Raw genomic sequence first — 72,089 nt, forward strand, 5'->3', positions numbered from 1 at the left:
TTTCCTTGAAATAGATCTTTTCAGGCCAAATGATGTTTTTGAAGATGAGAGAGTTGATAATGATAAACTATGATTTTGTAAACATACAAATATTCTCACATTCTATAATTTGATGGTAATGTATTTATTGGTTTCATTTACTTTTACAAGTATTTATATATACCAAAAGTGAAAAAAACATATATATTGGTTAGGATATAATTAAAAAATTAAAATATTTTTCGACTTCTTTTTCCACATCATTTTTGACGCTAATACCGACATTTTAGCGACACTAATATCGACAATATTTAGACGTTACTTTGGACGCCGAAACAATCATCGCCAAAACATTGTAAGCATCGTGTAGCCCCTCAAAAATTAAATACGAGAATACCTCATCAAATGGAAATTCTTCCTGGCAAAAGATGCAACGTGGAAAAAAGAAGAAGAGATGCTTCAAGAATTATCTACCTTCCAAGATGAAGGCATCTTGAATCTTAAGTGGGGGAGAACGTAAAATCCCTCCCAAGGTAACCCTAGACTTTGAAAAATTATAAACTATTTCTAGAAAGAATTCAAATGTTATAGTTGGTAAATTTCAAAAAATGGGTAATGCTACTTACTTGATAGTTCAAGGCTTACGAATTTGAAATGTGAGGTTGGTTAGGAAGTAAACCTTTGCCCCAAGGGCTCTCAAAGTTCCACAAATGTTTCTTGCTTATAGTTGAAGCCAAAAAGGTACAATAAATGTAGTACAATGTGCAATAGAGACTAGTCCAACTAGTACCTAGGTGGTGTAAGAATCCAAGTACTATTGTAAGAGGAGTAAATGTATGCAAAGTGATAGCATTAACCCCTAGAAGGGATGCATGGGAAAAATCATGGAGGAAGCCCCCGTTTTATATCCAACTAGGCCCTCAACCATGGATCGTAAACTGCTAAGTGTAGGGTTAAGCCTCCATGCAACTCAACTAAAAAGTGGCTCAACTAGTTAAATGGTGGGCTTGAAGGTACGATTGAGATCTCTTCCAGTTAATTGTGGGGGCTACACTAGATTTTTGGTGGCTAGACTAAGGATATTTTCATTTATACCAATTTTAAACTAATAGAAGAGGGTGCATGACAATGGTTTACACAAAACCATTTCCACTTTCCAAAGCCATGGGAGGTTACCACTTTGGCATAAACCATTCATTTTTCAACCTTAGCCCAAAAACCATTTAATTTAAATGTGCAAACGAAAGTCTTAGGCCTTATTAAAATTTATTTTACCATAATACGATCCCTAACGAATTTGTTCGTAATATTTTGTAAGGGTGAACTCACTTCAAATTAAATCTTTTTCCTCTCCAAAATTACTATTCTTTCGTGTTTTTGGGCCCTTAAGGTTTTTACCCTTTACCTTCTAGTAAGTGAGGTGTATGTGCACACATGTAATTTTAACCCACAACTATAGTTTTTATATTCTGGCTAAGATATAAGGAGAAATTGTGCACATAGTTTGTATTAAGCTTTTGTTTTTCTTTATGGAAACATTTAATGTAGTCTTATGCAGCATGAGATTGGAGTCACTCTTTTTCCCTTATCTTAGGAGTAAGGATTTATCATAATTTTTATTTCCTCTAGGTTAATGCTTCTAGTCTAGTCACTCTTTTGCCCTTTATCTTAGGAGCAAGGATTTATCATAATTTTTATTTCCTCTAGGTTAATGCTTCTAGTCTAGAAAGTTTATATCTAAATTTAACCTATGTTTTTAACTTTAATTATTCAGCTAGACCTTGTACACACATATTTTAGATACACACACATAAGGGAATTGAGTCATGTAACTCAAATCTAGGGTTAGATTACCCTAAAACTAAGTTGATGTCTTCTTAAATACTTGTTAAATTATAGGTTAGATCTTGTCAATATATAGTAAAATTGTTGATAACAAGGAGTTAATATTGTAAAGAATATTAGGGTTTATTAATAAATATAAGCATATTTTAAAGAATACCAATAATCAGATTATAATTATATTCTAAAGAATACTAATAATCATAGTGATTCAAGTGCATCAAGTGCATGGAGGGTGAAGAGAGAGATAGGATCCTCCTGATTTAGATAAACCTTAATTTTAGAGAGTCCTATGATTGACCTCGACTCGTGAAAAGGAATTGATTTTAATAATTCCCCTAAGTTAATGAAGAGACTTAGATGAAGACCCGTGAAGTGTCATGGATCAATACTTTTAGAAGAATTATCTCTAGGATTTAGTTGTCCCCAACTCAAAGGAGAAACCCTCTTATCTCAAAATGAGAATAAGTGACTCTCCTCCAAAGAGAGAGAAGAAAGAAGATCTCAAGAAGATCAAGTAAGACCCTATTTTTCTTAGAAAGTGTTAAAATTCAAAGCCGAGTAGTACTGCACTTAAAAATTACCTACTACACTTAAGCATTAAAAGGGTTGGAATAGGGATATGGGAAACAAGATATCGAAATATCAAAAAATGGGTTTTGGTAAGAACCCAAAAAGTCCGTTTATACCTCACCAAGGCTAAGACTAGTTTGGGACATGCAAGAAATTCTCAAAAAGATAGGTATCTTGTCCAACATAATTAGTATACCAACCATGAACTCTAGAATGAGTGAAGAAATGGTTAGAATCATGTTTGAAGAATTGTATGTTGACTGGAATCGTATTTTGATTGGTACCATGTGGTACAGTATGTGAAGGTACATCACAGGCCAGGCCGATGCCATGTGAATCTCGCCTATCGGGTGGCTTACACAAAGATCCTCTAGGCCCTTACCTAGTTCAGATGGGTGGGGGTCCATCCTACTGCAGTTATATTGTTGCCAAGAAGGTGGTCGAAAGACCCTGGATGTTCTTGAGACAAAGAGAGGGTTCATTAAATCCCAAGCATTGCCTGTGCAGAGATCCTTCAGGACTCTGGGTGGGCCCCTCTTCGCCTCTCATTTCTGATTTTTCTTTCTTTTTTTCCTTCCGCCCGTGTGAATGCCTCTTAATAGCCATAAGTTGATTAAAAATTAATCATAATTAAATTTAAATTATGATTATGGTTTTTTATTAAATGTTAATCCACCTCTCTCTGTTTAACAGAGAAGGAGAGGGTTGAGAGAGAGAAGGTTTGATTGAAAGACAAAGGTGAGAGGAGACTAGGGAGAGGAGAGATCTCTCTCTCTCTCATTTTTTGGCGCACGAGGGGGGGGGGGGCGATCGCTGTAGGCGGTCGACGAAAAAATGCCACTCCCCAAAAAAATCATTTTTAAAGGTTTTTAAAAAAAACCTTGGTTATAAAAGGCTTTTTAAAAAAAAGCTTATACAAAGCCTTTTTTTAAAGCTTTAACATATATTATAAAGAGTTTTTTATTTCAAAAAAGCTTGAAAAAGGGATAAGAGATTTGGGAAAATTTTACTTCTCTTAGAAATTTTATTTTCCCTCTCAAATTTTTTTTTCTGGAGTCTCTTGGCTTTCTGCATTCCCGAAAAACCTTTGGCTTTCCGCTTTCCCGAAACCTTTTGGCTTTCCGAATTCCGGAAAATCTTTTGACCTTTCGGATTTCGGAAACTTTTGACCTTTCACATTTCGATTTTTTTTTGGTCTTTTCATTTTCCTGAAATTGTTGGCTTTCCGTATTCCGAGAAGACCGTCGAGAAGACCGTTGGGATTCCGAAATTTTTTGACCGTTCATATTCTAAATGTGTTCAGGGTAAATTAAAAATTTCAAAAAATTCTTAAAAATTAGTAAAAAATTAGACAAAGGTTATTTTAAATTTCTAAAAAATGTGGGGTTGGTGATTGGCATGTGGTGTGTCCATTCAAGCATCCGCGACCATTCAAACTCCTTTAAAAATATATATTTTTAACCCAAAAATTTAAAAATTCCATTAAAATTGTAAATTTTCATTGGATTTGAGAATTATCGGGCGAAATTGAAAATTTCTTGAACGATGGGATTCTCAGGAGAAATTAGGAATATTCTAGAAAATATTTTTAGAAATCTTAGAAATTGGTATTTTTAAAATATCAATGGTATTTTGGCAAATCTAATTGAATTTAAATTATGATTAAGGTTTTTAATTAAATGTTAATCCACCTCTCTCTATTAACAGAGAAGGAGAGGGTTGAGAGAGAGAAGGTTTGATTGAAAGACAAAGGTGAGAGGAGAGAGGGGAGAGGAGAGATCTCTCTCTCTCATTTTTTGGCGCACGAGGGGGGGGGGCGATCGCTGCAGGCGGTCGACGAAAAAACGCCGCCTCCCCCCCAAAAAAAATAATTTTTAAAGGTTTTTTTTAAAAAAACCTTGGTTATAAAAGGCTTTTAAAAAAAAACTTATACAAAGCCTTTTTTTTTAAAGCTTTAACATATATTACAAAGAGTTTTTTATTTCAAAAGAGCTTGAAAAAGGGATAAGAGATTTGGAAAAATTTTACTTCTCTCAGAAATTTTATTTTCCCTCTCGAATTTTTTTTTCTAGAGTCTCTTGGCTTTTTGCATTCCCGGAAAACCTTTGGCCTTCCGCTTTCCCGAAACCTTTTGGCTTTCCGATTTCTGGAAAATCTTTTGACCTTTCGGATTTCGAAAAACTTTTGACCTTTCACATTTCGAATTTTTTTTTGGTCTTTTCATTTTCCTGAAATTGTTGACTTTCCGTATTCCGGGAAGACCGTTGGGATTCCGAAATTTTTTGATCGTTCATATTCTAAATGTGTTCGGGGTAAATTAAAAATTTCAAAAAATTCTTGAAAATTAGTGAAAAATTAAACAAAGGTTATTTTAAATTTCTAGAAAATGTGGGGTTGGTGATTGGCATGTGTGTGGTGTGTCCATTCGGGCACCCGTGACCATTCAAATTCCTTTAAAAATATATATTTTTGACCTAAAAATTTAAAAAATCCATTAAAATTATAAATTTTCTTTGGATTTGGGCGAAATTGGAAATTTCCTGAACGATGGGATTCTCAGGAGAAATTAGGAATATTCTAGAAATTATTTTTAGAAATCTTAAAAATTGGTATTTTTAAAATATCAATGGTATTTTGACAAATCTAATTGCCAAAAATATCAATGGTATTTTTGGCAAATCTAATCTATTTAAAATATCAATGGTATTTTGGCAAATCTAATTGCTAAAAAGTTTCTGGAAAAATATAGGTTTGGAATGCCATAAGATAGGTTGGTGGAATTCAAAATTATCGTATTTTGAGGCCCTATTAAATTAGAAAAAACTAGAAAAAAATCGTGATAATTCTTTTTCTCGAGAATTTAATATTTTTGAGGGTTATTTAATGTTGAAGTACGTTTTCTCGTGTGCTGACATTAGATAGATGCGGGTTATTTGCATATTATTAATACGATTATACCTCGTATTAATAGTTATTTCTGTTTGGATTAATTCTAAACGATGTTTTCATGATTTTTTACCATTGTTTAGCCATTCTTTTTGGACATGTTCCATACTTTCTTCAATGATGGCTATAATTTGCGTTCAAAGTGTGTTTCACCTTTGACACTTTTCCATGATAATTTATTTTGCACTTGTTTAAGTGTGGTTTATGCTTAATTTCTTAAGCCTAAGACAAATTCTTTCATGGGTTAGTTGATCTGTTTGTTTTGGTGGATTTTATTGAATGTTTTCCAAGTTTTATATGGACTCATAAGGTTTTGCCTAGATCACTTGTGTCTAGGGGTTTTTTATTGAGTGCTACACACATGTGTTTTACTTGCTTACTTTGGAGTTTTGTTTGAATGACACTGTGTTCATATACTTCGGATTGATGAGTTGGCCACCAATTTTAATGCTCTTTTGGCATGATTAATGTCCACTAGATGGTATGCATTGATTTTTATGATCAAGTATGATTTTCATGGATTTGAGGAGCTTCTATGCTTTTATCCATGGTTTTATAAGGATCTTTTTTGATCCTTTGGATAATTTCATGTGCTTTGAAGGTAGCATTTGCCTTCGTTTTTTGCATGTAATTTTGGACTATGTTCCTTGTACTTTTGTACATATTCCAACTTGGATACCTAGGTGAGTTATTTTTCTACCCTAACCTTATTGTGTTTTGTGTAGTTATCATTATAAAGGCGCCAATAATTCAATTTCTTTTCTAATGATGTACTCAGAAAGAGTTATTCCTTGATGTGGTCTCATGTATATAGAGACAGGTTTTAGTATGTGAAAGTCTGGGATAAGGCCATCTTATTCCTTGATGTGGTCTCATGTATATAGAGACAGGTTTTAGTATGTGAAAGTCTGGGATAAGGCCATCTTATTCCTTTTATACAGGATTTAATTCATATTTCCTAGACGGCATACTAGGTAGTTTCAAATTGGTAAGGTATGTATGGGTGGTATCATGGTGGTATGGGACGCTAGTGATCCCTTGGAGTCTCTTGGCTTTCCGCATTCCCGGAAAACCTTTGGCTTTTCACTTTCTCGAAACCTTTTGGCTTTCCAAATTCCGGAAAATCTTTTGACCTTTCGGATTCCGGAAACTTTGGACCTTTCACATTTCGATTTTTTTTTGTCTTTTCATTTTCCCGAAATTGTTGGCTTTCCGTATTCCGGGAAGACCACTGGGATTCCGAAATTTTTTGACCGTTCGTATTCTAAATGTGTTCGGGGTAAATTAAAAATTTCAAAAAATTCTTGAAAATTAGTGGAAAATTAGACAAAAGTTATTTTAAATTTTTGGAAAATGTGGGGTTGGTGATTGGCATGTGGTTTGTTCATTCAGGCGCCCGTGATCATTCGAATTCTTTTAAAAATATATTTTTTGACCCAAAAATTTAAAAAATCCATTAAAATTGTAAATCTTCATTTGATTTGAGAATTTTTGGGCGGAATTGGAAATTTCCTGAACGATGGAATTCTTAGGAGAAATTAAGAATATTCTAGAAATTATTTTTAGAAATCCTAGAAATTGGTATTTTTAAAATATCAATGGTATTTTGGCAAATCTCTCGTGCTGACATTAGATAGATGCGGGTTATTCTCATATTATTAATACGATTATACCTCATATTAATAGTTTATTTCTGTTTGGATTAATTCTAAACGATGTTTTCATGATTTTTTACCATTGTTTAGCCATTCTTTTTGGACATGTTCCATACTTTCTTCAATGATGGCTATAATTTACATTCAAAGTGTGTTTCACTGGAAACACCAACATGAGCATAGCTCTACTCGACACACATGAGCCAATAAAACTTGTTACATCCAATGGTTGGAGGAGGAGATGCACAATTCAAGGAGGGGAGTGTGGGGGAAAATGCTCAAATAAGACCATTCACACATCCCTGAAAGTATTCCTCAACTTTTCATCACAAATCCTCGATGTGAATATTTTTGAATATTCATTGGTTTTTCATGTCAACTGAACCCTTCAAGAATCTATCAAAAAAGCCACTTTTCATCTCTACTTACACTAACAACTCTCTCTAACTTTATCTTACACCATATAGCTAACTTTATTTGCCGTGAAAAACCACAATGGTTTTTCACACTAGCTCAACCTCCTCGTATGAAAGGGAAAATGCTTGAGTAAGACCATTAACATACCCTTGAAAGTATTCCTCAACTTTTCATCACAAATCTTTGGTGTGAATATCTTTACATATTCACACCCGTGAAAACCCCTAACTAGTTTTTCACATATGCTGAACCCATCACTTTTCATCTCTACTTGCACTAGCAACTCTCTCTAACTTCGTCTTGCACCACATAACTAACTATTATTTGTCGTGACTTTCTCCAACAAAATCACTGGGTGAAAACCCACCCTAGTTTTTCATGCCTAAAAATTTTCTAACATCTCATCTCTTCTTAACTTCATTCCTTTAAAATTATCACCAGTATAACTAACATGCATCAAATTTGTTAAATAGGAACCATTTTTCTGGTGTGAATATCTCCTCATATTCATGGCCATGAAAAACTAGTCAAGCTTTTCATGGCCATGAAAAGCTAGTCAAGCTTTTCATGTCAGAAAAATTGTTTAGAACATGTTCTCAAAAGCTAACTAAATCATACTAACAAGTTCTCAATGTCAATCACTAATCATATGTTCTCAAAGGCAAGTGAACCATACTAATAATTCTCAATGTCACAATCACTAACATTTTTTAGGTGTGAATATCTTAGATATTCACGACCATGAAAAACCAAGTTCTCAAAGGCAAGTGAACCATACTAATAATTCTCAATGTCACAATCACTAACATTTTTTAGGTGTGAATATCTTAGATATTCACGACCATGAAAAACCAAACTAGTTTTTCACATCACTAAAAGTTCTTACAAAAGGTTCCCAAGCACTTAATCCATACTCCACATGCATCTCTAAACTATTCTAACTTTATTTTAATAACAATTGCTAACCTTTTTTTGTGTGAATACCTCCAGGTATTCACGTTCATGCATGCTTGCCAAAAACCAATCCATAGTAGCTTAGTGTATCCAGAGAGCAGCACTAACTTCTGCATATCACATTAACATAGTAACCAAAAAAAGGGGACATGGCATACGAGGCAACGAGGAGTTCCCTATAAGTGATTTCTAATGTTACAAGATGGCTCCTCCCATGAAGGAGTACAAGGATTCAAATTATGCATCCTCGGAACCCAAAGCTTCTATAAAAACCAACACTATCCCAACAAAGAAGAAGGCTAAGAAGAAAGTCTCTCGAGCTTAGAAGCTCACCCACCTTTGCCCTTACTGGAGGAATGTAGCAGGCACAATTATCAATAGGGAAATGCTGACACCTAAGGGAAAATTCTCCTTCTAGTACCACTCCTTTTTGGAATGCCTACTATTTTTAGAAACCCTAGAAGAGAAGGCAAAGTTACAAGCCATTGGGTTGGATTAATATGCAAAGCAATTGCCTAAGATAATCAATGCCTACTATTTTTAGAAACCCTAGAAGAGAAGGCAAAGTTACAAGCCATTGGGTTGGATTAATATGCAAAGCAATTGCCTAAGATAATCAATGCCTCATGCTATGCTAGAATTTATAAAGGCCCATGACAAGAGAACCAAGACTGGGAAGCCACTATGCTAGACGGTAGCACAAGGAGAGTAATGATTTAGGAAAGATGATATCTGATAGGCAATGCAATTGCCCCCGACCACACTCGCACCCACTGTGTGGAAAAGGACTTGCATTTTGACACTATGCTCAAGGAGAGAGAGTGTTCAACAACAATGAGATAGAGTATGCTAAAAGTAGATGAATTGAGTGGAAGAGCAGTGCCAAATGATTATAAGGATTAAACCAGTAACATGATTGATCTCCATAAATTGCACAGTATGAACTTGAAGAATGACTGGGCATAGTACCTATGCAAGGAGCTCTACACCTATCTACCACAACATTAGAACAAAGTAGTCAACTTGTACCTCCTCACACCAAGGCGCTCAGCCACATTACATGTACACCGATCCCCACGTAAGAAGAAGTCCTTTATAGAGCCAACAAAAGTAACCCAGGAGGATGTCTTGGGGGATTTGGAGGAAGCGGATGTGCTGATTGCCACTACAAAGAAAATCTTGGCGAGCATGGAGCAAGAGAAGAAGATGAGGTAGGTTAAATCGAAGACCCACCAATGGTGCGAGATGGGGTGCAGGTGGAGTGGAGGCAGGGATATGCAATCAAGAATTGCTTCTTCAGTTTCACTAAAGTGTGAGGTCTTGATAAATGTGAATATGGGGTTGGAAAGAGAACATGTGAAGTTTTTGGTGTCCACTAAGGAGAGGAGTGAATTATAAGGTTACCTTGTCGGTGTTTCTATCTTAAACTTGTGAAGACTTTATAGGTAGGACTTGTTGTAGTGATAGATTCATTCTTTCTGTAAGCACCTCTACTACCTAAATCTTCGACATTCGGGGTTAGATTTGGAGAGGCACATGTTCCTTCTTTAGTAAGCATGAGATTTTCCACCCTCTATATGCACTACGTTGTAGGGTCAAAACGTAATGGTTTTCTTTTGTGGTTTTTTTTTTAAATTTTGGATATGTGGAATTTTTGCTTATTTGCGGGCAAATGTTGGATGTGGTAGGTAAATTGACTTACACTCCAATGGTCATGCCCAAGGTGTGTGTCTAATTTTGGGGCTTTTAAGAAGACACTATTGATATTATGAATCTTATTTTGTTTACACATATGGATTATAAACATTTCTCTAAGAATTTGTGTTGTTAAGATGAGTTGTTGCGTTGCTTGGAGGTTTTTGCTCGTAAAATGCTCGTGCCTCCCAATTGAAGTGTAGTAGCCATGAGAGAGAGAGAGAGAGAGTGTTTGAGGATAAGTCGTAAAAGAAGACCATTTGCTATAGCACAAAGTAGCAAGAAGACCATTTTCTCTGGCACATAACATGATTTTTGTTGTTTATAACCTAGGTGCCACAATAAAGTTGCGTTGCTCGGCAACTTGTCAAGTGCAACACACCTAATGCCACATATACAAACTTTGGGCTTTATAAATGTTTTGCTTGGGAGTGACACCACAATCCATTATGTTGTAATGTGTGATAACGTGACAAGGTGCCACAACATTGATGATGAGCCTAGGCTATCACAAACTTTGTGATGATGTGGCAAGGTGCCATGAGCCTTTATTGATGATGTGGCATCTTATCAAAACATCACAACGTGTAGTTGCTTTTGTTAAAAGTATTTTGTTTCTTAGCTTCCAGACTTGAGCTACACTGGGCCCCCTCAAACATTCTTTGAAGAGGTATGGGCTAGGGTTTGGGAAAAGATAGGTTTGTTTTAACATGGAGTTGATTCAAATGTTTAAAACTCCTATTTTTTGGGAACATAGAATAAGTATATAAAGATCTTAACAGAAGTTATATACAAGAACCGACCGTACCACTTTCTTCACTATTCAACAAACTGCATAGTAAGTCCCATCTCTCAGCTTCCCAAACAAAGAAAGATTGCTCCAAAGGTCAATTTCTATGTGAAGTGATTGGAAGGGTATACTACAATTTTCACAAATGATTTTTTATAGACTCAGTGGTACAACCTTTTGGAGTTTGTTCCTCCATACACTGCCCTTTTGTCCAAACCTTCACCACTGGTCTCCTGCCCATGGGGTTCTCGATGAAGGCTACAAAGGTGTATATCGGTTGCTTCTCCTTCAAATACCATCTATTGGTCTTTGGCCCAAACTTGGGAGGTCTTGCCCTTTTTAAAACTCCTCCTTAAAATGATAGGAGAAGGAAAAAATAACCTCAAAGTTATCAAGTTAGTGAAAGTATGACAAAATATGATTTATAAAATTATGATCTCCTTTTTAGAATGACAAAATATTTTCATAATCTCCTTTTTAAAATGACAAAATATTTTTATAAAATTATGAAAACCATGGATTCAAGTGTGGTTTAAAAGGGTTGCCGGAACGCCACTCGTATTGTGAGCATTCCTCGCCTGTTGTAGCTCATTCTGAAAACTCAAAAGAATTGGAGATCACGCATTTCTGGACAGAACCGCCATCGGCGTCATGTTATCACAAGGTCACACACAGCGAACGACTCCTTGCATTAGGGTTAGGGTTTCTCAATCTGAGATTTCTCAGCAACACAGCACGTTTCCACAATTGAGTGTTTTGCAGCCTAGGATTTTACAGAAGCAGAGCACGCCTCTGCAGTTTAGGAATCGGATTTCGCAGGAACAGTGCAGGTTTCTTCAGTTTAGGGTCAGAATACCGCAAACTAGGCTTTCTCAGGTCGGCAGCTGGAGATCCAGGTATGATCCGACTTTCCCAGTTGTAAGATTGGGATTGGAAGGGTCGCCCATGCCTGATGCTGCACACAAGCAGCTCCATGGCCGGATCAACAACAGGCCTCTTCAGTTTAGGGTTAGAGCACGGCAAACTAGGGTTTCTCATGTCGGCTGCTTGAGATCCAGGCGTGATCTGGCTTTCCCAGTTGTAAGATTGGGCTTGGAAGGATTTCCCTTGTTTGATGCTGCACACAAGCAACTGCATGGCGATCTCATCAGTTCTTCCGCAACAAACTTTGTGCAGAATGTAGCTGCAGGAAAAAATGGAGCTATGGAGACCAGCCTTGCAGAGGCCACGGATCATCAGAATCTTCTAGGCAAGGATGCATCCATAGAAACATCAATTCCTGGTGGGTATCCGATCAGCGTTCACAGAAAATTCTCTCATTTAAACTTGTTTGGTTTTCAAGAAATGATGAATTCATAGCCAGAATGTATGAACTTCGGATAGAGATTTGAGTTTCTTCAAGAAATGACGAATTCCCTAATGACATTCCATGTATCATGCATCATTTTATGAGTTTCATCTAGGAGGATTTCCTTCGAGTTGGGTCTGTATGTATGTACAAGTTAAAAGAGAGTGTATTTAATCCCAAATATCCTTATTAGTTTTGCATGTGATAAACAAATGATGAATGGTTTCACTTCTCTGTTGCATCTTTTGCATTTCCTAGCCCCCCCCCCCCCCCCCCCTCTTCTAATGATGGCCTGCATATCAACCTTAACACCAGATGGAAACAAATGCTGGATCCCAAACTGTGGGTTGCCACATTCTCTCATCTGGTCAGAGAGTATCCTTGAAAAGAAGAGTTGTCTTATGTGATTGATTATGCATCATGCTGTCAAAGACCACTGGGGGACTGGAACGGGCAGGAGTTTTCTTTTGCTTTACCCATCTGAAATCTCCCAGGAAAAAAGGGATCTTTCTTAATAAGGAAAGGACAGTAATCTTTCCCTCTTCAATGATATCTATCTTTGTCAAACATACTGAAGCCATACATCTCCTACAATTCTTGGCTGAGTCTACCCTGCATCTTCAGAGGTTTGACAGAAACTTAGTACGAAGGCCTTTGTGTGAATATATGCTCTTATGTATGTGTGTGTGTGGAGTGCGTGTGTGAGAGCATATCTTGATATAGAGTTAACACCCACTATTGGGCACACGGAGGTAGCTGCAGCGTAGTGTAACGCACAACAGTAAGAAAACACAGGCTGCAGCAGCATCAAAACACAGCTGTCAGCCATGATGATGCTGTTTAGAAAACGTAGGTTGGTCAATCAACACACAGATGATACACAGATGGCTAGAAGATGGTCAATCAACAGCAAACCCTAAAACGCAGATAGAAACACGAAAGTGCAGAAATTGGGAAAATAGCATGAACCATATGAATGGGTTCTGAAACCACCATGTTGGTATTCACAAGATCTGGAGCTCAAGCTATGGACTATGGAAGATTGCCCATGATGTGGGTGTTAGGAGAGATGAGGGTTCAAGGAGAGAGAGGAAGCTCAATCTTTGACAACGGTAAAGAGAGAGAGAGAGAGAGATGTTGCACAACTCAAATGAAATTCTTATTGTCATAAGAACTTCCCAAGTACATGCTTTTATAGGCATTAAGCCTCATCTTTTGACCTACGCCTTAATCAGGGCTGTTCACACTTCTAGAGGGTGTTCACACCAAAATCCCAATTGTTCAACAATGGGAGAAACTTCTGACCAAATCCCTTCAAATTCAACCCAGGCATAGGCTTTTTTGTGTGTGCACACACCCCCCACACATGCTCGCATGTACGCGCACATGCACGCATGTGCACATTGTTCACCCTGTGCCAAGTGCCCAGCCTTATATCCCATCTTATGGATTACCCTCGCCAGGTCCTACACCTGTTGCGGGTATTAGTGGTTGTGACATGCGGAAGCTTGAAGATAGAATTATAATTTGATAAGGAATATTAGCACCTTGGTTCTTGACGATTGCACAATGTAGTAGAGATAAGAGTGCGCGAGAAAGAAGAAAGAAAGAAAGCTGTATTAACGTCTACTAGAGGCCGAACTCGACCTATGAGACAAATCAATGTACAACTGTCAATGTCTTCTGGATGTCTAGAAAAAAAAGGGACAAAAGAGAGAAAGAAAGAAAGATATATTAATGTCTGCGAAAGGCCAAAGTGGCATATGAGACCAAAACATAGTACACTGCTGATGGTGTCTCATCAAAAGTAAGACAAAAAGGACTAAAAAGTCCTAAAACAGTCCTAAACAGCTATGAAAGGAAAAAACTCCTACTGAGGTACAACAAAAGTGTATAATATCGACAACTAGCATAAGACTAGTGTAATCTGCTCATCTCAGTATCTCTCTCATGGGGTGTTGTAAGATAGAGAAACCGAAGTGGCAGGGCAGCTGTCTCTTGTGGCGGGTGATAATGGCTCTAATCCACCAGTGCTGAAGCGTCCGTGGACGAGGTCCTGGTAAGCATGGGCGTCTCGGTCGACAAAGTGCTATGGCTCTGTCAAGGGTGACTCCTCCTGAAGGACGTCTATGGGACGTCTGGCTTGCCGATCCTCTCGATGGTGTCTGAGCTCCAATAAGAAAAGCCCCAAACACCTCTAATCCTCAAACTCCATCACATGTCATAATGGTCCAAAACCCTCTCGGAAGAGACACTAGTATCTCCCTCGTATCTCATAGTACATAGTATATCGGCATATGTAGTGCTCCTCTGACTCCACTTCCTGGTGACATAGCTGACAAATGCGGTCTTCTAGCTTCATCCCCTCGTATCTGCCAGTCTCTATCCTCAGTTGAAGTGATGAAGTGCGGATCTGTCCAATGGCACTGCGAATGCCATGTGAGAGATGGGTGTCCATGTATGTAGACCGTGTCACAAAGCCATATGGGGAGAGATGTAGAAAATGGTCCCGATAGTGGGCCATCTTCGTGCCTAGTGGTAGGGGGGGGGGCTGGACCATGTCCTTTCTACATCTAGCCTCACGATGTCCATCCTGATCACCCTATTCTGCTAAGAGCGACTAAGGTCCAAGAAGGGGCAGTCCAGGCTGTAATCATATGGAGGGAGTGCATCAATCGTCATGCCATGTAATCTCAGCCAGGTACACATCTGGGTGTACCAACATCGTGTATCGCCGTCTGTTGCTAACTGCCTGGAAGAGATAAGTGCTAGGTGTGGGTATCTCTGTCTGGGGAGCTCCCATATCCTCTGCAAAAATGTCACTGATTGGAACAAGGCTTCGGTAACCATTGGTGCGGCTCCTATCTTTGCTCTGACAATCTCATGAGGTACCGATGGTTTGCTCCGAATCATGCGTGCGATCATAGTCACCAGTGGTTTCTCTAGTACTTGCCATCCATCATAGAAATCTCTCTCTCGTCCGACCTGGATGACAAGCGGCTCCCTCCTCGTGTGGTAGAGGTTGGGTCCCCATATGGGTGAGCCATATAAGAGTGTAGGTGTGACTAATGTGTCAAACAACCAGAGTTTGGTGCACGGCTCCTGAAACTGAATGTAGGCACATTGTCTCTCTAGTGCCCCTAGGGCTGCATATCCACGTGCCGATCTAGCCTCTGCTGCCTACCTCATAGAGAACTACATAGAGAACTGTGGTCCACTGAATGTGACTCCCAGGTACACATGATCTGGTGTACTCCACCGATTCACCTCTAAAAGTGAACTGATGGTCGGATCTAGTCACCCAGGCCTGTGCGGTATTGAAGACCATAATCTTAGTCTTCCCAAGGTTCACTTCTGTGAGGTCCTTATTTGCACAAAACGATTGCAAAGCATCCAAATGTTGTTGCAAACCCTCAAGGGAGTCTGTAATAAGTACAATGTCATCGGCATATAGTAGTATGGGTAACCAAACCCCTGCCAGATTGGCCCCCTGCCCCCCCATCTTGTCAATGTAGTCAGATATCTCATCAATGTAAAGTCCAAAAAGGGTGGGTGACAGTGGGCATGGTGTTTAGGGCTGAAAGAAGATTCTCAGAGCTTCCGCATGTAACAAAGAAGGCATGGGGACAAGGAAGCAAAGAGAAAAAGGCAAAAGAAAAAGCTTGATTAGCTTTTCGCTAAAAGCAGGGCCTCCTCAAGTATAAAAGAAGCTTGAACCCCTCTCTTGAAACATCATGGATCATCAAGATCATTGAAGGAGCTTGGAGTCATTGAAGGAGTTTTGAGGATCATCTACTTTATCTTCATCATTAAGATTGTGGAGGTGTGTGAGAAGATTATCTTCATCATCAACATTGTTGCTTGTACTTTGAAGTTTGTATACCTGTGCCACCAACCACCGCCGTGTGCCGCTGGTTCCGCCGCCACCGCTCAGCTTGGCCACCACTGTCTCCGCCTGGTTTCTCTGCCGTCGTCGCCTTTGTCTGCCACTTGCTCCGCCCAAAAGCCGCCTCGTAGTGCCTACTCCGCTTTGTGCCACCTGTGAGCGCTGCCCTACCCAGTAGCCGCCACCGCTGGTGTTAGCACCGTTGTCGCCTGTTCTTTAGTCGCCACCGCTACCGCCTGTTCTTTAGTCGCCACCGCGACCGCCTTGAGCAGCTCAGCTAGCCTCTTCCTCCGAAATCCCCAGATGGAGGGGATTACCAGTCAAGTGCCACATATATCCGATGCTTCGGTGATCGCTTTATCGAGATTCTTTTCCAGATTGGGTATTGAGGTTCCCTTGGATATCTGTGAGACTTGGACATTGGATTTGAACTTGGACATTGATTTGGACTTGGATTTGGATTTGGATTCATTGGACTTGGAATCATTGGATTTGGATATTGGATGTGGTACTAGCCTAGTGAGAGATACTTGTGGGTCATCCCCGTGGTGTGCTCGGCATCAGAGATCTTGTGCCTCGACATCGACGACAACTTGGATATCCTACATCAACATATCTGTTTGTTTTGTATTCATTGATTGTATTGATCTTGGCCAGTGTGCCCGTGGATTGTTCCTGAATAAATTCCTGAAAGGGGGCGGTGCTTGTTCCCCACTCAGTGTGGTGTACTAAGCAAGATCCCTATTGCCTTCTCTCTCTCTCCCCTCTCTCTATATCTTTATCTCTTGGACACGTGGTGGAGTCTGTCACTGCACGTCCCGTTGGGCTTACATGATCCAAAGTACAGAATGACGTGCCGAAGCCTGCCTGCCTTGATGCTCTGTGCCCATGTCTTTTTGCTAGTGTGTTGAGCTCAATCTCAAGTACTGACCCATAAAGTTGTTAGCAGTCATCTCCTGTTTGTATATTTACGCCAAGGCCTCTGTTGTGGCCGTGCCCGCCCAATTTAGGTGTTTTCTCATTTTTCCCCACTCTCCATATTTTTTCCCTATTTTTTCTGGTGTGGGAGGCCGTCCTGTGCCTGTCGGCTGCTCCTGATGATGGCCGACTGGACTTTGCTGCTCCCGACTTTCCTCTGCTGTTGGCCAACTGAGAGTTGCTGGTCGACTGGAGGAGGGAGCAGGTCGTGGGCCTTTGCTGGCTGTCTGTATGCTGGCTGACCAGCAGCATGGGGCCATATATAATGGCCCCTTGCCCCCCACACATCTCAATCTTGTATCTGGGATTTTCTTGTGTATATAGCAGAGTTATACGCTTCTCTCTCTCTCTCTCTCTCTCTCTCTCTCTCTCTCTCTCTCTCTGCGTTTTTGGTCTCATAGGTCATTATGGCCTTTTGAAGACGTTAATATAACATTTCATTTCATTTCATTTCTCTCTCTTCTCTGCGTTTTTTCTGCTGTGCACTTGCTCTAGTGTTTTCAGATCTTGTCTTCATCTCCGCTGCATATTCTGACATGGTATTAGAGCTCTAGGCTCTTGGAAGATCTTGGGAACTGTGTGAGCAAGAGGGGGGCTGTTTGTGTTGCTGATTGGAGGACTGTTTCGAGCCGTACGGGAAGAGGAGAAGCAAGCGAAAGGCGGGCTGATTTGCTGGATATGTTAGAAGTCATCTCCTATCTATTTTTATACACCAGGGCCTTTGTTGTGGGTGTGCCCGCCCTTATGAGGTGTTTTCTCATTTTTCCCCACTCTCCGTATTTTTCCCCTATTTTTTCCCATTTTTTCTGTGGCTTGGGAGGTAGCCCTGAGTTGGCAGGAGGATCCAGTTGCTGGCCGACTACATCAGCATGTGTGTGTTCCCATTCTGGAGCTGGCCGACTGAACTGGACAGGTCGTGGACCCTCAGTGCTGGCTGACTGCTATTGCAGGTCGTGGATGTCCAGTCGGCTGCCTCACAACTGGCCGACTGGCTGCATATGCTGGTCCTGGAGATTCATGACCAGTCGGCTGCCTGTAGCACAGGCCGACTGGTATATGGGGCCATATAAATAGGCCCCCAGTCCCCCATTCCATTTTGTACTATTTCCGGGATCTTCTTGTGTATATAGAGTAGAGTTACACGCCTCTATCTCTCACACTCTTGTGCTGTGATTTTCTGCACTGCGTTTTGCTCGTGTTCCCAGATCTGGTCATCATCTCCGCTGCGTATTCTGACATGGTATCAGAGCCCTAGGCTCGTGATAAATCTTGGGAGTTTTTCTGAGCAAAGAGGGGGAGCGTTAGGTTGTTGATTGGTGGACTGTTTTGGACTGTTCGGGAAGAGAAGTTGCAAGAGGAAGGCGGGCTAAGGTGCTGGACAGCCACTTGCAGGTTTTACAGATTTTTTTTCCCACCCACCCACCCTTTCAGTTTACTCCCCACGATGGCAGATTTACTAGAGATGGCTGAGAAGCATGTGAGGATCCCGACACTCCCCACGTTCCCGGTGGACCGTCAGTTGGACGGAAGCAACTACGGCATATGGAAGGTTATGATGGAATCTGTCCTGGAGTCTTACGACCTCGTAGATTTCGTCGTTGTTGGGGTTCCACGGCCGGAAGTAGAGGAAGGGGAGTTACTATCGATCCGAAAGGACCGGGAGGCTCAAACAGAGATGTGGGATCGTGTCAACGCCAGGATCCGTTCGTTTATCTTTCTCAACTGCACACCGCAGGTAATCAATCATGTAAAGCATATGACGCTGGCTAGAGGTATATGGCAGCATTTGGCCTCTCTTTACAACAGGGTATCGCCCATGAAGAGGATTTCCTTGGAAGTACAGATGTGGGTTATGAACCCTGCAAAGTTGTCGACGATGCAGGAGCATATTAACAAGCTGCAGGCTCTTCAGCAGGAAGTTCTTCAGGCTGGGAAGGAGATATCGTCAGAGGACATGGCCATAACGTTGCTGTCACACTTGCCCTCTCAATACTGAGCATTTTACTCGTCTTTGATTATCAGTGGCAGGCTCAGCACCATCACGTGGGAGGAGCTTGTGTCCATGGTCTTGGACCAGGAGGAACGATTCACGAACCCTCCTCAGGGTGGAGGTTCGGAGGCCTTAACTGGCCAACAGTCAAAAGGCCGTAACATGGGCAAAGGGAAGGCTTCGGAGAAGTCTTCTGAGAAGAAGTCCGTTACTGACTGCGAGAAACTAAAGGCAGAGAGGACCTGTAATGATTGTGGCGAGAAAGGCCACTATTGGAGGCAGTGTCCCAAGCGAAAGACCGAGAAGGGTGAAGATTCCTCAACAGCAATCATGAAGACTCCGGCTTTTGTGCACCTGGAGGTGGTGGACACCGTTGTTTCCTTTTCTTCAGGTAGGGAGGAGATTGGAGGACTCTGTGCAACGGATACTCGGGAGTGGATTCTAGACAGTGGTGCTTCCAGGCACATGACTCCTTCCCGCTCTGGTTTCCAGGATCTCTGTAAGTATTCTGGTCACATTCTTACTGGGGATACATCCACTATCCCAGTTCACAGTGAGGGAAGGATGGAGATAGTTCCTGATGGCAGAGGGGGGAAGCACTCCTCCGAGGTGTTGTATGTTCCGTCACTTGGTTTTCATCTGTTGTCAGTGCATCAGGTTTGCAAGACTGGCGTACGGGTGGAGTTTGATGAGCATTTTGTTGCTCTCCGGGACAAAGCAACAGGCCAGGTGGTTTGGAAAGGCGGAGTGGAGAATGGAGTTTACAAGCTTTCAGCACTCTCTCTCCCAGGTCCTCAGATTTGTGTTGTGGCAGTCTGGTAATGGCCACTTAAGTGTGGATACGTTGCAGGCGCAGGCTTTCCGAGACCAGATGCTGGATAGCTTGCCAGTAGATGGCTGCAGTTGGCAGGAACTCTCCAGTACTGATGTTGGTAGTTCTTGTGTTCGTCAGTCAGAGGAAACTGAACAAGTAACTTATGCTCTGATGTCTCGTAGTATTCGGGACAAAGAACCTGCAGTAGATGAGGATGTTCTTTCCACGGGGACCTTTCGGAAAGCCAGGCAGGTGGTAGTTGATTACGTGCAGAAGGAGGTGCATACTCTAGGCTTTGTGGTTCCGGATTTAGAGGGGGTGGTTGACAGGTTTCAAAAGGCCTTGCGTGGTCTTGATCAGGTTTACAAGACTTGTTTTTGCACCGTAACAGGTGTTGATCCTTGTGAGCAGTGTGATGCCTCTTTGACTCAGAAGCAGAATGGTTCATTGATCTGGTTGATGGACACCAAATTGGAAGGGAGCTTCCTGATGAGGCAGTTGAGCTCATGGTTGCGGATGACTCTTTGGGAGGCAGGATTGCATTTCCTGTGGTTTCTGCGACATGCGAAGGATCATGGACTCTTGTACACAGGAGGGGGATTGTTGGATGGATTCCATAAAAGAAACTCGATATGGAGCACGAGTAGGTGGAGCACTGCCAGGAAGGATATCAATAGCATGGTCGACTGGTCGCCGAGGTGGGAGAACCGTAGGAAGCTCCTGAGGAAAAAGATCCAAGTATGGAGCAAAGAAAGGTTGCCTGAGGTACATCACCTTTGTATCTATGTCCTCGGGAGGATCGTTGGCTGAATAGACCATTAAAAGTATTGAGGAACAACCACTCTTGCGGACCCACCGTTTCACTTGAAGAGCTGAAAGGGTTGGTGTAAAAGGTTGGTCTCAGATTCCTTGGAGTGTCACAAGCATATCATTTTGAGCAAATTGTATGGAATGGTTCCGGAAACTGATTAGGGGATCATATTGATACAACCATTCTTGACCAAGGATCGTATCATAATGTGCCAAATTCATGACTTGGAAATCCAATTTGTCACGATAGTGCTGAATTCGAAAGGAGAGGTGTTTGGCAACGGTGTTACACAAGGATGTGAAACCATCGGCAAGCTCTACTTCATAAACAACAGCGCTTGGAGAAGTCCGAATCTTCAATCTGTGAGTCAAGGTGGTTCCCACAAAGTTATGAGAACACCCACTGTCAATGAGCACCTGAATAGGGTGACTGGAGATAGAGCCTTGAAGAACCAAAACCTGAGTAGACCGCTGGGACAATGGTGAAGAGGCAGCTTGTGCTGTGGCAGTAGCGGTAATCACTGAAGCATGTGCAATAATAGCATGGTGATTAACTGCACGTTTTTCTTTTTCAGCAACTAGGGGTTTCTTCTCGGAAGTGGAGGGTTCAACATTAGAATTCTGTCGATGGGTTGGGGCACTCAAGCCAACGATGAGGTCCATTACAAATTGTGCACAATCCTGTCTTTTGTTGATCCCGTCCAGAAGGAACAGTGGAAGGACGAGGATTGCGAGATTGGTCACGTCCTTGGTTCCGTCCACGATCTGAACTACGTGGTTGGAAGGATTGAGAACGTCGGAACCGAAAAGAGGACGATCCTTCTGATCGGCGAGGGTGTTGAGAATTATTCCATTGGGGATTAGGCCGGGAGGTAGAAGTACCAGAAGATTCTCTGCGACTATCTCGGTTCATACGAGATCCATTCGCTTTTTGAAAGTCATTAGCTCGACTGGAAGAGGCCGAATTTCGAGAATTAATGTTTGCAACGCACTCGGCGTATCGTATGGCATCGACAAGATCGACAGGGTTATATTTCTGAACATCGGCACATAGTGTGGGGTTAAGACCTTCAACGAAGGCATGAAGTTCATCTGCTAGGGACAGAGTCAATCTCCAGTATCAAGTTGGTGAACTGGGAGATATAAGAGGCCAAGGAACCAGTTTGGTCCAAATGGCATAAGCGAGTACGGGCTTGGAAATCCGCATTGGCAGGTATGAACTGCTTACGGAGGACTCGCTCGAATTTTTCCCACGTTGTAACTAATTTTTCGGTGTGCTGTCGTCGTTGCCACCTCAATAAAGCAATGTCTTTGAGGAGGGATACCGCAAAAATCACCTTTTTGGAATCAGAAAGGGTCATGGTTTCAAAGTATAATTGCAGTTTGTAGAGCCATTGGTCTAAGATGCACTTATTGCGTTGACCACCATAAGAGTCAGGGGGTTTAATTTCCAATTTCTTTGTTTTACTGGCTTGTAAAAGACAGAGTTTTAAGGTCGTCGCCTTCTACCTCGGAAGGAATGACGTCTGCGACTGCTGGTACTGTTGTTGCTGAAACATCTGCTCTGCTGGTACGGAACTCGTGTAGGAGTGGCGATCCGTGTGGAGCTGCTGGATCTGCGAAGCCAAGGATGCCATAGATTCGTGGAGTTGCTGTTGGAACTGCTGTTGAAGTTGCTGCAAAGCTGGCTGGCATTCCGGAGGGGCTAGTATGTCAACAGGTTCTGCCATGAGAGAAGATGTTGATGTAGAGGCTTCAGGGTGATGAGGCTCTGGGGGGTTTTGCTGTTGGTGACGCCGCTGGGCTCTAGTAAGAACCATTGGGTGTAGGGTGCGGCATATGGAAATCCCGAGGAGAGGCTACGTACTGGTGAAGCGGCTATAGACCATCCAGTATAGTAAGGGTGATCCTCTAGGACTGGGCTTGCACGAGAGTCTGCTCTACTGGAGAAGAAGGTACAGGGGTAGGGGCAGCTACTGGTGTCAAGGGTGTATATTCTGGTGTAGAGGGGCGCACCGTGAATGAAGATGGAGAAACGTCCTCAGAATAGGTACAATATTCATGAAAAATGATGCTACACTCGGAGAGGATAGCGCCTAGATAAGGATGACGCCTGAGTATAAAACAGTAATGATCCAGATCTTGTGCAGAAGTACGAACACGGGTCACCCACACGTCGAATTCTCGGAGGTGAGAAGTCGGTGTGGCTATCTGAATACGGTAATGAGTGGGCTGGAAAAAAGGGGGCACACTTACTGGAACAGGGGTTGAGACCGGTGGAGAAACACGAGTAAGAGAGGGCACTATGGACTGAGGGTGTATCCTGTAAATAACTGAAATCATAGGTGTCCTCTGCCATAAGCCGTCGGAGAAGAGGGTAATGTGTGTCCACGTGATCTGAGAGGTGCCCTTGAACCCGTAAAAAGTGATATTGGCCCCGGAGGAGTGGAGAGCCCGCAAAAGAATGAAATGGCGGGTTTCTGATATGTTAAAACTCCACATTATGTGAGATGTTTATGCCCAAGAAAATGGAAAAATCACACCTGAAGGAGATTGCCATAATGAATGTTGTTGCTGTAGAAGAAGCACCAAGGAGATGGTGACCGGCAATCCAACAGAAATCAGCAAGCGGTTGGTCCAAACAACGAGAGGAGACAGCAAGCAGCAAACGATGAAGAGGGCTGAGGAGTATTGAATCCGTGGAAAGAGAGGTGGCTGCAGACTGGTGCACTGAAGGCGTGTGCACCCTAGGGTGGCGGCGGGTGCAGGCTGAAAACGGCCCGAACAACTGGCGCCGATTTGAAGGAGCCCGTAAGTTGTTTTTTTTTTGAGTTTTGTTTGTATACGTGGCAATTAAAGCCTTAGAGGCATAACCTTTGGGTGAGGTTATGGTGTGGGTTTGCCTTGTTTTTTTAATTAAAAAAATCAGCAAAGCAATCGTGCGCTTCTCAATGGCCGGCAGTCGACTAGAGGAATTTCCACGAAGGGGTGCGACTACTCATGGGAGGGGTGCCTGTTCATGAAAGGGTGCTGGCTGAAGAGCTAAGCCTCCTGGATTGAAGGGTTGCTTCTTGTCTTGCCTTTATTCAAGAGTTTCCTGCATATGGCTGGCCCAAAATTAATCAGCAAAAATTGGGAGTTTGGGGCTGAATTTGATGGGACATTCTCTCCTGCTCTTCCATTCAACACTGGCTACACCCAATTTTAGGGTTTGGGCGGACTGATTTTAGTGTTAGGGTTCCAACCCAAAGCCAAACCTTCACTCTTTTCCTTATGATGAAACTATTCTTGTGCATTTCACCATTGAATATGATGCGTAATTGGCAACGTTGGATATGATAATTCAAAGGTATAGGGTGAAGGCCGAGAAAATTGAACAACAGTTACCTTACCGTGCTCTCTCTGTGCTTTATGAGTCAGGAATGGAGCTTTACAATATGAACTCATCCTTTAGGATGCAAAAATATGCTGTTATCTGAGGGCAGCAGAGGTCTTATGTGGATTGTTGAACTCTTATGTTTTGCCATTAGTGCAAGCACCACTGAACTTCTTGAAGTTTTGGGTTTTACATTTTAGTGTGGCCTGAAAATTATTTCCCCAATGATGACTTGCACAATTTTTTTTCGTCTGGTTTTTGTCGTAAACTTTGATTACTATAAAAGTGTGACGTTTTTTATGAGTTAGGGATATGCCGAAAACTTGCTTTGATAGAGTATGTCTTTTTTTAAAGGTATAATATGCCCTCCGGTGACAACTGTTGGGAAGTCGACAAACATAGTGTGGCAAGAGTGCATGGTCAAAAAGGAAGAAAGGCAGAAACTTATTGGACAGAAGGGCTGTGTGATCTGGATCACGGGACTGAGTGGATCAGGTAAGCCACCTTTTTTTGACCTGCACTCACAGTTTTGGCATAAAAAATGTGTTTAGTTCTAACTGAAGTTTCTCTAAAAATACACCGTTGGTCATGTTATTTTATATATTTATCTATTTCTAGTGTCCATATTACATGCATATCTTAAGGATGGTCTGCTGACTTTTGACTTGCATTATGTTTTACTTGGCATTTTTAGTTGGTTGAGTTTTGTGCATAGTTATGGAAAACGTCCGTAGTGCGGGGTCTCCAGGCAGAAATTTCCGTTTTGGGGGGGCTTTGGACCTGAAATGCATTGCAGTGTTTCAGCTGATCCTCATATCCCCTATGCTTTTTTGGCCGTGTTTCAGCCGTTTCCCGTTTGCCAATTCGGGCGGTTCCCTGACAACAACTGGCGTGTCCCCTTTGCATCCCCAATTCAGGTCCTTAGGTCAAACGACTTATGGTAGCTGCTCTTGAAATCAATTCGGCTAAAGCAAGCTGCACCTTCCAGCTTGTCAAGAACGTCATCGATGCGTGGAATAGGAAATCTGTTCTTTATGAAACCGGCCCCTGGTAGAAACCAAAGTGTGGTAGACTAGCAGTCACCCAAACACAGTTGTAATCCAATAAATAAGACAAATAAAAGGGAGCTAGAGTGCTCCTACCCAAAAAGAACAGCGACACCTGTTGGCCTCAAAGCTTGGCACCCCTTTCGGTATTTCTTTATTCAATTCAATAGAAGAGTTTAACTGAATACATCATGGCCATTATGGCTTATACATACGCATGTCCAAAATACCAGTCCTCTGGTTCTCTCGGCATAGAGGTTTCACACAGCCCTATGCTCAAAACATCACATTGTTCTGTACCTCTAATCTGCCAAGAAAGTACATCCACGAGGCCCTGAATATGCAGCCAATTGGTCCATGCACATAGCCAAAAACACAGCCATATCTCAGCCCGTAGACACTTTCAAATCAGTCCAAAAAACTTGCCATGTTTCCACCCTCAGAACTGTCAAGACTCAAACCCTTCCTCTCACAAAGGGCCAGAGGAACACCTCCGTGACAGTCTCGAGCCAGCGAAAAGAGAGACTCGGTTATGCACTTCTTGCAGTCCCACCTGCTCGCAAAGAGAGAGAGAAACTTACAGTCCTTGTGTTACTTTCCCCTAGAGAAAGAAAGAGAGAGAAACCTATCAGTTGTGCACTTCTGTGGCCACCAGCAAACTGCCCGCTTGCATGCATTCAATAGAAAATGAAATGAAATGAAATGTTATATTAACGTCTTCAAAAGGCCATAATGACCTATGAGACCAAAAAGTTACATCATGGTGGATCTAATACAATGTCTGGATTAAAAACCAGAAAATGGAAAAGAAAAATAAAGATGATACTACTGGCACCTAGAAAATGAATCTGGAATTGGAAGGTAAACAAAAACCCTTATAGGGTGTGAATATAGTGAGGGGGGGCTACGCTATGGAGGTGAGTGGAGTATAGTGAGGGGATACAATATCATGTGGGACGGGGGGGTACACTATGGAGGTGCCTCCATCTCATAATATGTGCCGCATCAGACGCTGGCGGATCTCCTCAATATCCTCTGTGGTCAGCACCCTGACTGGGTGTCCCGCATGTCTCGCAAGAATAATCCGAATCCGCTGCTGCAACCTCCGTCTATGCTGGGATGCCCTCCTCCGTAGTCGTGGGCGTCTGGACCACCCAAGCTCAATCGCACGATCAATCAGTGTACCGCTGGTGTGGGCGGTATCCATGTCCTGCTGCTGCTGCTGTGGTCCATCTTCACTCATTTGGACAGCCAAGAGAGCATTTATTGCTACTGTACCTGTTGGTACAGATTTGGTACAACTTTGTACAAGTTTTGGCATGGCTGCACATTGATTTGAGTGAGGAAAAGGCTCAATTTCAGCTGTTGTACTTGCCGGTACAGATTTAATATATCATTGGTGAGCACTTAGTACTGTTGTGTGCAGTACTTTGGAAGGGGAACAGAGCACATCTAAGGTGCTGTCCTAAATCTGCAGCAACCAGATTTTGGTGATTTTATCACAGTGGGAGTAGAGTTGCATTTGTGCTTCCACAGTGGGAGATAAACTTTGGGAGAACAACTATGAGCACTTTGTGTGCTTTGGTGCAGTGTTTGCACATCTTGCAGGGAGTCAGGCATTGACGAAGGTTGCATATTGCTATGGCAACCACAGGTGAGAGCTCTTCATTGCTTCACATCAAGAAGCTTGAAGGCTCACATAATTATGACATTTGGCAAACCCAGTGCTATTATGTGTTGCTCCAGAAGAAGCAGCACAAGCCCATCAAAGAAAGGGGTGTAATGCCCGCTTCTCTTGCTGCTGAAGAATGGGAAGATATGGATGAGCTAGCAAGATCCACTATCATGTTGTCTGTGTCAGACACTTTACTTTTCAGCATACGTGAAGAGAAGACAGCTTGGGGAATGTGGCAAAGATTGCAGGACTTGTATGCCCAGCAAAGTGCCTTAAGCAAAGTGTATTGGTTGAAGAAACTCATAGGTCTTCAAATGAAGGAAGGGGCGTCTATGACAGCCCATCTAAATGAGTTTAATGGTGTTGTCAGCCAGGTCATCAATCAAAAGTTGGCAATGGACGATGAGTTCAAAGCCACCTTTCTCTTATGCACTTTGCCAGAGAGTTGGGACACATTCAGGACAGCCACTAGCAATTCAAATGCTATGCTGTCATATGCAGATGTGGAGGGTGCTCTTCTTCAAGAGGAGATGAACAGGAAGAACAACTCTGTTGGAAAGTCCAATGCAATGAATGCACATGGGAGATCCCAGCAAAGGGGTAAAAGCCAAGAACGGGGAAGGAGCAAGTCCCGCTCCAAAAAGGATTTGGAATGCCATTATTGTGGCAAGAAGGGACATATCAAAAAGCAATGCTATAAATGGAAGAATGATCAAAAGGAAAAGGGCAAAGGAAAAGACAAAGACAAAGATGAAGCCAAAGATGCAAAGCCAAAGAGCAAAAGTGGAGTCAAGGTTGAAGAAGTCAATGTGTCACATGCAGGTGACAGTGAGGATGAAGTCCTATTCACGTCTTCACTTGATGCCCATTCACTCCTTGCAGGAGATGGTCATGGTATGCACTCATGGATCATTGATTCAGGTGCCTCCTTTCATGTCACAGGTTGCAGAGACTTGTTTGTCAGGTATACTGCTGGCAATGAAGGAGTAGTTTATTTGGGTGACAACCATGCATGCAAGATTCTTGGCAGAGGTGATGTGAGGCTTGTGTTTTCAGATGGCTCATAGCTTATGCTCCATGATGTCAGGCATGTGCCTGAGATCAAGAAGAACCTGCTTTCTACTGGACAGCTTGATGATGCTGATTATGTTACCACATTTGGTCGTGGAAAGTGGAAGATTAGTAAGGGCTCACTGGTTGTTGCCAGAGGCTCTAAGGTGGACACTCTTTACTTCATGCATGCTGGTGTTTGTCACCATGCTAATGTAAATGCAACCGAGCTGCCGGAAATCTCTATGTGGCATAGCCGGTTGGGACACATGAGTGTCAAAGGAATGGAGCAATTGTCTCGTTTTGGTTACTTGCCTTCTCTAAAGTTCTCAAGTTTTCAGTTTTGTGAGCATTGTATATATGGCAGGCAACTCCAGTGCCCCCACAAGAAAGCTCTTGGACAGAAAGATGCTCAGTTAGAGCTTGTGCATACAGATGTATGTGAGATGCCTCAGCTTTCTTTGGGAGGGGCAAAATATTTTGTGTCCTTTATTGATGATGCCACACGCAAGGTGTGGGTTTATCCTCTTCGTTTGAAGAGTGATACATTCTCAGTGTTTGAGAAGTTTGTTGCTCATGTTGAGAATCAAACTGGCAACACATTGAAGGCTTTGCGTTCCGACAATGGTGGAGAGTATACGTCTAAACAGTTTCAGGACTTTTGTGATGCTAAAGGCATCAAGAGGGAGCTCTCTTCTCCTTATGATCCTCCACAAAACGGGACAGCAGAGAGGATGAACAGGATCATTCAGGAGAAGGTCCGTTCTATGTTGTCACATGCTGCGTTACCTCATGGTTTTTGGGCTGAAGCTGTTATGACAGCCGTTCATCTTATAAACAGGTCACCTAACACGAGGCTTAGTGGGAAAGTGCTAGAGGAAGTATGGACAGGGAAGCCTCCGTCATACAAGCACTTGAGAGTGTTTGGTTGTGTTGCGTACGTGCACATACGCAGGGAAATACGCACCAAACTTGATCCTAAGTCTCACAAATGCATATTCCTAGGATATGGTGACAGAGATGAAATGGGGTATAGACTTTGGGATCCAGTGAATAGAAAGATTATACGCAGCAATGATGTCATTTTTGATGAAACATGCATGTATAAGGAGCCTGCAAGGCAACAGGAGCCTGGCAGAGTCATCTTTGATGATGATGGACATCATGGACAACAACCAAGGGCTGTAAAGCAGCCATTACAACAACAAAACCAGCCCTTAAATGGTGCTGAAAATGGTCCAAATGGACAGCCAGAGATGGCAGAAGATATCCTTATGGATATCCCACAGTTAGAGGAGATACCGGGCATGATCTTTCAACCTTATGGCATGGAACAGGAGCCACCAATAGGTGATATGCAGGCTGGACAGCAACCTGCAAATGATGGTCATTGGGTACGGAGGTCCACAAGACCCTCCAGACCCCTTGACAGGTTTGTTCCAGGGGTTGACTACTTGATGCTCACTGATTGTGGGGAGTCCTCATGTTATAAGGAGGCTTTACAGAGGGCAGACAAGGCTCTTTGGGAGCGTGCTATGAAGTCAGAGATGGATTCTCTGCACAAAAATGGAACATGGAAGTTGGTGCATTTGCCTACAGGCAAGAAGGTTTTGCCATGCAAGTGGGTTTACAGGCTCAAAGTTGCACCTGATGCAAAGCCAAGATACAAAGCCAGGTTAGTGGCTAGGGGCTTCAAGGAGGAATATGGTGTGGACTTTGATGAGATCTTCTCTCCAGTGGTCAAAATGACCACACTTAGAGCTGTATTAGCTTTGGTTGCTCATGATGATCTGGATTTGATTCAGATGGATGTGAAGACTGCTTTTCTTCACGGTGATCTCCATGAGGAGATATATATGCAACAGCCAGAGGGTTATGCAGTGAATGGAAAGGAGAAGCTTGTATGCAAGCTGAAAAAGAGTCTTTATGGGCTCAAACAGGCACCAACGGAATGGTATCATAAATTTGATACATTCATGAAATCCCAAGATTTCAGGAGAAGTGACATAGATCACTGCTTATACACCAAGAAAGCTTTGGATGGCAGTCTATTGATCCTCATCTTGTATGTTGATGATATGTTGATTGTCGGGAAATCTCGTAAGGAGATGGATGCCTTGAAGAAGAGGCTGCATCAGACCTTCGATATGAAGGATTTGGGTGATGCAAATCACATTTTGGGTATGCGAATACTTCGGGACAAAAATCAGCATGTGTTGTATTTGTCTCAGAAGGAATACATTGGCAAAGTTTTGCAGAGGTTCAATATGGATGGGGGGAAGAAGACTAGTACTCCTTTGCCTCCATATGTGAAACTCAGTGCTATGGACAGCCCACAGTCGGATAGTGATAGGGCTGTTATGGCCAAGATTCCGTATGCTTCAGCTTGTGGTAGTCTCATGTATGCCATGGTTGCTACTACCAGGCCGGACATTGCATTTGCAGTGGGAGTGGTTTCTAGATACATGACCAAATCTGGCAAGAAGCATTGGGAAGCAGTGAAAGGTGTCATGAGATACCTGAAGGGCACACAGGATATGTGCATCTGCTTTGGCAAACAGGATGCATTAGTGCATGGTTACACGGATTCGGATTATGCCGGTCATCCAGATAACCGGAAGTCTACTACCGGTTATGTGTTTACATTCACAGGAGGTGCTGTGTCATGGATATCCAGGATGCAGAAGTGCACTGCCTTATCTACTACAGAGGCCGAGTATATTGCAGCCACAGAGGCTTGCAAGGAGGCATTATGGCTGTCTCGGTTAGTGGTTGATTTGGGTTATACAGGGGATATTCCATTGTTGCATTGTGACAGTCAGAGTGCCATCCAGTTGGCAAAGAACCCTGTCTTTCATGCAAAGACGAAGCATGTGGATGTGAAGTATCACTTCATCAGAGAGGTGATAGAGAACAAGCAGATTCAGCTTGTTAAGATTCATACGGATGACAACCCGGCTGATTTGTTGACAAAGAGTTTGCCTCCAGAGGGGTTTGCTCATTGCAGACACTTGATGGGCATTGGATGAGGCCAATTTCAGCCTTGATATGGCCTTGTATATTATCATGTACATGCTGATTTTTTCTTTTCCTTTACTTAAGGGCACTTTGCCTTTAAGTGGGAGGTTGTTGGGGTAAAGGCATTATGCCCACCCTTGTAGTGTGTACAAGCCCATAAGTTTATAGTACATAGTACACTTAGTACTTTTAATGTACTAAGTGCACTATGTGTACTAGAGCAAATATACATGTGTGATAGGGGAGTCACACACTCATACATTGAGTTGACTTATCCCCACATCTCTCTCTCTCTCTCTCTCTCTCTCTCTCTCTCTCTCTTCTCTGTGTATGTCTCCCACATGAAACCCTAACTCTCTCCCTTCATCCAATGTGACTAGTACACATATATCATAGAAGTCCCATAAGCAGATGTACTGTCAGCTGTCAGTACCTTTGGGTGAGACAAAAGCTGCACCAAGCGACCTCTAGATGACATTTGAGCCTGTCTGTATGAAGGGAGCGGAGGTGCTACCCCCCTCTTGAGCATCAGGCAATGCTCCAGACCTATGCTCTGCTGAACCTGAATGAGCCGTAGCAAGACTCGGCTCCAACTCAAAGGCATCAAGATAAAGCTGCAATACTTGAGGTGAATTTGCCAAGTCACCCTCCTCCATCCACTTCGCATCCATCGGTGAATAGTTCTTGAACTTCACAAGATAGCGATGGGAAACTTTACCTCGTACCTTTCTTTCCTTATGTGCCAATATCTGCTCGGGAATAAGAACCTCATCAAGTTCGTCCACTTCCGGCGGCTGAGCCTCATCTAATACATCCTCAGGCACATCCCCTCGGAAAGGTCTAAGTAGACTCACATGAAATGCATTGTGAATCCTCCAGTGATCTAGTAGCTTCAAACGATAGGCCACCTCACTGATCTTTTCCAATACCTGAAAAGGTCCATAGTAGCCCATGCTCAACTTAGGGAATAAGCGTTCTTTACCCTTCATCTTCTTGAGCCTAGCTTTCTCACATCGCAAAAGAACCCAGTCACCCAATGCAAACTCTAATGCACGCCTGTGACGGTTTGTTGCCTTCTTTTGCTTTTGTTGAGTTCTTTGGAGTGCCAACTTAACTCTCCTATAAGCTTCATCCATATTCTCCACATACTGGTCAGCCTAAAAGATCTTATCTTTTGTGTGCAAAATGGGTGATACCTTCTTCCCTCCTTCCACAATCTCAAAAGGCGCCTTGCCCGTCGAGGTATGGATGGTGTTGTTATAAGCGAACTCCACCAAAGGTAGATACTTTTTCCATTGTTGCTTGTGCTCTGACACATAGCACTTGAGAAGATCTAACACTGTGGAATTAGCCTCTTTCGACTGCCCATCTGTCTGTGGATGAAACGATGATGAAAACTTGAGAGTTGTACCCATCATGTCAAACAACCCTCTCCAAAATAAACTCGTCATCCGTGGATCACGGTCACTAATGATAAGACAAAGGCATGCCATGATACTTGAAGATGTTCGCCATGAACAACTTTACCATGTGATCAACTTTGATCTTCTTATGCACAAGAATGAAATGAGCCTGCTTATTGAATCTGCATATGATAGTCCAAATGCCATCATTCCCCGTTTGTGTCCTCGGAAGATCAAATATAAAATCCATGGCAATGCTCTCCCATGGTCTATCTCGAACAGGTAAAGGTTGAAGTAACCCTGGTGTCTTTTTGACGGTCAAACTTCACCTTCTGACATACGATGCATTGCCTAACAAAAGTAGCAACATCTCTTCTCAAGGTTGGCCAATAAAAGAAAGCCTTAACTGCTTTTACCGTGGTCTCAATGTCCCTATGACTTGCATACAGTGGAGCACGACTTTCAATCATAACCTTGAGTCGTAACTGCCTGGTAACACAGTCTACCATGCATCAATAAGAAGCCATCCTTGAGAGTATAATGATCATGCCACTGACCCTTAGACATCTGATCATATATCCTGCCAAAATCCTCATCCTGCACATATTGCTCTTTCATCTCATCAAGCTCATGATGGTAAGCAAGTGAAACTGCTGAGACCTGTGGCTTGCATGACAAAGCATCTGCCACAACATTCTTTTTGCCTTCCACATGTACAATCTGAAAGAACATAGACAAAAAAGTTGGCCCATCTCATATGCTTCTTAGAAAGTTTAGTTTGCATGAGGAAATAACGCAAGGTCTGATGATCTGTCTGCACAGTGAAATTAGCCCCAAGAAAATCGTATTTCCATGTAGAAAGAGCATGAATTACAGCCAACATCTCTTTCTCATAGACCTGTAAATGCTTCTTAGCATTCTGTAATATACGACTCTCATAGGCTATCACATGTCCTTCTTGAATGAGAATTGTCCCAATGCTATTCCCACATGCATCACACTGGACAACAAATGCCTTTTGGAGATTCGGTAATACCAATACGGGATCCAAAGTAAGCTTTTCTTTAAGCTTCTTAAAGGTTGCAATTTCCCAATCAGCCCATCGAAACAGAGTTTCCTTCTTTGTTAAAGCATGAAGGGGCGAAGCAATCTCAGTAAAATACCGTATGTACCGTTTGTAATAGGAACACAATCCCAAAAAGTTGTGTACATCATGCACGGTCCTCAAATTTGGCCAATTGAGAATTGCTTTTACTTTCGAAGGATCCATACGAACTCCATCTTTAGACACGATGTGCCCCAAGAAGTGTATTTCTTTCAAGAAGAACTCACTCTTCTTGCCATTTATGACCAATGTATGCTTCTGGAGTTCTTCAAACACTATGGCCAAATGCTCCCTATGCTCCTCCTTTGAGCGTAAATGCACAATCATATCATCAAAGAATGTGTCCACAAACGCTCTATGAGGTTGGAACATCCAGTCCATTATCGTGTTAAAGGTGGCGGGAGCATTTGTCAAGCCAAAGGGCATGACCAAGAACTCATATAGCCCAAAGGTGGTCCGAAATGCTGTCTTATGCACATCCTCGGGTCTAATGCGTATCTGATGATACCCACTTTTCAAGTCTATCCGACTAAAGATTGTGGAGCCTTGTAAGTGTTTCAATATGTCATCGATCCTCGGAATAGAGAATCGATTCTTGATGGTGTTCTTGTTTAGCACCCTGTAATCTATACACATGTGCCAAGAATCATCTTTCTTTTGTACTAAGAGGACATGTGAGCAAAAGGGTGATGAGCTTAGTTGAATCAACCTCTTTTTCAACAACTCCTGTACCTGGCTCATAATTTCCTCTTGTTGGGCTGCACTAACACGACGGTCTATTTGGTGGGGTGCTCCCCGGAATAAGATCAATAGTATGATCTTCTGGCCTTTCCGGAGGAAGTTCTCCTGGCAGATTGAGATTCATCATCTTTTGCATCCTTTACAAAAACCAAGTACGCGGAAAGATGTTTTTTCATTACTGATGAAATGGTCGAAGCCGTTACAATAGGAACAAATTCCCCTTTGAGCTTTACATCCAAAATGTGCTCTTTCCCTCTATGAGTCAAAGTAATCTTCTTGTTGTACGTATCCACCACCGCATGTACTCTATGACACCATGGCATACCCAACAAAACATCACACCCATCAAGTGGCATGATATAGAATTCCTCACTGTCCACATAACCCTGCATATGAAGCCTCAACTTCCCAATAATAGGGATAACGGGTTCTACATACCCAAGACAAGCCATATTAGCTTCTCATACAAAGGCCCCATCTCCTTTGCATGGATCCCCAATTTGCCAGCCAACTCTGGTGAGATAAAGTTGGCTTTAGCACCTGTGTCAAAGAAAATCAAAGCATTCTGATCTCTAACTTTGCTCCATGCTGTGCACAACTCAATCTCCTCACCACCTGGCTGTTCCCAAACAAGATCAAGAACTAACCCTACAGAAGGTTTTGCTTTCTTAGACTTGGGCTCCCCTTTAGTGTCAGAGTCCTTGTTGGACTTACGCTTGGGACAATTGAAAGACATATGTCCTTATTCGGTACAGAAAAAGCATTTCTTGGCATCCAACAAAGCCTGCTTCTCCTCAGGAGTTCTCTTGGGCATTGGTAACATCTTAAGCCACTTCTCTGCAGGCACTATTGCATCCCGATACGCATGCCTTGACTTCTCAATTTTCTTGCCAGTGCTTTTGCTGCCCTTAAATCCAGTTGAAACCCCAGTGAGTAACGCATTTGCTGTCATGGCATTCTCTATCATCTGCGACATATTTGTTACTTGGGTCTTAATGCAATAGTCACGCACTTCCTTGGACAACCCACAACAATACTTTTCAACCTGCTCTCAGACAGTGGCACTGCACGATAAGAAGTAACTGGGAGTAGAGCTTCCTAAAACTTCTTTTTGTAATCTTCAAGATTCTCACATTCGATGCATCCAACTTATGCCATGCTGTCATTACATCCACCTCAAATGTAGATGTGAGCCACACGGAAGAGAACACCTGTTTAAACTGTACCCAAGTAGATGGTGCTATGCCCTCCAAAAGAAGAGTGGACCACCACTGCAATGCATTGCCCTTGAGAAAAGTCATAGCTTTTCTCACTTTCGAGGATTCCGTGTAATTTCCACTAGAAAAAGCAGCATCAAACTGCTGTAAAAAGGTAAGAGCCTTGAGCATGTCTTTTGCCCCATTGAATGTGTCAAATTTCACTACAGCTCCCCCTTCCTTATAACCCTTCGCCTTACCCATAGGCGTTAGATTATCGTAAGGAAGTGGCTTCACAAGATTGCTACCCCCTGCATTCATGCCCATACTAGGGTCAACACTGCCAGTTCCCACACCTTGCATACCATGCAATCCTGCTGATCCTCCCATGTTTCCAAACATGCCACTATGCATACCGGGTTGCATGTCGCCATACATGTTTCCTTGCATTCCGGGTTGCATGCCCCCATACATATTCCCTTGCATCTCGGGATGCATACCACCATACATGTTGCCTTGCATACCAGGCTGAAAACTAGCTCCAAAATTTCCTTGCATTTCCATGCCTCCTTGAGGATAACCCCCAGTCATAGATTGGAACACGGAACCACCGCCAAAATAGCATGGATGCAAAGATTGCTGCGGAATAGCCCGAAAAAGGAACTCTGTGGGTTTGCACCATAAGTGTTTGCATGTTGGAGAACTGTCCAAAAGCAGGATCCTGTGGGAAGGCACCACTATTGCCCTGAGGTGGGCTCCTAGAACACACCTTCTTCTTCTTCTTCTTCTTCTTAGGCTCAGAAGGGGCCCTCATAAATTCAGCAAACTTCTCACTTTGCGTGAGCTGCATGAGCACATCCACTGCCCCTGCCAAACGGGCTTTGAATTGGGCATTATCTTCCTCTTTACTTGGCATATCTTCTGGCTGCGTTACATCCTCATAATGTGCATCTTTTGCAGCCTGTTCTCCTCTAAGTACATCCTCAGATTTAGTCCTCTCAGGAGTGGTCTCCTGCTCTTCCTCATCATCATAGTCATAGTCATCCTCATAGTCTGACATCTTGCTGAAATTTTCAGCGACGACTTTCCTCGAGACAACCACGAGCTCACCCCCTTAAGAAAGTTGGTGATGGTCCCGGCAACGGAACCTTGAAACCGGCCTCTGGTAGAAACCAAAGTACAGTAGACTAGTAGTCACCCAAACACAGTTGTAATCCAATAAATAAGACAAATAAAAGGGAGCTAGAGTGCTCCTACACAAAAAGAACAATGACACCTGTTGGCCCCAAAGTTGGCGCTCCTTTCGGTATTTCTTTATTCAATTGAATAAATCATGGCCATTCATGGCTTATACATATGCATGTCCAAACTACCAGTCCTCTGGTTCTCTCGGCATAGAGGTTTCACACAACCCTATGCTCAAAACACCACACTGTTCTGTACCTCTAATCTGCCAAGAAAGTACATCCACGAGGCCCTGAATATGCAGCCAATTGGTCCATGCACATAGCCAAAAACACAGCCATATCTCAGCCCGTAGACTCTTCCAAATCAGTCCAAAAAACTTGCCCTGTTTCCACCCTCAGAACTGTCAAACCCTTCCTCTCACAAAGGGCCAGAGGAACACCTCCGTGACATTCTCGAGCCAGTGAAAAGAGAGACTCGGTTATGCACTTCCTGCAGTCCTACCTGCTCTCAAAGAGAGAGAGAGAAACTTACAGTCCTTGTGTTGCTTTCCCCTAGAGAAAGAAAAGGAAGAGGAATGCGCCTTGCGCACATGGGGGGTTGTTTAAATGCCGCATCCAAGGTTAATTATGGTAAGTGGTAGACAAGAGCGAGCTTTCCTAGGTTGAGGATGAGAGCGTCTGCTTGTTAGAGAGGTGTACCTGAGTAGATTCTCTGGGCGTCAGATTGATCTTTAGAATGAGGCTTAAACATAGGAGGACTGAAAATTTTTACAAGCTAAGACAGAGGGTTAGCTAATACTGCAGGTAGTGTGGGCTTGATCTCTTATCAAATTAATCATGGACTTTATCAATGAGAGAATAGGATGTTGATTTGGCCTCAACCGAATTTTCAAGCCCTATATATTGAAAATGTGATTGATTTTTCTTTAGGAAAAAGCACTCTGGCATGTACTCTGGACCATGCTCTTCTGACAAGGGGGAAGCTCAGTTATGTACTTGATGGTGATAATCTACGGCATGGCCTTAATAAGAATCTGGGGTTCACTGCAGACGATCGTGCCGAAAATATCCGACGTGTGGGTAAGACATGGGCATTGCATTACCATCCTCAAATGTGTGGCATGCATTTATTATCCTGGTTTGCCACTTTCTAAATTGTTTAAACTCGTACAGGAGAAGTTGCAAAGCTCTTCGTTGATGCGGGAATTATTTGTATTGCGAGTGTGATCTCTCCATATAGGAAAGACAGGGATGCATGCCGCAGACTTGTAAAGGAAGGGGAATTTATCGAGGTAAGGATCATGTAGCCATAGGTTATCTTTTGTTGACCATTTTATTTAATATTTAAATATTCTAAAGGTTTTCTTTTATTGGTAATCAACATGAATGCTATATTTATTTCTAGTCCTCTCTCTCTCTCTCTCTCTCTCTCTCTCTCTCTCTCTCTCTCTCTCTCTCTCTCTCTCTCTCTCTCTTGCTGTTGTAACGGTGTAGATATTGGGCTCCTAATAGAAAGATCCCTACTCCAAGTTCCATTCCTTGCACTTCGATGCCATTGTAACAGTGCATATATTGGGCTCCTAATAGAGAGATCCCTAGTTCAAGTTCCATTGCTTGCACTTTGGTGCTGTCATATGGATCATACGTGTTGCCATGATGCTCAAAAGGCTCATCTCTCTCTCTCTCTCTCTCTCTCTCTCTCTCTCTCTCTATTTATTTCTTTTGTGAATGTTTCTTTTTTCATGTCTCTGACATCCAGTCATTTATGGATCATATGTATCCATTCTAGTCTCATAGGCCCTTTGGTTTTTTCATAGACATTTAATACAATCTTTCTTTCTTTCTTTCTCCCTTCCTGGATGTTGAGACAAAGTGGCGCTATATCTGCGGGTTCCCAGTGTATTTCACTGTTTTCTTAGGTAGGGGTTTGGTCCATTACCCAGGATCATGTATTTCCCGGCTTTTTTGGACGAGGCAATCAGAGGTCACTAAATCAAGTGTTGGTTTGTTGTTTTTATTAGGTACACATGAATTTTCCATTGCAGCTTTGTGAGGAAAGGGATCCAAAAGGTTTATACAAGCTTGCTCGAGCTGGCAAAATCAAAGGTATAATTTTTTCCTGCACTATGCTTCTATGCTCTGAGCTCTCCACTTTTTTTTAAAAAAATAAAGATTCACCATCTTTAAGCTCTACGAACATGGACTAGTAGGCTATAGGGGAAAGTTACTCATTAGTATCCTTGTATTGGGGGGGATCTCATGTGTTCGCGTGGCGTTGACCTCAAGGCTCAGCATAAGGGCAAATAAAAGCTTTGTTGATAGTTGGTTTTTGGAGGCAGCTGTGAAGGTATACCTTGGCAAAGGTTGCTAGCTTAGGCGAGGGCCAAGGCATGCGTGGACTTACACAACTTATACAACTTACACTTCTCATTCTATTTTAGGGATACCACTATCCAACGAAGCCTTTGTCAACCTTCGTCATACATCCAATCCGTGGGTGGGTTATCATAAATGTGCCATGGGTCTCACTCACCTCATGATCCAATCTCACGGATCGCCACCTCACAATTTCACTTCACGACTCCACCGCACGGTCCATGACCCCACCTCACGGATCGCCTAACAAAATCGCCACCTCATGATTTCACTTCACGACTCACCTCACCATCCGACTTCACGCTTCTGACCTCACGGATCGCCATCTGATGACAACTCACCTCTCAATCCGAACTTACGATCCAACTTCACGCCTCCGATCTCTGGATTGACACCTCATGATTTCACTTCATGACTCCACCTCATGATCCACGATCCCACCTCACGGATTGCCACCTGACAATCCGAATTTTTTACGAAGAGCCCAAATTGTTGAAATGTTCTCCCAGATTAATAGATTCACTCATTTTTGAGCCAAAGAACCTTTCTTTATAATTGTTTATGATTGTAACATTGTTTTATTTAATTTTCTAACATTCTAAAATATGTCCAATTATGTGTATTAGATAGATATATGCTCAATTTATAATATACTTCACTCAAATTCCACCAAAATTTTTCATATTTTGTATTTTTTTGAATGTTTACAACAATTTCTTTAGGACAAATATTTGTATTAAGTACAAGAATATGTTTACAACTGTTTTCTCAAATGTCTGAAAATGTTGACCACAACTCTCAGTCTAATGCGCTTGCTGAAGACTCTCCTTGGCCAGCCCATACTGCATAGAAAAGCGATGTAGGCTTCAACTCTTGAGAAACTGTGGATGGGAAATGATGAAAACCTATGCATGCTTATATAACATCCTTGGTTGCAGGAAACGTGGGCTGGGGGTGGGGAAACACCGTTTCCCCATTTCTTGGCTGGTGCGCACGTTTCCCACCTTGAAAATGTGAGGGAAATGGCGTTTTTTTTCGTAGGCCCCCCCCCCCCCCCCCCCCCCCCCCTTCCCTCCCTCATTAAAAATCGTACCTTACCTTTAAAAAACAGCCAAAAATTGGCCATGTGGCAGAGATTCAGGGAAAAAAAAACTCAGCTACGTTCTTTGCTTCGTAGCGTACATTCTCTATGTTTTTTGCTTCCCAGCGCACCTGCACTCCTGCACTCTCCCGTGCGCATCTGCACACCTACAGGTTCATGCAGGAAGAGAAGATTTGTTCAACAAACCAAACCAAACCTCTCCCGTGCTTGTGCTTTCATTGTGCCTTGAGAACCGTGCTTTTCTCATCTTGCAGGTGCCCCCTTGACCTCAAAAACTCTCACTACCTGATGCTATTCAAAAAAGAGCCCTAAATTGCAAATGCATTGAGCTTGTGTTGGTTCCAGAGTGGCTCTGCACCAAGACTCTTGTGTCTGAGCGAAAAAACCCACCTCAAACAAGAAGAGCCCCTACATTCAGGTGACTCCAACAATGTTTTCCTCACCATCGACTTCCGCAATGCCTCTTGTGAACCCATTCAAGCCCAAACCACCAGTCACCCCTGAGCCCCTTTGGAAGTATGCCACTCCTATAGCTGCATTCAGTAAAGGGGGAAACAAGAAATGGAAGTGTAGCTTCTGCAGGATTGAGTTTGTTGGCTCCAATCCTCGAGTGTGAGCCCATTTGCTTGGCATAACAAGGGAAGGTATTCAGGTTTGCTGCAAGGTTACTCTTGAAGACTGGGCAAATATGGTTTGGGAGGACCATGAGAGTGCTCTCAAGAAGCAAAAGACTCAGCATGGTGCAGCCAAGATGACATTGGTGCCACAAGTTACACAACCCTCTTTGCAAGGCATGTTCAAGGAGCAGTCCAGAGAGGAGGTAGATGAGGCGGTAGCTCGTTTCTTCTTCGCGAGTGGTCTTACTTTTGGATTCGCTCGCTCCCCGTATTTCCATGCGATGGTGTCAGCGATAGCATCTTTTAAGGACAAGCCAGGGTTTCATCTTCCACTGGCTGACTGTTGGACTTCCACATGGCAGTGCCATGTGGCACTTGAATAGGTGAATCTGCTGGCCAACTGCATCTCTGATGCTTGTGCTTGTTGCCTGATTGCTATTGGCTGCCCATAGGTGCCCTAAGGTGAGGTGGGTCACATTCTTCCCCACTTGCATTGCATCTGTCCTTGGTTGCACGGTGTCCATATAAAGTACCTGTCCATAGAAGGAAAAGATCCAAGCAAGGCTTCCAAGACCCCGCATACTATGAGATCACTTTGCATTTAGTGCGAATTCTCACGGTATGTCCATGCCTCCTTAGCACAAAAACCTGCAAAGAATCGTGTGGATGACCAACTTTTGCTTGATCCAGTAGTTTCCATTTGTCCAACCGTCTCTGGAAAAACATGACAGGCTTGCGAGTATCCTCTGTAGCGCATGGGAAGAACACACTAGAGAATGGCCTGACAAAATTCCATTATCATAGATCACAATACCTGTTTGCACGAACTCCAATGCACTCTGGCGGAAGGAAGCATAACCAGAAAAAATACTCCTTAAAAGCGCAGCTCCAAATTTGTATCCACAAGGATTGCTCGGCACCCGTATGTCTAGACCATCAGCTCCCTTGAAATATACTCCAAGTGACACATTTTCTTACACACCTAAGCGAAAACCCAGGCTGTTGTCTGATGCTTGTGCTTGTTGCCTGATTGCTATTGGCTGCCCATAGGTGCCCTAAGGTGAGGTGGGTCACATTCTTCCCCACTTGCATTGCATCTGTCCTTGGTTGCACGGTGTCCATATAAAGTACCTGTCCATAGAAGGAAAAGATCCAAGCAAGGCTTCCAAGACCCCGCATACTATGAGATCACTTTGCATTTAGTGCGAATTCTCACGGTATGTCCATGCCTCCTTAGCACAAAAACCTGCAAAGAATCGTGTGGATGACCAACTTTTGCTTGATCCAGTAGTTTCCATTTGTCCAACCGTCTCTGGAAAAACATGACAGGCTTGCGAGTATCCTCTGTAGCGCATGGGAAGAACACACTAGAGAATGGCCTGACAAAATTCCATTATCATAGATCACAATACCTGTTTGCACGAACTCCAATGCACTCTGGCGGAAGGAAGCATAACCAGAAAAAATACTCCTTAAAAGCGCAGCTCCAAATTTGTATCCACAAGGATTGCTCGGCACCCGTATGTCTAGACCATCAGCTCCCTTGAAATATACTCCAAGTGACACATTTTCTTACACACCTAAGCGAAAACCCAGGCTGTTGTCTGATGCTTGTGCTTGTTGCCTGATTGCTATTGGCTGCCCATAGGTGCCCTAAGGTGAGGTGGGTCACATTCTTCCCCACTTGCATTGCATCTGTCCTTGGTTGCACGGTGTCCATATAAAGTACCTGTCCATAGAAGGAAAAGATCCAAGCAAGGCTTCCAAGACCCCGCATACTATGAGATCACTTTGCATTTAGTGCGAATTCTCACGGTATGTCCATGCCTCCTTAGCACAAAAACCTGCAAAGAATCGTGTGGATGACCAACTTTTGCTTGATCCAGTAGTTTCCATTTGTCCAACCGTCTCTGGAAAAACATGACAGGCTTGCGAGTATCCTCTGTAGCGCATGGGAAGAACACACTAGAGAATGGCCTGACAAAATTCCATTATCATAGATCACAATACCTGTTTGCACGAACTCCAATGCACTCTGGCGGAAGGAAGCATAACCAGAAAAAATACTCCTTAAAAGCGCAGCTCCAAATTTGTATCCACAAGGATTGCTCGGCACCCGTACGTCTAGACCATCAGCTCCCTTGAAATATACTCCAAGTGACACATTTTCTTACACACCTAAGCGAAAACCCAGGCTGTTGTCTGATGCTTGTGCTTGTTGCCTGATTGCTATTGGCTGCCCATAGGTGCCCTAAGGTGAGGTGGTTCACATTCTTCCCCACTTGCATTGTATCTGTCCTTGGTTGCACGGTGTCCATATAAAGTACCTGTCCATAGAAGGAAAAGATCCAAGCAAGGCTTCCAAGACCCCGCATACTATGAGATCACTTTGCATTTAGTGCGAATTCTCACGGTATGTCCATGCCTCCTTAGCACAAAAACCTGCAAAGAATCGTGTGGATGACCAACTTTTGCTTGATCCAGTAGTTTCCATTTGTCCAACCGTCTCTGGAAAAACATGACAGGCTTGCGAGTATCCTCTGTAGCGCATGGGAAGAACACTCTAGAGAATGGCCTGACAAAATTCCATTATCATAGATCACAATACCTGTTTGCATGAACTCCAATGCACTCTGGCGGAAGGAAGCATAACCAGAAAAAATACTCCTTAAAAGCGCAGCTCCAAATTTGTATCCACAAGGATTGCTCGGCACCCGTACGTCTAGACCATCAGCTCCCTTGAAATATACTCCAAGTGACACATTTTCTTACACACCTAAGCGAAAACCCAGGCTGTTGTCGGTACAGTTCCTAAGATATCTGCCTCATGTCCTAAGTTCACTCCCTTTGAAACCTTTGAAATCCTCTTCTTCCCCTATCAAGCCCGTGTATGAGATCTAGTTCTCTAGGGGTTACACACATGCGAAGTACAGATGGATGCCGTCGTACAGTGTAGCAAGGTAGTTGTACATGTGTGGCCATGCAGGGGATTGAAGCACTGATTGTGCTGCCACGTGTTTGTCATACAGGGTAGGTGTTCATACAGTCATCAGGCAGAGTGCTGTGCAGCATGCAGGGCGATTGTAAGATCATATGGAAGGATGCACAAATATCCACACAGGGTATGGACTACCACATGGCACCCGTGCAGAGGTTGGATATGCTGTGTAGTACAGGTACAGGTAACAGCACACAGGAGGGGGAAGAGGGCTGTACAGTGTGCGGAAGTTGGATGGAGGCATATGGGGTCAGGTGGAGGAGAAGCATGCGAATGTTAGCAAGGGGGGGGGGGGGGGGGGAAGCACACGACTATGTGTAACAAGCCTTCGTTAGGGCTGTGGCGCGAGTACTTAGCTTATCTTCAAGAAAACAACTTCTTCACGAGTAAAACCTTGAGAAAATTTGAAAATAAACAAAAGAGAGAGAGTAGAGAGAGAAGACACCACACTTGGGGATGGAATAGCCTGCCCTCCCCCCCCTTCTGGAGTTATATTAGATAAAACCCCTTGGAGGAGTCTTGGAGTACAAATTCTTAGAGCTAGAGAGCTCTCTTGTTTTTTTACATGTCTCAACAATGAGAGAGTAGCTGAATTTACAGTTCTTGCCCAAAAGGACTCCAGAAAAGTGCTTTAAAACTCACTTATAGCCCAAAAGCATCTTTTTAATAATAAAAGCTCCTCTTTTTAGTATTTAAGAAGCTTTGAATCTTTTGCTTTGCAAAAACTAGTCACATCATTTCAAGCCTGTAAGGTGGCCTTGCGCTTCTATCTTGCCACATCACCATCACCACGTCATTAGTGCCACGATACTTTTTTCTTAGGGTTCTTGTTGGGTGTGTTTTTTGTGCATTGTGTTTTGCATGTCAGCAACTTGTATTTTGATACTTAGGTAGATGCAACTGTCAAAGTGAGGAGCTGGGTTCACTTTTGAGAAAGATAGGCAAGGGATGACGGCCTCGGTCGGGGATGACGGAGCGGCTGCTGTGGAGTCCTCTTGAGGGGTGAAGACTAGAAGGGGCCAAGGCTTGCCAAATGAGAACTACCCAAGAACAAAGAAACTACTTGAAGGAACGGAGGGAGCGGAAAGACGGAGCGGGGGGGGGGTGAGCAGAAGAAGCTGGGGCAGCTAAGGGCTCAGGCGGGGGCAGCACTGATTGAGGGAGGAGCAGCTCAACGCTGAGTTGTAGAGAAAACCGAAAGGAAGACATACTATAGTAGTGTCACTTATTTATTGGTCCTATTGTATATTGCTTCAAGACCGCCTTGTGGCAATCATCCTCGCAAGTGACGGAGTGGTGCTTGAGGTGGTCTTCCCACCACAAGAGGGTGATACTTGGCAATGCCATGCACACCAAATGGAGTTGAAAAACTTGGGAACCACCTACTACCGCCAACGTGGCAACCATCCTATAGGTCCAGTTTTGGTGACGACTTCTCCGTCCATCTTCTCGTTGAAGCTTCAACATTTTAGTTCATTTTTTCTTGAGGCATCCAAGAAGAACTTTGCAAACTGGTAGTGTCCCGTTGTCAAGCCGGTGAACGTGAACGGGAACTATCCAAAAAATCCGATGGAGAGGGACTCTGGGAAGGAGATTGTCAATGACATGATTGACGTCTCTCTAGCCGACCACTTGCAGGCTTAGAATGACCACTGTTGGACTGGGAGTGAAGCTCATCCAATTCATCCATACGTGCTTCTGGGGAGTAAAAACTCTACCCGGAGATGATGTACCACTTCATCCTTGGATTGGTCCGGCCATTGCTGAGAAGCACGAGCTTAGGTGGATGCCAAATCTTGAACGGCATGTGCTTGGGGTGCTGTATCTAACCGGTCAAGGCGATTAGACAATGCCTCAATACTTGCTTTCATGATGAGGAGCAAGTCTGCAACAAATTGTTCGGAATCCATGCCGAGGAACCAGGAACAAGTGAGAAGAGAACCGAACAAGTGAGAAGAGAACCTAACTAGACTCTAGAGACTTCCCCCAAATTGGAAGTTGTCCACTCTTGGAATATAGGGGCTCTAACCCTATCCAAGCAGGCAACACACGTGGGTGTTAGAAAAGAGAAAATTTGTAGGTTCCATAGCCCTAAGATCTAAAGCTAAATTGGCATTGGTGCCAGAGTGTCCATGTATCCCTTCGGTCGAGCTCGGAGGTGAGCTTGCTGCCTATGGTAATACCTTGTTTACATTATGGAACCACTTGCTTGCAAATCTAGCTAAATCAAGGTTAGGCACTGATACCAATTGTAGAGTTGTGCATTTGTGCTAGGGTTTCCAGAGATAGAAAGAGAAGAGAGCAGCGGAACACAAAACACAGCACACACAATATCCCTAAATCTACTGTATTGTATTAAGTGCAAGAAAATGTTTACAACTGAGTTGTAGAATGTGACTGAAAATATCGACCACAACACTCAGCCCAATACGCTCGCTGTAGACTCTCCTTGCCAGCTTGTGCTCCAGAGACACTCTGTAGGCTTCAATGCTTGAGAATCTGCTGATGGGAAATGATGAAAACCTATGCATGCTTATATACCATCCCCATGTACAAGTCTCTAGGCCTGCTGTGGGTCTCATGAGGACAAGCCATGACTGTATCTTCCACTGGCCGACTGTTTCTTTGCTGGCCGATTGCCACATGGCACTTGTGCTGGTGAATCTGCCACCTGACTGCATTTCTGATGTCTGCAATTGCTACCTGACTGCTACAAGCTGCCCATGGTGGAGCACTAATGATGCATGCTGGGGAAAGAATGCCTTTTGGATGCACTGGAAGGGAGGGTATGGAAAATAGTGTGATAGTGAGCTATGAGGGGGCAGTCATAAGCCTCCACTAATCATCAATTAAAGCTTAATATGGTTTTAGGTCAATTTCGGTACCTTGTTGATGTTGATAATCTTTTTCCATGTCTGCATTAGCTGCCTCCTTGAGCTCACTTGAGCTTCTTAATGATTTTCAGGGTTTACTGGCGTAGATGACCCTTATGAGGCTCCCTTGATTTGTGAGGTTGTAATGGAGCTAGTTGAAGGAAGATGCCCTACACCTGCAGAAATGGCAGCACAATTGGTTTCTTACTTGGAAGACAGATGCTTTTTTGGGCCTCCCCCTTGATATTCCTCATATGTCTCTTTGAAGTTTGACAGTCACCATTGCCCATATGACATGGAGGTTGTAATGTTGGATATATGGATCAATGGCAGCAGCTTAATATAGAGTTAATCTATCACGTTATAGGACTGCCAGTTGACCACCACTCAAATCCATGCCTCCCCGTCCATTATGGTGCTTTCAAAGTTGGATATATAGATTGATGGCAACAACTCGATACTCTCTTTTTTGGTTAGACTCCATCACAGAAGTGCATGTCCCTTGTACATATTGCTCACTATTGATGCTCTTAATGTTGTTGATTTCCCAAAAACACACTTGCTCCAGAATTAGACAAAATTATACCAAAATTAACAATGTTTATATATTGAAGGTTCCTTTGAAGGTACAAAAGGCAATACAATATACAATGCATAGAATAATGTTTTCCTTGACTTACAACAACTTCAAAAAGGAATGATTGAATTCTACAATATCATGTTTGAACAATGTAAAGGTCTTCTTAAGTTTGTGATCAAATTGGATAAATGTGAGATAGTAAAGGAAAAGAAGGTGGAATGCGTGACAGTCACATTAGTGAATAGGGCACTTGATCCATCCATGACAGAAGATAACCCAAAGTATTTCAATGTGCAATCAGAGAAAAATATATGGTGGTTAGGATCATTTGAGGTAAGTAATTTTTTGAAACATATATCTACTTATGTCATCTATATTAGGACCACTATTGAAGATCTACTTATGCTCCTTGTATGTTTTCAGGTTAAGACAGAGGATCAAGAGACCCTAAATTGGTTGTTTCATCAAACTGAAGTACCGACTATCATAAAAAGTCAAGTTCAAGGTGAATTGCTTCATGTAGAAGGGAGAGGTGATTGGGTGAAACACAGAGTTATTCTTGGGCATATAATGTCCAAAAATGGGATTTCCACATATGAGAGAAAAATTAAGGTCATCTTGGAATTACCCCCACCAACAAACTACAAGGGAGTCCAGAGATTCATGGGCCGCCATGTCAGCCACCATTATCGGTTTATTCTTTTCTATGCAGAAATAGTTCATCCTTTGTACAAGCTATTGATTGTATTTATATGGACCGAGGAGTGTCAACAAGCTTATGATGCGCTGAAGCAAGACTTGGCCAGTGCTCCAATCTTGCGAACACCTAACTTGGATCTCATCTTTCATGTGCACATTGATGCCTCTAATTTTGCAATTGGATGTGTCCTAGCATAGCCAGGGGAACACAAGTTATACTATCCTATTAGTTTTGCAAGTCAACAACTAGATGAGGCTGAAATCAATTACACCACCCCACTGAGTGTGAAGGATTGGCAATGGTTTATGATGTAAAGAAAATTTAGCACTACCTTCTTGCTAATAAATTTGTTTTCTATGTTGACCATCAAGCCTTGTTGAATCTAGTAAACAAACCATGCTCCACCACCACAGGAAGGATCACAAGGTGGTTATTCTTGAGTTTGATTTCACAGTAGTTGTGAGACAATGGCAAGAAACATGTCATGGCAGATCATCTATCTCGCATACCTAATGGCGAAGCACCAATCGGGGTTGATGACAAGTTATCAGATGCTACGCTATTCAAGGTTGAGGCTATTCCAAAATGGAGTGAGAAAATCTTTAACTTTTTAGCTAATGGTTTTCCAAAAGGAAAGGAACTAAGGAAAGATTTAGTAAGAAAGTTTCTAAATGAGAGTGCACCTTACCAACTTATTTTTGAAACTCTTTATAGGAGTGGTAAGGATGACATACTAAGATGCTGCCCTAGGGATGATGAATACTTATACATCATCGAACAAGCACACCAACTTATTTTTGAAACTCTTTATAGGAGTGGTAAGGATGACATACTAAGATGCTGCCCTAGGGATGATGAATACTTATACATCATCGAACAAGCACACCAAGGAGTAGCTGGTGGACACTTTTTGCAGGCAACGCTACAGCACTCAAATCATGATATTGGTGGCCCCATGCTCTTCAAATATTGTGCACTATTTGTTAAAGGATGTGACGAGTGCGAATGTTGTTCAAAGCCACAGAAGCAGGACATGGTGCCACTACAGCCTATCAGAGTCAACCAACCTTTCAAAAAATGAGGCTTAGATTTCATTGGTCCTATTAGTCGTGTTGCATGTGGCACACAAGCATGTTTCGTCATTGTTGCCATAGATTATGTAACCAAATGGGATGAATCAAGAGCTTCACGAAATGCGAATGCCATGGCGACTGCTAAGTCTACGAGAACATCATTACACGCTTTAGATGTTCATTTGAGCTAGTGAGTGATCAAGATAAGCATTTTATCAATGATGTAATAAAAAATCTCACTAACACATTCATGATCTCACTAACACATTCATGATCTCTCACCCCCGTAAGTCAATGCCATATTACCCACAGGGCAAATGGCCAAGCAGAGAGTACTAACAAGGTTCTTATTTCAATACTGACAAAGATTGTTGAAGCTTGACGCACTGACTAGGAGTGTCTTAGCTCACATCAGCTTTATGGGCCTACTGCACATCATATAAAGTTACAATTGATTGCATGCCTTTTAATATGGTGTATGGACTTGAGGTAGTAATGCCTTGGGAGTTCATGATCCCTAGCTTAAGGGTAACCGTAAGTGAAAAGCTTGATGGTAATGAATTGGTTGACCAGCTATTTGTTTTAGAACAGCTCATCGAGGAGAGACAAATTGCAATGCAAAATATGCTAATGAAAAAGGACCAAAGAAAGAAGTGGTTTAACAGAAATCTCAAGGACAAGGAGATCAAGCTAGGAGATCTTGTACTTATGTATGGGGTCGCAGTGAAAAGAAAAATCTTAAATATACCGAAAAGGGACCATTTAGGGTTTGTGAAGTTACTCCACAAGGTACTATATATGTTGAGACTCTTGACGAAGTTGAAACTGTTGGTTTCCTTAATGGTAGCAAGTTTAAAAAATACTATGGACCTACTGAAGAATCCTTACATGCTTCTCATGATGACAAGAAAGCCACCAAGGAAGGGGCCTCTCAAAAGAAGACCCAAGTCCAAGAGGTGGCAAGGGAAAGACGAGCCAAATTGCAACAACGACGAGAAGGAAACCTTAGACCTGTTGCACAAGCCTTTGTGGGATAGGTTGAAGGAGACACAGAGGAGCACATAGCGCCTCTACAAACATCCATTCAATTGCTTATCCCTTATGGTAAAGTGCTTTATAATGCATTACTTGATATGGGAGCTAGTCACAATCTAATTTCCTTCAATGCATGGAACCAGTTGGGAAAACCCCAACTCAATTGCTTATCCCTTATGGTAAAGTGCTTTATAATGCATTACTTGATATGGGAGCTAGTCACAATCTAATTTCCTTCAATGCATGGAACCAGTTGGGAAAACCCCAACTCAAAGATACCTCCTTAAAGGTGAAAGGTATCCATGGTAGAAATACCAAGGTTCTTGGGCTATTACAAACAGAGATTCAGTGTGAGTGGAAGCAAGAAATTGGTGAGAGACTTCCTGGTTATTCCTGCCCAAAACATTACCTGAACCAATAATACTTGGTCATACGTGGATGAAGGCTGTAAGATGTATGATTGACTGGTCGGTAGGGTGCATCTCTGTGGGTGAAACTACAACTGAACAATCTACTCATAAACCCCTGCCACCTCTCACTATTATCACAAGGGGTCACAAAGAGAAGGAAGCTTCAACATACACAAAATCTATGGAAACCCCCTCCACTTCAGCTTCCAATATTCAAAAATCTCTTTATCCTTCTACCCCCACACATCAGACAACTATGGTGTTGTTTGCGCTCAGCATCATAGAAACCCCTTAGGGTTGGATCCTCTTCCTTGCAGTATGGTATAGTTTGCTTTTTGTCGTTGACTAAGAAGATGACCTTGTCGCTAGCAAAGCACAATGGTGTTTGGGTAGCAATAGTCCAATTACGCCCCAAGATCACATCTACTTCCAACACATACTCAACCACAAAAACTTACACATAAGGGGGTTAGTTTCAATATACATTTTATGTTCAAAGTACCCCAAACATGCTTGAGGAGTTCATTTCTGTAGAGAGTAAAGGGGAAGTGATACTTCTCCAAGTTTTTTATTTTGGTTGCTTTTTTAGGTTTGATATTATGAGGTTCAATTACAATCGGTGATCTTTTTTGACACTTAACAATGCTAAGCATGCTCTCCTGAGCTTGCTTTTTGTGTTTTGCATATGTCATATGATCATGATTTTCAATTTGGGGTGGTTGGCGGATTCTAGTTTCTTAATTAGTGAGGTGCACTGAGTGACAATTCAGAACTTGTTTTATCCTCACTAAGTGACGTACTAGAACTTGTTTCATCTTCTGACTTTCCTTGGATCGCCAGGTTCTCATTATGTTTGCCCATGCGATGAGAACGATATTCTTTTACATTCTTTTTTATTGTTTCTCATGCCTTGGCTTGCAAAGCGTGTAAGCACATTCAATGTTACTGTGGTCTATTTCCCATTTTGCACACTCAAGATGTTAAGAGTTGTACTCTGCGAGACAGGGTGCATTGAAGCAACTCCCCTTGGGCAATCTTGGCGATGCCACATCATTCACATATGTTTTCGGATTGGAGACAATGATCAAGTTATGTAAGTTGTTTTTCTTTATGCCCATCATGAAACATCTTTTTCATTGAGCATCGTTTAGTTTTTCCCATGGCTCCCATTGTGAGTCCAAGATTTTTATCCGAAATCTCTAATGGTTTTTTTTAACTTATTCGAATAGAGTTCTCTTGCTACACTCCATCAATAACCTTGTCTTGAAAAGTTATGGATAAAGGCTATTTTCAAGCACCTGAAATTCACCTTAATCGCAGGCATCAATGTGATGAACCATCGACTAGCCTTTCCCACTAAAGTAAAGGTTTAACGCATGTACCTTGGTGGGACAGTTTGGATTTTCAAAGGCTTCACATCTTTGTTCAACATTTGCATGAATTGAATAGGATCAATCATTCCATCATACTTGCCCATGATTTTGGAAATCACGGCCACATTCTTGAATGAGTTATTGAGGCCGTGTGTGGGTGCTCTTGTGGGGGTTAGGACCTCATTTAGTCCTTGGGCAACCGCCTTCCTAGATTAGTCAATATGTCCAAGGTTTGGGCATTTAGGGGTTGTAAAGGGTTGGTGCCTAGCACTTCTAAAGGTTTAGGACTTGTGGTAGTGCCAGGCAAGGGACCAAATCTTGGAGGAGTTGATGTGACAGGGGATGTAAAACCCGATGACACACTTGTTGTCAGCATGGCAAACGGTATCAGGAGGTGCATTTGGGGCATGAATCTCAATGGCTCAAAGATTTCAGCCATTGGGTTCAATTTGGGTGTGGGCCCACGTAATCCCTCTCTTGTTGCCATATCCTGACGTTGCCAATTGCTCCTTAATGAGCACGTGCACACGTTTTTTCTTTTTTCTTTTTAGGTTTTCTTACAGCCCGTTATAGCCTTAGGAGGCATGTCACACCCTTCTCTGGGTCAAACGAGGGTTCGTTTACCTTAATTTTCTTGGGCGACGCTAAGCGCACATGAATCTTAGGCGACGCTAAGCGCACATAAACCTCTTATAGATATTTTTTCGAAAAAAGTGCGTGGTGCCACTGGTGTCTCAGATGGAAGACGAAGTCTCAAAAGCGCATGTGAACACCCTCTTAGAAAATAAACTTTTTCGGAGAAATTTCATGCTAGTAGCATCCCAGATGGAAGAGGTCTCAAAACCTACTTTCAGTCTCAAGATGATTTTTTTTCCAGAAATATTTTTCCTTTTTTGCAACTTGTTTTCGGATATGTTACAAAAGGAATTCAGAAAAAAGCTGTATGAGAGAGTTGTAGTATTTTCGGAGTAGTATAACTTTGTCTCTCTGACTTTTTCGTGATTTTATCGTTTAGACACTCAAAAAGTAGCCCAAATATGGTACGACATCTTTTTCGAGCGATTTTTAGTGCTTTTAAGTCTATTTTGTGCCTCGATTTTCGGGTCGACTTTTGAGGCTGCTGGTTAGAGGCCAAAACGATAAATTTTGCCCTTGGACGCTCAAGACCAATTTTGAAGAGCTCAATCAAGGCTTTTCGATGGTGTTCATCGGCCTCACGGTTTAGGAGATATAGGCCTCCAAATAGGGCTATTTTTTATACTCCTTTTTTTTGCTTCACAGACCTTTTCACGTCATGAGATTCAAAGGATCTCATGAAATTCAAAGGATCTCACTCCGTGAAATGGATCTCATGCGGTAATTTTTTAAAAACTCCACGGACCTTTTCACGCAGTGAAATGTAGAGGATCTCACACCATGAAATGGATCAGCACTGGGAGTAGTGCTATGGATAAAGGAAAGAAGAAGGTCTTTTCAAGGACCTTTTCACATCGTGAAATGCAGGGACATTTTCACGCCGTGAAATGGATCTCACACTGTGAAAGCTCTCTTTTAAAAAAACTCCACGAACCTTTTCACGCCATGAAATGCAAAGGATCTCATGCCGTGAAATGGATCACGCCATTGTGAACCTCTTTTTTTTTGGAGTCGAGAGAGAAATTCGAGTTTTCTTGTGTGGAGGGAATATTTTTTGAATTTTAAATTGAGGAAATATAAGCATTTTCCCAAAACGGTAAGTGGGAATTAGAAAATTCTCAACACTTTTATGACACCCCCTTACACCCTTGACTCCCAAAATAGGCAAATTGACAACTCATTGGCATCTTTACATTAAATGCTCATTAGCCATTAATGAGTTGTGTAAAAATGTGATTAAAAATTAATCAAAGATTAACTCTTTCACTAATCTTTCTCCCTTTTGGATTAATCATGAGTCTCTAATTAACCCTTGATCATCAATTAATCCACACCATTAAGCATATCATTAGATAGATCCTTGGATTGATAAGCTTTATGCTTGATCTAAAGTGTAAATTAACTAATAATCAAATATTAATTAAGCCCTTAATTTTGGCTCTTTTCTTTATGCAAATAAGGCCAAAGAAAGCAAAAATTATCTAATTGGTGAAGAAATTAATCCAATTAGATATTTTGATGCATCTAGATGCTTCCAAAACACCCAAAAACATTAATTTAGACACCCTACATGATCGATTTTGATCCCAAAAAATATATTTCTTATTTTTTTACCTCTTGAACTAGATTAATCACCCCTTAATGACAAAAACCAGTCAATTAAGAAAGATTAGTCAATTTCAAGAGTTTTTAAAAGTTTTTGTGAAATTTTTCAAATGGTTAAGCTACCCCTAATACTTTCTAACACTCAAATGGTTAAGCTACCCCTAATACTTTCTAATGCATACAAATCAAACAAAAAACACACAAATCAAGCAAAAAGTAATTATTTTTTCTCTATGTTTAACTCTAAGAGAGCTAAAAATCACAAAATTGCAATCCATTGCATTATTTGAAGCGATGGATGCAAAATGAACCTAACACACTCTATGTGCACACTTAACAAACACTAAAAACTAGATTAAAACTAACAAAACAACACATTTAAACCAAAAAAGCATTCTTTAAAAGACAAAAAAGAGAGAGCTATTTCTCACAAAATCACACACAAATCACCATCAAAACCACATCTTTTTCTTGGTAAACCATTACTAAAGACAATGGGCAATGGGTAATGCGTAGATTAGAGAAATATGACTTAAAAAGCCAAGGGATGGCTCCCCAACAGCGCCAAAAATATGACTTAAAAAGCCAAGGGATGGCTCCCCAACAGCGCCAAAAATATTATGGCTCACCCAGACCCTTGTCAAAACACATCTAACAAGAAGATTACCTAGCGAACCACAGCTATTGTGGGGATCTTTCTGATGGCCAAGCTCATAACCCTTGAGGTCTCTAAACTCCAGCACTCCTTGAGTAGCAATTCTAACGTGGCCTCCCGCGTGCGTTGTCACACCGTCGTGTTGCATGTGCACTCGTTCCTCGTCTCACCTCACTTCACTCACACACATAACATATAGCTCTAACCCTACTATATAGCACTGCTATATAGCTATGCTAAATATCACAACTATATAGTAGTGATATATATCACCGATATATAGCAGTGCTATATATCACTGTTATACGGCAATTATATATAACACGGCTAGACAGATTAATAATTATGTATTTAGCAGTGCTATATATCACTGTTATACGGTAATTATAAATAACACGGCTAGACAGATTAATAATTATGTATTTATAAATGCCAGGCCATTTAAAAAAAGGTCTTTTTACATCATCACCACATCACTACTAATCCTAATCTCTATTGAGATTGGGCCTCTCCCAAAATTAAATCATGGCATATCTAAGTGTTTAAAAGCTATGTACCAGTGCTACTATATAGCAATTATTACAATGGTATATAGCATTTTCATAGAGCTATATAGTAACATGTCTACCATCATGTAGCAATTGTACATGTTTAGCATTTCCATAGAGCTATATAGCAACAATGTCTACTATATAGCAATAGTGATTGATGTATAGTACTTTTTAGAGTGTTTTATAGCAATATACACTGCTCTATAGTTTCCCTATGACATATAGCACTTACTTTAGTATTATATAATAGGCTGGACGGACTGACATGTCTCATTTGTTCAGGACACATTGAATGATGCAGATAAGATGTATGAAGATGCATCCCAACATTATAACTTCTGTATAAATATGAAGATGGTTTCGACTTGCAAGATGCCTTTCATAGTTTCACCATATCCTCCTCCACTTAGACATGAGCATAGGGAGATTTTGATGGTTGGAAATGAATCCACTTACTTTAGTATTATATAACAGGCCGACGGACTGACGTCTCATTTGTTTAGGACACATTGAATGATGCAGATAAGATGTATGAAGATGCATCCCAACATTATAACTTTTGTCTAAATATGAAGATGGTTTTAGCTTGCAAGATGCCTTTCATGGTTTCACCATGTCCTGCTCCACGTAGACATGAGCATGGGGAGATTTTGATGGTTGGAAATGAGTCCAAGGGTAGTGGTTCTCGGTGTTCATTTCTTCTTGAGGCAATGGAAGTTTCTCACTTCAATGTAGGCATTGTTACCATTTTCTGTGCTTCTTTCACATGTTCATAGAGTGGGTTAGTTGTGTACAAAAGAGTTGTACACAATCTATGCCCGAGAGGATTAAACGCATGATGATGCAAATTAGTGATAGGAAAATGGAAAGCATTCGTTCAATGATATGGTTTTGTCATAGACATCGATGGGCCACCTCTACAAGACATGCACATATGAAAATTGGAAATACGCGTATACATAGAATGACCTCTAAATATTAGAGACGGATATAAGAATGTTGTTTGCATTGTTATAATAAATTACTTGTTGGAAAATTTTTCATAGGCTTCAAATTAGAAGCCACTTTCATTTAGGAAAAACTTTGAGGTAGAAAGAACTCCAAAGAAGTCATTCTTTGATGATGTGCAATAGATTGCAACCGAATATTCCAAAGAGCAAGCTAAAAAAATGTTAACACAACACTCGTCATCACAAGAATTAGCGGAGGTAGTGGGAACGATAGCCTTAAAGATGACGGATATAAGAATGTTGTTTGCATTGTTATAATAAATTACTTGTTGGAAAATTTTTCATAGGCTTCAAATTAGAAGCCACTTTCATTTAGGAAAAACTTTGAGGTAGAAAGAACTCCAAAGAAGTCATTCTTTGATGATGTGCAATAGATTGCAACCGAATATTCCAAAGAGCAAGCTAAAAAAATGTTAACACAACACTCGTCATCACAAGAATTAGCGGAGGTAGTGGGAACGATAGCCTTAAAGATGTGCCTGATGATAAAGCATCTATTCCCCTTACTAATCAAGATGAGGCTAAAGTTCCAAATGATGAAAGAGATGTTCCCCTTGCATTCCTAATAAAAAAGCATAAAAAGGACAAACTTAAATCTAAAACAATTGGTATGATAAATTGTTAGGTTTGCTATGTTTATAATTCGTAAAGCTAGTATTAAACTTATGGAATTAGTTCATGATGCTGGGAAGATTGAGGTGCACATGCCAAAATCCTACAAAAGGTCAAGATTGGTGCAATTGAGTGGTATGAATCCATAAACCTTCTATATTATTGGAGACATGATTTGGATGTCAAGTATTAAATATGCTCCCAGGAATATAGATGAAGATGTAGGAGTGGTCAATGTACACATGCCTATAGCACCCACAAAAGAGCAAGATTTCTCAACAAGAAGAAAGGACCAACAAAGTGGTACAAATCCCAAACCTTACAAGAAACTTTAGTGGGCAAAATAATAGTCAGCCACTTGAAGAGCCTCGTCACCTATTGTAACCTCAAGAAAAAGTTCTCTTTCTTGCTACTATGAAAGGCTTGGGGCCGGTTTGAGATTAGGGACCAAATCAATGGAAGTCATGTCTTTCTTCATGAACATAGTTCTTGGGATTCACCATTGTTTTGGTGCAATTAACTACCAACTTGTAATTTTCTTTGGAATAGTAAAAACTATTGATTTCCCAAATTATGCTAAATTTTTTTCCAATCTATTGTGTGCTTCAAATGAGGTTCCCAAAATGTGAAAACTGTTAGACCTCTAAAACTCTATATTTTTGTGGAATGTTATAATTTATCAAAAGTTATAGCACATTGCATAGCACTTTTTAGTGGTTTATAGGTCTTTAAAGGGGATCTTTATAAAATTGTAACGCTTTAATTTAATAAAAATTTAAAGTTTGTAACTCATCTATAGTTCATGTCAATAAATAACCATGCATGATGAGCTGAATGCAAAATGGGAGAGTTCTTTGTATTATGAGAGATTTTCACTTATATACATGACCATAAGTGTTCACACTCACTTAAATTGTGGCCGGCCGGGCACTTCAGGCTCATAAGAGACCTAATGCTATACAATGACTACTCTCACAATATATCCATGAGGTACATCACTTGGGACTTCGTCCTAACTTGCTACCACATGCTCTTGAAGCGAAAATCGCATAAGTATTCCGTTGGACCATTACGGGCACCCGTCCAAGTTGTAGATTTGGACATCGTTGCTTCATATCTTGAAGGTATGACCTTTTGGTGTGTCTACCTTGACTACTTGATGTAAGATAAGGGTAGTGGCTCTTGTTAATCCTAGAAATGGGTTAACATTCTCCCCTTCCTGATGCCGATCACGTCCTCATAATCGCATTGAAAACCTTTTTATGGGGAGAATTGATAAGCTTTATTGATGGCTTTTAATGTTGAGTGACGTTCAATGGTCCTTGTTCCTCCAGAAGGAATATGAAAGGCTAGTTAGTGAAAAGATTAGTGATTAGCGAGAATTCGTAACCGGGGTGTGGATTTTTATTTAGTGATTGCATTTTTTATATTTTTGTGAGCTTTTTTTTGTGGGTATTTTTTTGCTCACTTTGTTTTTGGCAATCATAAGCAAAGTTACTTGTTATTTGTGTTAGTTGGGAAACTAAGAGATGTTAATAATGGGGGAGAAAAGGATGGATTTGGAGGAATGTAGACAAAATCATCAGAACAAGATTGTGATTCTCAATTCCTCATCTAATTCATTGAAGATATTCATCTAATTCATTGAAGGATGGATTTGGAGGAATGTAGACAAAATCATCAGAACAAGATTGTGATTCTCAGTTCCTCATCTAATTCATTGAAGATATTCATCACTTAAAGAATATAGCCTTCGATGACATCCCTTTTTGTGGCAGGACCGTAAAAAATGTTGTTGGGATTTCAAAAATTTTTTACCGTTCGTATTCTAAATGTGTTCGGGGTAAAATAAAAATTTTAAAAAAATCTTGAAACTTAGTGAAAAATTAGACAGAGGTTATTTTAAATTTTTGGAAAATGTGGGGTTGGTGATTGGCATGTGGGATCATTCGAATTCCTTTAAAAATATATTTTTTGACCCAGAAAGTAAAAAAATCCATTAAAATTATAAATTTTCATTGGATTTGAGAATTGTTGGGCGGAATTGGAAATTTCCTGAACGATGGGATTCTCAGGAGAAATTAAGAATATTCTAGAAATTATTTTTAGAAATCCTAAAAATTGGTATTTTTAAAATATCAATGGTATTTTGGCAAATCTAATTGCTAAAAATTTTAAAAAAATATACGTTTGGAATGCCATGAGATAGGTTTGGTGGAATTCAAAATTATCGTATTTTAAGGCCCTATTAAACTAGGGAAAATTAGAGAAAAAATCATGATAATTTTTATTCTCAAGAATTTAATATTTTCGAGGGTTATTTAATGTTGAAGTACGTTTTCTCGTGTGCTGACATTAGATAGATGCAGGTTATTTGCATATTATTAATACGATTATACCTCGTATTAACAGTTATTTCTGTTTGGATTAATTCTAAACGATATTTTCATGATTTTTTACCATTGTTTAGCCATTCTTTTTGGACATGTTCCATACTTTCTTCAATGATGACTATAATTTGCGTTCAAAGTGTGTTTCACCTTTGACACTTTTTCATGATAATTTATTTTGCACTTGTTTAAGTGTGGTTTATGCTTAATTTCTTAAGCCTAAGACAAATTCTTTCATGGGTTAGTTGATTTGTTTGTTTTGGTGGATTTTATTGGATGTTTTTCAAGTTTTATATGGACTCACCACCAGGTTCTGCCTAGATCACTTGTGTCTAGGGGTTTTTTATTGAGTGCTACACACATGTGTTTCACTTACTTACTTTGGAGTTTTGTTTGAACGACACTACGTTCATATACTTTGGAGTTTTGTTTGAACGACACTACGTTCATATACTTTGGAGTTTTGTTTGAACGACACTACGTTCATATACTTCAGATTGATGAGTTGGCCACAATTTTAATGCTTCTTTTGGCATGATTAATATCCACCATTAGATGGTATGCATTGATTTTTATGATCAAGTATGATTTTCATGGATTTGAGTAGCTTCTATGCTTTTATCCATGGTTTTATGATAAGGATCTTTTGATCTTTTGGATAACTTCATGTGATTTGAAGGTAGCATTTGCCTTCTTTTTTTGCATGTAATTTTGGACTATGTTCCTTGTACTTTTGTACATAATCCAATTTGGATACCTAGTTGCTTATATATCTAGGTGAGTTATTTTTCTACCCTAACTTTATTGTGTTTTGGGTAGTTATCATTTTAGAAAGGCGCCAATAATTCAATTTCTTTTCTAATGATGTACTCGGAAAGAGTTATTCCTTGATATGGTCTCATGTATATAGAGACAGGTTTTAGTATGGTCCATCTTATTCCTTTTATACAGGATTTTATTCATATTTCCTAGACGACATACTAGGGAGTTTCAAATTGGTAAGGTATGTATGGGTGGTATCATGGTGGTATGGGAAGCTAGTGATCCCTCTCATATATTATCTTATGGGATAATTTGGGCTCAAGATTGTTGCTTTACTTACATCACTTGGCATGTTGACCTCAACATTCAAAGACAATCTTATTTTCTGAATTCACTAGAAGTTATAGTGTAGCCATTCTCTTTAGATAAACTTCTTTTATCTATAGCCTGCATGTATTGATGAGTGTAATCTTGTCAGCATTTTCATTTGTTGAAATCTCTTTCTTTAGAGTTCAACAACTTTATCTTGTTGTGTTCGGATTAAGGAAATTTAGATTTTTCCTTTGTTGGCATTTCTTTCTCTAGTTCCGTACTTTAGGTGATTTATACAGTCAACCTGATGGTTTACGGATGGACATATGTGACTCATCGAGACGTTGATGGCTCGCTATGTTGATATGGGTAACTCGGGACGCCGATAATTCCATGAGCAGATGTGGGGTACATCAGCGGGCTGCCGATGGATACGTGGTTCCTGCTGTTATAATGCCATGTTTTGCTACTTTATTCCGAATGGTTTACAACGAGGAAATTACATTGAGTATGAATTCCTATGATCATCGCCGCAGTTTGATGGGCAAACAGAGCGTATGAATCACATTGTAGAGGATATGCTTCGTGCATATGTCTCTAGAAAAGCATCAAATTGGAAAAAGTATCTTCCAATGATGGAATTTGCCTATAACACTTCTATACATACGGCTATGGGTTTTAGTTCGTTCATGCTTATGTATGGGTATCAACCCAGGGCACCTATTGATGTCGGGCTCTTAAGGACATTGAGCTTGATGCATCGAGGGATTTCTTGCATGATATGCAAGAAATGCTAACCAAAGCTCAGGATTCTATCAGGAGTGCTCACGATAGGGCATGGTTTTATGCTGATAGGGGACGCTCATCTCGGTTTTTTGAACCAAGAGCGTTGGTTTATTTTAATGTTCCTAAAGATTCTCAGACTTTGTCAATAAAAAAATGCTTGAATTTATCTCCTAGATATTGTGGTCCATTTTGAGTTATACATCGGATTGGCATGGTTGCGTATGAACTAAAACTACCTCCAATTGTTAGAGTTTGTCCAGTCTTTCATATCAATAGATTGGAAGGAAAACTGGGAGGTGAGGATAACACACTTACTCCTCAACTCGTTGAAGTCGAAGAATTATCCTATGTTTCACATGAAATGAACCTGATAAGGTACTTGAATTCAGGGAAAGGAAACTTTGTATCCCTGAGGTTAAATTTAGGTGGAAAGATAGGGAAATAGAGGATTCGACTTGGGAGGTCGGTTGAGATTGTTCAGCGCAGTTCTCCTTCTTTTCATTGCAAGAGTGCAATGTTTTGAGAGAGGGGAAGTATTCAACGAGTTGAGGAGTAACTGTGTTATCCTCACCTCCCAGTTTTCCTTTCAATCTATTGATATGAAAGACTGGTGGACGAACTCTAACAATTGGAGGTAGTTTTAGTTCATACGCAACCGTGCCAATCCGATGTATAACTCGAAATGTACCACAATATCTAGGAGATAAATTTGAGCTTTTTTTTACAAAGTCTGAGAATCTTTAGGAACATTAAAATAAACCAACGCTCCTGCTTCAAAAAACCGAGATGAGCGTCCCCTATCAGCATAAAACCATGCCCTATCGTGAGCACTCCTTATAGAATCCCGAGCTTTGGTCAGCATTTCTTGCATATCAGGCAAGAAATCCCTCGATACATCAAGCTCGATGTTCTTAAGAGACCGACATCAATAGGTGCCCTGGGTTGATATCCATATATAAGCATGAACGAACTAAAACCCATAGCCGTATATATAGAACTGTTATAGGCAAATTCCATCATTGGAAGATACTTTTCCCAATTTGATGCTTTTCTAGAGACATATGCACGAAGCATATCCTCTACAATGTGATTCGTATGCTCTGTTTGCCCACCATTAGACTGCGGCGATGATCATAGGAATTCATACTCAAAGTAATTTCCTCGTTGTAAACCATTCGGAATAAAGTAGGAAAACATGGCATTATAACAGCAGGAACCACGTATCCATCGGCAGCCCGATGTACCCCACATCTGCTCATGGAATTATCGACGTCCTGAGTTACCCATATCAACATAGCGAGTCATCAACGTCTCGATGAGTCACATATGTCCATCCGTAAACCATCAGGTTGACTGTATAAATCACCTAAAGTACGGAACTAGAGAAAGAAATGCAAACAAAGGAAAAATCTAAATTTCCTTAATCCGAACACAACAAGATAAAGTTGTTGAACTCTAAAGAAAGAGATTTCAACAAATGAAAATGCCGATGAGATTACACTCATTCAATACATGCAGGCTATAGATAAAAAAAGTTGATCTAGAGAGAATGCCTATACTATAACTTCTAGTGAATTCAAAAAATAAGATTGTCTTTGAATGTTGAGGTCAACATGTAAGCAAAGCAACAATCTTGAGCCCAAATTATCCCATAAGATAATATATGTGAGGGATCACTAGCGTCCCATACCACCATGATACCACCCATACATACCTTACCAATTTGAAACTCCCTAGTATGTCGTCTAGGAAATATGAACAAAATCCTGTATAAAAGGAATAAGATGGCCTTATCCCAGACTTTCATATACTAAAACCTGTCTCTATATACATGAGACCACATCAAGGAATAACTCTTTCCGAGTACATCATTAGAAAAGAAATTGAATTATTGGTGCCTTTCTAAAATGATAACTACCCAAAACACAATAAAGTTAGGGTAGAAAAATAACTCACCTAGATATATAAGCAACTAGGTATCCAAGTTGGAATATGTACAAAAGTACAAGGAACATAGTTCAAAATTACATGCAAAAAAAGAAGGCAAATGCTACCTTCAAAGCACATGAAGTTATCCAAAAGATCAAAAGATCCTTATTATAAAACCATGGATAAAAGCATAGAAGCTCCTCAAATCCATGAAAATCATACTTGATCATAAAAATCAATGCATACCATCTAATGGATATTAATCATGCCAAAAGAAGCATTAAAATTGTGGCCAACTCATCAATCTGAAATATATGAACGTAGTGTCGTTCAAACAAAACTCCAAAGTAAGTAAGTGAAACACATGTGTGTAGCACTCAATAAAAAACCCCTAGACACAAGTGATCTAGGCAGAACCTGATGAGTCCATATAAAACTTGAAAAACATCCAATAAAATCCACCAAAACAAACAGATCAACTAACCCATGAAAGAATTTGTCTTAGGCTTAAGAAATTAAGCATAAACACACTTAAACCAAAATAAATTATCATGGAAAAGTGTCAAAGGTGAAACACACTTTGAACGCAAATTATAGCCATCATTGAAGAAAGTATGGAACATGTCCAAAAAGAATGGCTAAACAATGGCAAAAAATCATGAAAACATCGTTTAGAATTAATCCAAATAGAAATAACTATTAATACAAGGTATAATCGTATTAATTATAATATGCAAATAACTCGCATCAATCTAATGTCAGCACACGAGAAAACATACTTGAACATTAAATAACCCTCAAAAATATTAAGTTCTCGAGAAAAAGAATTATCATGATTTTTTTGTAATTTTTTCCAATTTAATAGGGCCTCAAAATACGATAATTTTGAATTCCACCATTTGAATTCCACCAAACCTATCTTATGGCATTCCAAACCTATATTTTTCCAGAAACTTTTTAGCAATTCGATTTGCCAAAATACCATTGATATTTTAAAAATACCAATTTCTAAGATTTTTAAAAATATTTTCTAGAATATTCCTAATTTCTCTTGAGAATCCCATCGTTCAAGAAATTTTCAATTTCGCCCGACAATTCTCAAATCCAATGAAAATTTATAATTTTAATGGATTTTTTAAATTTTTGGATCAAAAATATATATTTTTAAAGGAATTTGAATGGTCACGGATGCTCGAATGGACACACCACATGCCAATCACCAACCCCACATTTTCCAGAAATTTAAAATAACCTTTGTCTAATTTTTCACTAATTTTCAAGAATTTTTAAAATTTTTTAATTTACCCTGAACACATTTAGAATATCAACGGTCAAAAAATTTCGGAATCCCAACGGTCTTCCCGGAATACGGAAAGCCAACAATTTCAGGAAAATGAAAAGACAAAAAAAAACGGAATGTGAAAGGTCAAAAGTTTCCGAAATCCGAAAGGTCAAAAGATTTTCCGGAATTCGGAAAGCCAAAAGGTTTCGGGAAAGCGGAAAGCCAAAGGTTTTCTGGGAATGCAGAAAGCCAAGAGACTCCAGAAAAAAAAATTTAAGAGGGAAAATAAAATTTCTGAGAGAAGTAAAATTTTCCCAAATCTCTTATCCCTTTTTCAAGCTTTTTTGAAATAAAAAACTCTTTGTAATATATGTTAAAGCTTTAAAAAAAGGCTTTGTATAAGATTTTAAAAAAAAAGCCTTTTATAACCAAGATTTTTTTTAAAAACCTTTAAAAATGATTTTTTTTGGGGGGGGTGGCGTTTTTTCGTCGACCGCCACAGGCGATCACTCCCCCCCCCTCGTGCGCCAAAAAATGAGAGAGAGAGATCTCTCCTCTCCCCTCTCTCCTCTCACCTTTGTCTTTCAATCAAACCTTCTCTCTCTCAACCCTCTCCTTCTCTATTAACAGAGAGAGGTGGATTAACATTTAATTAAAAACCATAATCATAATCATAATTTAAATTTAATTATGATTAATTTTTAATCAACTTGTGCCTATTAAGAGGCATTCACACGGGCGGAAGGAAAGAAAGAAAGAAAAATAAAAAATGAGAGGCGAAGAGGGTCCCACGCACACGGGAGAGCATTCCATGCATCAACATGCTGCCCCCTACTGCATTTCAGTAGAAAATCGACAAAAATTTGATAGCATACCCGCGAAAAAACTCGCAAAAAAATGTATAAAAAAATACATTTTAAACCATAAAAATGCTCTAAAAATTTCTAAAAAATTAGGAAAAATTCCTTAAAATTATAGAAATTTAGGAAATCCATTCTACCAAAAATTTCTACAATAAAATATATGGTATTTTGGTAAAACTTTCCATTAATGCTTATTTTAAACCATAAAAAATAGCATTAAACTCACAGAATTCCCCGCAACGTCGATTCGTCCATTGAATAGTAGTAACACGCGTTCCAACCGCCATATCAAAGATCCACGTGTAAATCATCAACAAAAATCAACAAAATAATACTTTTATTTAGTAAATATTAAAATTTACTTCAAAAAATGCCAAAATTACAATAAGAAAGAAAAATTAACAACAATTAACTAGAGATTGCTCTGATACCACTGTTAAAACCCTAAGATCTCTCTAGATAATTGTTATGCATAAACATGCATTAATCAGACACAAACTCATCCACTCGAGCCGAAGGGATGCACACATGAATTATAATGAAATACATCATACCTTTACCTTGATGTCCCATACCATCAAGAGGCATTACTCCAATCCAATAGCATGTAGCTATAGTGTGAAATAGTAGGTGAGTAGTTATGATCCTCTACATAAGAGAGCATAACATAATCTAGCCTCAAGATAACATCAAGAGACCATAGCCTAAGCCTCCTCCCTTGAGTGTGCCCCATGCCCCTATTGTATAGGAGGGCCCTCAAGTGACTCTTGACTCTCCATTTTCCATGTATGACCCTTGGATGCCTGACCCTAACCTTAACCCTTAAGGTTAGTCCTACTAACCCATGCTCCACTAGAGCTTGTTCCCATGCTCCCATGCTCACAAGCCTATGTGGGTTAGCCTCCTAGTATATGCACATATAATGTGAATATAACATACTTCCCCTCTCTCAAAACATTGCACTCTTGCAATGAAAAGAAGGAGAACTGCGCTGAACAATCTCAACCGACCTCCCAAGTCGAATCCTCTATTTCCCTATCTTTCCACCTAAATTTAACCTCAGGGATTAGTCATCTACAAAGTTTCCTTTTCCTGAATTCAAGTACCTTATCAGGTTCATTTCATGAAGAAAGTATGGAACATGTCCAAAAAGAATGGCTAAACAATGGTAAAAAATCATGAAAACATCGTTTAGAATTAATCCAAACAGAAATAACTATTAATACGAGGTATAATCGTATTAATAATATGCAAATAACCCGCATCTATCTAATGTCAGCACACGAGAAAACGTACTTCAACATTAAATAACCCTAAAAAATATTGAGTTCTCGAGAAAAAGAATTATCATGATTTTTTTCTTATTTTTTCTAATTTAATAGGGCCTCAAAATACGATAATTTTGAATTCCACCAAACCTATCTTATGGCATTCCAAACCTATATTTTTCCAGAACTTTTTTAGCAATTAGATTTGCCAAAATACCATTGATATTTTAAAAATACCAATTTCTAAGATTTTTAAAAATAATTTCTAGAATATTCCTAATTTCTCCTGAGAATCCCATCGTTCAAGAAATTTCCAATTTCGCCTGATAATTCTCAAATCCAATGAAAATTTACAATTTTAATGGATTTTTAAAATTTTTGGGTCAAAAATATATATATTTTGAAGGAATTTGAACGGTCACGGGTGCCTGAATGGACACACCACATGCCAACCCCACATTTTCCAGAAATTTAAAATAACCTTTGTCTAATTTTCCACTAATTTTCAAGAATTTTTTAAAATTTTTAATTTACCCCGAACACATTTAGAATATGAACGGTCAAAAAATTTCGAAATCCCAACGGTCTTCCAAGAATATGGAAAGCCAACAATTTCAGGAAAATGAAAAGACCAAAAAAAAATCGGAATGTGAAAGGTCAAAAGTTTCCGAAATTCGAAAGGTCAAAAGATTTTTCGGAATTCGGAAAGCCAAAAGGTTTCGGGAAAGCGGAAAGCCAAAGGTTTTCCGGGAATGCAGAAAGCCAAGAGACTCCAAAAAACAAAATTCGAGAGGGAAAATAAAATTTCTGAGAGAAGTAAAATTTTCCCAAATCTCTTATCCCTTTTTCAAGTTTTTTTGAAATAAAAAACTCTTTGTAATATATGTTAAAGCTTAAAAAAAGGCTTTGTATAAGCTTTTTAAAAAAAAAGCCTTTTATAACCAAGGTTTTTTGTAAAAACCTTTAAAAATGATTTTTTTTTGGGGGGGGGTGGCGTTTTTTTGTGGACCGCCTGCTGCTACAGCGATCCCCCCCCCCCCCCCCCCCTTGTGCGCCAAAAAATGAGAGAGAGAGATCTCTCCTCTCTCCTCTCTCCTCTCTCCTCTCTCCTCTCTCCTCTCACCTTTGTCTTTTAATCAAACCTTCTCTCTCTCAACCCTCTCCTTCTCTATTAACAGAGAGAGGTGGATTAACATTTAATTAAAAACCTTAATCATAATTTAAATTTAATTATGATTAATTTTTAATCAACTTGTGCCTATTAAGAGGCATTCACACGGGTGAAAGAAAAAAAAGAAAGAAAAATCAGAAATGAGAGGCGAAGAGGGTCCCACGCACACGGGAGAGCATTCCATGCATCAACATGTTGCCCCCTACTGCATTTCAGTAGAAAATCGACAAAAATTTGATAGCTTACCCGCGGAAAACCCCGCAACAAAAATGTATAAAAAATATATTTTTAACCATAAAAATGCTCTAAAAATTTCTAAAAATTAGGAAAAATTCCTTAAAATTATAGAAATTCAGGGAATCCATTCTACCAAAAATATCCACAATAAAATATATGGTATTTTGATAAAACTTTTCATTAATGCTTATTTTAAACCATAAAAAATAGCATTAAACTCACGGAATAACCCGCAACGTCGATTCGTCCATTAAATAGTAGTAACACGCGTTCCAACCGCCATATCAAAGATCCACGTGTAAATCATCAACACAAATTAACAAAATAACATTTTTATTTAGTAAATATTAAAATTTACTTCAAAAAATGCTAAAATTACAATAAGAAAGAAAAATCATACCTTTACCTTGATGTCCTATACCATCATGAGATATAACTCCAATCCAATAGCATGTAGCTATAGTGTGAAATAGTAGGTGAGTAGTTATGATCCTCTACACAAGAGAGCATAACATAATCTAGCCTCAAGATAACATCAAGAGACCATAGCCTAAGCCTCCAGCCTCCCTTGAGTGTGCCCCATGCCCCTATTGTATAGGAGGGCCCTCAAGTGACTCTTGACTCTCCATTTTCCATGTATGACCCTTGGATGCCTGACCCTAACCTTAACCCTTAAGGTTAGTCCTAACCCATGCTCCACTAGAGCTTGTTCCCATGCTCATAAGCCTAATGTGGGTTAGCCTCCTAGTATATGCACATATAATGTGAATACACCCTTTACCTTCTACTAGTAAGTGAGGTGCATGTGCACACATGTAATTTAAACCCAAAACTATAGTTTTAATATTTTGACTAAGATATAAGGAGAAATTGTGCACGTGTTTTTGTATTAAGGTTTTTTTTTCTTTATGGGCACATTTAATGTAGTCTTATGCATGAGATTGGAGTCACTCTTTTGCCCTTTATCTTAGGAGTAAGGATTTATCATAATTTTTATTTCCTCTAGGTTAATATTGCTTCTAGTCTAGAAACTATATATCTAAATTTAATCTAACTTTTTAACTTTATTTATTCAACTAGACCTTGTGAACACATATTTTAGATGCACACACATAAGGGAATTGAGTCATGTAGCTCAAATCTAGGGTTAAACTACCGCGAAACTAAGCAAATGTCTTCTTAAATACCTCTTAAATTATAGGTTAGACCCCATCAATATATAAGTAAAATGGTGGATAACAAGGAGTTAATATTGTAAAGAATCTTATGGTTTATTAATAAATATAAGTATACTCAAAAGAATACCAATAATCAAATTAATTATAGAGTGATTCAAGTGCATCAAATTAATTATAGAGTGATTCAAGTGCACGGAGGGTGAAGAGAGAGATATGATCCTCCTGATTTAGTTAAACCTCGATTTTAGAGAGTCCTATGACCTCCACTCATAAAAAGGAATTGATTAATAATTCCCCTAAGTTAATGAAGAGATTTAGATGAAGACCCGTGAAGTGTCATGGATCGGACCTTTAGCAAGAATTGAGTATGCCAGATCTCCTCCTTTTGAGCGATTTGGACTCCAGGTAACCTATCAATATGGGTGCCAAATTTTCTTTGATATTAATTAATTAGTTGAGGATTATACATATACAAACCTTAGCTTAATTAAATGGCTCCAAAGGTTGGGTCCCACTCTTCTTATTTTTTTATTTTTTTGGGTTTTTTTATTTTTCTTCTTCTCGATGGTTCCCGCTGACATGTAAGGTATGTTAAAAAAGGAGCCTGCATTGCCTTTTTCGGTTGGGCAGAAGCCGAGAGAGAGAGAGAGAGATCTCTCAGGTTTAAACCTTAGTGCTCAATTAATTAATTAGTGCCCGTAAAAGGCACTAATGAATTAATTGAGGCATGGCTTGAATATGTCAAAGAAGGAAGTACTAACATTATTCAATTTATGTATGAGCCCTTCCACACACAATCTAAAATATAAATAAAGCTAAGTTACTATTTACCTCATTCTCAAATTGTAAATATATAGTTAATTATTTATTTTCTAAAAAACATATCAAAAATGATAAAATTCAATACTAATTTTATTTATTTTTTTGAAATTTAAACACATGTAGACATCCTTCAATATCTTAAAATTACACTTCTAATTTTCAATAGTATTTCAAACCTGTAAAGTAATTATTTTTAAAATTTTAAATAAATTATAACCTTTTGAGAAACCACTAAAATCCTAATTTCTTAGAGATAACCATAATTAATCACATCCAATTTTTTTGATTAAAATATATTTCACGACACCTCTAATTCATTGCATCACGTTTAATTCATCCATTAACAATGCTTTCGTGAAAATATTTCTCTAAAATAATATATTTTAAAAATTACTTTTAAATTAGCAAATCACTTCTATTTATCATCAAAAAATTAACATAATCTTCAATCATCATAAAATGTCTTTTAAAAAAAATTCTATTGCATAAAAGATTATTAGAAATTAGGGTACCTTCATTAATCCACAATGAGGAAATTCTCCAATGGGGGGCCACTGGGATAGCTTCTCATCTAGCAATGTATAGGGCCGAGGAGGCCACTGGGATAGCTGCTCATCTAGCAATGTATAGGGCCGAGGAGGCCCAAGTGATTCTCTCTATTCTTGTAGAATAATTTTAATTTGCTACCCAATAGTCTAGAACTAGGGGGTAGGGGTCTCACATACATAAGAGCTTAATCTTGATACATTAATAAAAATGATTCAAAAGACAAAAGAATAATAAATTCCAATGCATGGTATGATGTACCATCCATGCAAGTTAGTATATTGATTCCCACACCATGACAAATTGGGTATTTTTCAATAAAAATATCCTACAATACACCTTGTAAAGCATTATGGATTGAAGTGTATTGTCCTTTTCTTTGAACACATGTGTAGAGTGTTTACTACAATTGACCTAGTGGTTACTTGTGGCTCAAGGGACACATACCGACGTCGCTGAGGATCAGGAAAATAAAGACTCTCAAAATGACGTGCGAGTCTCACTCTGCTTACTCGGGTCGTAGCAGAGTTGATGAGGTGCTCGAATGTGTACTTATAGTAATTGTTTACTATAAAGCATACTAGTTGGGAACCTGTGCTCCAAGTAATTCGATGGGCTTTTTGAATAATCTCAGTACGCTCACTGATCATGAGCTGCAGTATCGTCCTCCGCAGACTGTCATCGTCGTCCAGTGACCAGAGCTTCCCTCCCCCCATACATAGTATAAATTGAAATTTCTTAGAAATTACCACTGGTAACAAAATCAAAAACTTGATTTACCATCTCGAAACTTTCTAGACTTTTAAAGTTTTCGATTGGTTACTTTCATACTCGAGATGATTACCTTAATTTTTGATGATCACTAAAAATTAGAGGTTGTATTTTACTGGCAAAATACCCAGAAATGACCATGATGCCCATCAAAGGCAACCTTGCTTGGCATCATATAACTCGAATAGATTAGGAGGATGCTTTATATGTTTTACTAGAGGATGGATTTAGCTCAAGATTGCATGGTGTTCATGAAATAAATTGTGTCTCGTATGTTAATATAGTTCTCTTTCCTCCCTCCCTCCTCTCTCTCTCTCTCTCTCTCTCTCTCTCTCTCTCTCTCTCTCTCTCTCTCTCTCTCTCTCTCTCTCTCTCTCTCTCTCTCTCTCTCTCTCTCTCTCTCTCTTTGTACGTGCATGTGTATAGGGCACACATAGAAGAAAAATGACTTTCGACTGGTAGAACCGTTGGGTTCCACGATGAGGACCTGGGTTCGATACCTAAGGGGGCTACAGGACGTACGGCACACAAATGCACCCTCCCAAAAAAAAAAAGACTTTCATCTAATAAAAAATATGTTGAGAGACATTGGAATATTATTAAGTACTGACAGAAACATCATTTAACAACAATAATCATTTCATAGTAGGAAAAAGTGATTAAACCCTAGCAAAGTTGTCCATGTGGTAGAACTGTAGAAGTATGTAATTTGAGAGTCATTGATTGAGGCTGTCTCTAATGTGGAAATGATAGTTTGGTGAAGCGAGTGTAGACTTTTCTTTTCACGGTAAGTAGTTGGGCTTTTGTGTTGTGAAGAAGAAGCTTTTGATCAGAGTACGTTGGTGGCCTTTCATGATGCCCTTTTCAACCCTTGTGGATGGAGAAATCCATTGATTCATGTTGTCAATTATAATTTTATATTAAAGTAGCTTAATTATCATCTTGTGCTGTTTTTCTTGCTTCTTTTTGACGCAGTTGGAAATGCAATCAAGTCCACCCTCAAAGTTGGATCTTGACTACACCCACACCCCTCCCAAGACTGGGGCGAGACTGGCCATACAGATGCAGAAGCCCCTGAGCTAATTGCATTAT

General features: G+C 40.6%; 1 protein-coding gene across 1 annotated transcript; it reads left to right on the forward strand.

Annotated features, from left to right (window-relative positions):
* The first annotated feature begins 11,394 nt into the window (after window positions 1-11,394).
* On the forward strand, window positions 11,395-46,994 carry LOC147604760 (uncharacterized). The gene is made up of 6 exons (XM_086794688.1): window positions 11,395-12,133; window positions 24,408-24,548; window positions 37,405-37,554; window positions 37,648-37,766; window positions 38,496-38,580; window positions 46,533-46,994. Exons 1-6 carry the CDS (start codon window positions 11,503-11,505, stop codon window positions 46,682-46,684), a joined length of 1,278 nt encoding a protein of 425 aa, XP_086650814.1. The 5' UTR covers window positions 11,395-11,502; the 3' UTR covers window positions 46,685-46,994.
* Window positions 46,995-72,089: the final 25,095 nt, after the last annotated feature.

This window comes from Cibotium barometz, chromosome 61 (genome assembly GCF_041138505.1).
Source record: "Cibotium barometz isolate CiBa-2024 chromosome 61, ASM4113850v1, whole genome shotgun sequence".
Taxonomy (NCBI): domain Eukaryota; kingdom Viridiplantae; phylum Streptophyta; class Polypodiopsida; order Cyatheales; family Cibotiaceae; genus Cibotium; species Cibotium barometz.

Bases quoted from the DNA above. Each gene is read 5' to 3' on its own strand.
- LOC147604760 (XM_086794688.1), top strand. From the start codon at position 11,503: ATGTTATCACAAGGTCACACACAGCGAACGACTCCTTGCATTAGGGTT. The intron at 12,134-24,407 runs GTGGGTATCCGA...CTTTTTTTAAAG, and splicing joins CATAGAAACATCAATTCCTG to GTATAATATGCCCTCCGGTG. The intron at 37,555-37,647 runs GTAAGACATGGG...AAACTCGTACAG, and splicing joins CGAAAATATCCGACGTGTGG to GAGAAGTTGCAAAGCTCTTC.